We start from the raw sequence: 71,310 nt of genomic DNA, 5'->3' as shown, positions 1-71,310 counted from the left end.
CTGCACCTCGGCTGGTCTCTGATTGCCACTTAACTGGCGTCCCCACTCCTCCTCCGTCGGTCTCCTGTTTCCCCAGTTCCCTTTGCCTGTCTCTGCGTAAACTCCTTCCCGGGAAGCTGCAGGTGAGTCCAGCTGTGTCGAGCTTTGAATGCTGGACCCTAAGTGCCTATTTTCCTTTAGGGCTCCCTGTGACTTGTCTGTGGAGCGAAGGCACAGAGTGAATCCCATGTCCCCCTTTCCCCTGACAGCTTCCCTGTGACTACGTGCCACACCGGTCTTAGGGTTACCATTGATGATGAATATTACAGAGCTAGTGACTGAAGTCCCTCGTTTACATGAAGGCTCGACCTCTGTGTTCTGCAGTTCGATGGTTGTGACAGTGTAGAGTGATGTGTCCATGACGGAATCACAGGATTAGACTGTGTGTGTACGGCCGCATGGCCCCTGTGATCTACCCATTTCTCTCTCCCTCCCTCCCCCAACACCTGGCACCACTGATCACCCAAGTTTTTCCTTTTCTAGATCATTCGAGAATTAGAATCCCAGTGAGGGCAGCCTCCCCCACTGGCTCCTGCGCAGCGATGCGTGCTGCACATCCCTGTCTTTTCCTGGGCTGACAGCTGACCCAGTGTCTTTTCCTGGGGCCATGTCGGCCTCCGACTCCTGCAGTTTCTAACCCTGGAGAAGGCTGCAGAGGAAGCGGGGCCCGGCCTTGCCCGCTGCCCTGTGCGCCTTCCCGTGGTGGGCCTGGCTGGGCCGCCCTGCTGTGCGCTGACCCCCTGGCTTCTCTTCCAGATCCGCCCGACGGACCCGCTGGGCACGCTCTCCCGCATCCTGGAGATGGACCACTTCGCCCTGGTGGTCCACGAGCAGATCCAGTGTAAGTGGGGCTGGCGGCGGGGGTGGTGGAGCCCTGCGGGGCGCGGGCCACCAAGGCCCAGCCCCAGGGTCCCTCATGCACTTCGCTGCCATGAGCTCCTGTGCGGCAGTGAGGCCCTGGTGCCTCATGGGCACTTGGGGACCAGTGGTGCTGACCTTCAGCCACTCCCAGCCCTGAGCACGGCTCTCAGAGGGGCCCCTCTGTAGGCCAGGCCGGGGCGCCTACGAGGGCGAGGGTTGCAGAGATCACAAGAATCGGGAGTGCCCTGGAGCCTGCCCCCCACCCCCACCCACCGTCGAGGGCCGTCAGGGTCTGGGCGGCCAAGTCTAACCCCTCTCCCGTCCTTGGCTCCACAGCGCAGGACCAGGCCTTGGCAGGAGTGGTGGGGGGGCCCGCAGGTATGTACGCCCGCTGTCCGCACCTCGGAAATGGCTCTGCTCTCACAACTGCAGCTCCGAGCACAGAGGAGGGCGTCCGGGCTCGCAGGCCCCAGGGCTTGGCGGGGAGGGCTCTTGCTTCATCTCCATTTACTTGTATTTGAATGTCTCCCTGCTCCCAGAATATGAGTTTCGACGTCAGGGTCCACAAATGAAGTGTCCTTGGGCACGGCCATGCCTGACACCGTGTCCACGGCTGCCTTCATGCTGTCGGCAGAGCCGCGCGGTCACGACAGAGACTCTGGCCCTTCGCAGAGGTGGCCAGAGAAAAAGAGCAGACGAGGGCAGGCGGCAGAGGCCGCGCAGACCACCCCCCTTGCAGAGGCCATGCTCTTCCTAAGTCCCGCTTTGCCTAGAGGTCCCTGAAATGAGGGCAGCTGGTTCCCTCTGGGCCTCCCTTGTTTTTTTCCTGAGGCGCTCTGAGTAGGCCTGCAGGGTCCCTGGATCCTCTGTGTCTCCCCCCTCCCCTACCCAGGGGACATGTGGCCCTGGAGTCACTGGGACGGGGTCTGGAGGGATAAAACGTGGCCTGGGCACTTCCCACCCTCCCGCAGCACCACCTGGCCCTCTGTGCTTCATGGCAACTGTATCTGGGCTCTACAGAGAAACAGGACCAGAGGGGTGTGTGTGTGTAGAGAGATTTGTTGGAAGGACTGGCTCATGTGACTAGTTTGGCAGGTCCCATGATCTGCAGGGGGAGTGGGCAGACTTGAGATGCAGGAAGAGCCAAGGTTTCAGTTCAAATCCAAAGGCTGGGAAAGTCCCTTCTTCCTTTGGGAGCATCAGCCATTTCGTTCTATTGAGGTCTTCAACTGATTGGATGAGGCCCACCCACACCAGGGAGGGCAGTCTGCTTTACTCAGTCCACCGGGTCAAATGTTGATTTCATCGAGAAACACCCAGACTGATGTTTGACCAAATCTGAGCACTCTGTGCCCAGTCAAGCGGAGGCGTCTCACAATCTGCTCTCCCGGGGGATGGCATCCATTCTAAGCCCGAGAGAGAAACAAGGGTTTGAGGACAGTCACAGCCGGAGATGTGAGCTGACGTAGCTCGTGGGTATGCTTGGTGTTGGAATTTCATGCCAAGACCTGAGCCTCGCCCACCCAGGCTGGCCCACAGGCCGCTCACAGCCAGCGAGGCTCCTGGGCACGTGGCCGTGGACGCGGCCCCGAGGGCAGCACCCTGCTCGCTGCAGCTCCACCTAGGTGGCACCTGTCAGGAGGAGGGGCCTCTGTTGTTGGGCTTCTGTGGGTGCTGCCAGGGGCTGTAGACACTGGGGCAGCTCCCAGCTGGTCCCCTAGGGCCACACTTTGTGGTTCAGCTTCCAGAGTGCCCGGGGGTGGGCACGGCTCCATGTGGAGGTGCTTTAACCCACTGCCTTGTTCCCTCCTCAGACCACAGCCACGGGAAGTCCAGTAAGAGGCAGATGGTGTTCGGGGTCGTCACCGCCATTGACCTGCTGAACTTTGTGGCTGCCCGGGAGCGGGACCAGAAGATAAAGTCAGCAAGTGCCTTGGAACCCAGGGCTGGCGGGGCTGAGGCCCAGCTCTGACTCCGCACACACCGCCTGCTCTTTTGCTCTCACAAACACTAACCAACAAGCCTGTGTGCCTTTTAACCACCAGCGCTGGGCACTGCCCTTGCTGTGGGCAGCAAGGAGCGGGGGTAGGGTGCTTAGCCGGAGGCCAGTGGGAATGGTACAGTTCCTTTATGAATACCTGACACTTGAATGAATAGAATGTGCTTTTAACTTTCTCTTAAAATGTTTCAACAAGGAAATCATATTAAAAGGGTACTCAGCCAGGTTGGTGAACCCATGCAGTGATGGGGCCAGAGTGGACTGAAGGCAGAAGGCAGTGCCTTTTCCAGAGAAGAATCCAGAATGGGGAGCCGCAGGGAGGGAGCTCAGGAAGCACGGATGGGTTCAGGGGCCCTCGCAGGGAAGCGCTGTCTGCTTAGGGCGAGGTTGGTTAGAGTGACTTTAGTGTTTGGGATGTTGTAATTGAGGTGAAATTCACATACCTAAAATGAACGGATTTTAAGGGTACAATTCGGTAGCGTTTACTACATTCAAGATGTTGTACAGCCACCACCTCTGTCAAGTCCCAAATTTCCCACACCCCCTTAAGCGGCCATTCCCTTCTTCCTCCCCTCGCCTGCCCCCCCCTCCTGGCAACCACTAATTGCTTTCTGTCTCTGTACGGATTTACCTATTTGGGGTATTTCAGATAAATGGGATCGTACAATCTGTGGCCTTTTGAGTCTGGCTTATTTCACTTAACATGTTTTCAAGGTTCGTTTTGTAGCAGGTGTATTTTCTTTCTTTTTATGGCTGAATAATAGTCCCCTCACCAGCTGATGGAAGTTTAGGTCATTTCCACTGACTATTATGAATTGTGCTGTTGTGGACATTTGTGTACATGTATTTGTTTGAATGACTGTTTTCAATAATTTGGGGCGTATACCCAGGACTGGAATTACTGGGTTGCGTGATAATTCTATGGTTAATTTTTAAAGGAACTGCCCAACTGTGCCCCACAGTAGCTGTACCATTTTATGTTCCCACAAGCCATGCGTAAAGGTTCCAGTTTCTCCTTATCCTTGACGACACTTAATTTCCTCTTTTTTTTTAAATAGCTATGGTAGTGGGTATGATGTGGTGTCTTGTGGTTTTGACTTGCTTTTCACTAATGACCAGTGATACTGGGCTTTCTTCCACTTGTATCTTTTTTGGAGAAATGTCTATGCAGGTCTTTAGGCTATTTTTAAATTGGGTTGTCTTTTGTTGTTTTGTTGTAGGAGTTCTTTATGTATTCTGGAACTAGACCCTTATTGGAATTATGACTTACAAATATCTTCTCCCATTCCATTGGATGTCTTTTCCCTTTTCTTGATAAAACTTTGGGGCACAACAGTTTTTCATTTTGATGACATCTAATTTATCTATTTTTTCTTTTGTTCTACTTTGCAATTCTACCTAAGAACTCATTGTCAAATCGAAGGTCATGAAAATGTGCTCCTATTTTCTTCCAAGAGTTTTATACTTTTAGCTCAAAGTTAGCTCATTCTGAGGTAATTTTTCTATATGGTGTGAGGTAGGGGTCCAACTTTATCCTTTTATATGTGACTATCCATTTCTTGAAGTTACGTTCTTTTCCCATTGACTGGTCTTAGCGCTCCTGCTCAGAATCAACTGGCCGTAGATGTATGGGTTTATTTCTGGACTCTCATTTCTGTTCCATTGGTCTATGTGTTTATCTGTAAGCCAGTAACTGTTTTCATTATTGTAGCTTTATAATAAGTTTTGAAATCAGGAAGTGTGTGTCCTCAATCTTTGTTCATTTTCAATATTGTTTTAGAAATCATGATGTATTTTTCTTCATGTTTCTTGTGGTCGCAATTCTTTGAGCTTCTTGGGTTCTAATATCTGACTAGTAATAGGTCCAGAAAGGAAAGGGAAAACAGGAAGAAGGAAATAATTCAAGAAACTGTCCCTAAAAGACATGAGTTTGCAGACTGAGAGGATCCACGCAGTTCTCAGCACAATGGATGGAGAAAGAACTGCACAGGGAACATAGTGAACATCACTTGGGACAATAAGCCAATAAGCCTCCAGAGGTGGGGAAACCCGGCTCACACAAAGTCTCGGAATGCGAAAGCCATCGGGCTTCTCCATCTCCAGCAGGCGGAGGCTGAAAGTGCCTTGAAGAAGGGATGGCGGCCAGACCCTTGCTGCGAGCACATTCTCTCCTGACAGCCGCAGCGGGTATGGCTGTCTCCAACGAGGCAAGCGGCCTCCCTGCCCAGGAAAGCACTGGAAGATGCGCTCCACCAAAATGAGGGAGTCACACGAGGGAGAGAGAACGGGCTCCACCAGCCGAGGCCATGGAGGGCACCCTCAGAGTGACGGGAAAGGGAGATCCCCGGGCCGCAGGACCCGGCAGCCACAGACTGCAGCAGAAAGACAGAGGCGCCCAGGAGTGATGCTTCGAGGGGGCGAAGGAAACAGGCGACTCATGCAGAGTCCCAGCCGTGAGGGGTGGGGTGGCCAGGCCCAGCGCTTTTCCTCGTTTTCCTGCTGGGGTCTTGCTGAAGCCCCCATGGCAGGAGGATGCCGCCCAGGGTCACTGCTGGTCTGCTTGGCACCCACGCCTCCCTCCTTCATTTGCTCAGCCTCCTTGCCCTTCACCCACAGCTGCAACTAGGCTGGGGCAGGTGGGGACGCCCCGCTGCCTGGGCGTGGCCTGGGCAGACTGAAGCGCCCCTGGGGTGGGCAGGGATATGCAGCCTCCTGTGGGGGAGCCAGTGCCCCGGGCTCAGTGGGGAGTGATGGTGTTCTTGCTTGTGCTGTGTATTTAAAAGGAAACGGCTTGCTGGACCAGCCTCTAGAACAGCAGTGCCAGATCACATGTAACCTACTTAAGACGACAAATCGCTTCAGACTGCGCAGCACACTGATCGACAGGACACATGCTGCTACTTACAAAGGCTTCATTTTAGGAACGTTGGTTTGCAAATGAGTCACTTAAGCATTTTAATAAGAGGACAGGTCTCCTGCTGTGTTTTACTGTTCAGTCTTCTCATTAACTCAATCTGGCTTCTGTGATTTAGTTCAAAGCAATCAGGCCCTTCCTTTCTGGGGCTGGGCGGGCCCTCCTTCACCTCTGCGTGCTCCGTGTCCTAGGAGCACCTCAGACTTGCCTGGGCCGTTTGTGGCCCGTGATGGGGCTGGACCGTAAACACTGAGCTGCAGATTGAATGAGCTGGAATGCAGAGCCACTCTGCTAACTGTTCATGCTGAAGGTGGCGCTGCGCCCTGGATGAAGCAGGGGTCTGGTGGGAGTGGAGGGGCCCCGGGCAGTGGGCCGTGTGTGAGGCCCACTCCCGTCCAAGCCCCCTTGAAATGCCTCCCCGTGGCCCAACAGCAAAGCTGGGGAGTAGTGACTGGATCCAGAGCCAGCATCAGGACTGGCTGGGCTCACCGAGCGCTTTCGTGGGTCCACAGGTGGGCTTCCAAGGGGCCGGCGCTCACACAGTGAAGGGAAACAGGCCCACCTGGGCATCATGGGGCACAAAGAGGGTGCTTAATAAACTACCCATAACAGCGACAGCAGTGACCACGGTTCCTGGCTCCCACGACTGTGCTTTGAGCAGCACGAGAGTTCAGGGACAGGTCTGCTCCACGTGTCACCAGGGTGGCGGGAGGCATTTGCGAGCGCACGCTCCGGCCTGCCCGCTGGTTGGTGCAGGCTCTGGCCATAACCCCACGCACAGCCTCGCACGTAGCTCGGGCTTCCTTACCACATGGTGGCCAGGAACCCATAGGCCACTGTCCCAAGAAAGAGTTAGGTGGAAGCAGTCTGCCTTTGGTCTAAACCTCTCGGTCACGAGCGTCACAGCCACCTCATGCTGCTCCGACATTAAAGTGGTTAACAAAACCTCACGCAGCTACAAGAGGAGGGATCTCACTTGACGGACCAAGTCTTAGAAAAGCACATGGGACTGGAAATACTGCTGCGGCCACTGTGGGACATAACCTGCCGCAAGATCCCGGACACTCGCGGAGAGGGTGACACTCCCACACAAAGACTCAGGAACTGAAATGGCTTTAGGTCACTCAACAATAAGGTGGACAGGAACAAAACCACCCCTTACACTGTGAATGGAAACGATTTCCAAACCCAGTTTTCCCCTGCCCGACCCCCCCCTTTGTTGAACATGCACCCCACTGGGCATCTGGACCAAGCCACCTAACTGGTGACCGGCCCGTCCCAACCCACTGCTAACGCCCTCTTCTCCTACCCCCTCGCCGTGGATGTGTCCTCAAAGCAGTGTTTTGTGCATTTCTCACTTACCTAATGGGATTGTGCCATAGCTCTAGTTTTGCTTTTTCCTCCATTCTAATTTGTCTTAAAAATCTTGTTTTTCACACCATTCCATGGCCCCACTTCCATTTTGGATGTGGAAGGCCATGAGGACATGGCTCGCACCCTAACAATGAGAGAAGGCAGATAATCTGCAAAATCTTAGCTCTTCTCAAACTCAGAGTGGTTGCGAGGCTACCACGTGACTCAATCCCGCAGAGTGACCAGCCCTCCAGAGCGGGAGGGGACAGAGTGGTTCCCCGTGGGCGGAGTGCAGGAAGAGGAGGCCGCTGCAAAGGGGAGGGCTGGGGAGTGGGGCAGGGAACTGGAGAGACCCCCTCTGGGGTGCACAGGCACGACGCCCCACCCACCACACCAACCCTTCCCCCCGATGACGCAAAAGTCAATCCACTGGGGGAGGAACAATCCCCGTCCCCCTCCCAGTAAGAACCACAATCTGGTAGGAGGGGAGCAGAAAGCCTTTCCGACCCAGGATCCTGCCCTGATTCCGGGCACACTCCCACCCAAGATGCTACCCTAATTCAAGACCGAGTCTGGCAGCAGAGGCAGGAGCAGGCAGGCTGCTGAGAAGCTGACCCTTGAGCCCCTGGACACAGGACCTGCCCTGGACTGAGGCTGCACCAGGAACACACCCTGTCCCCACCTGAGCCTCATCCCACTGTCCGCCAGGGGCGGGGGCAGGCGTTGCACAGAGACCACCTCTGCTCAGATTCGCAGCACCTGCTGGCAGCTGAGACGTGGCAGGAACACAGGAAAACCTGGGCCGGAGGAATCTGAGGGTCACCAGAGCGACAAAACCCACACTAGGAGCACGGGTGGAGCAGACTGACTGGGGCCCACCGAGGTGGCCTGTGCGAGGGGGTGTTCCCTTTTCTGTGGCCCCCAACTGTTCTACAAAAAATACCTGGCATTCAGTCACAAATGATGAGACCCAGAACAAACAAAAAACAACCCATTGTCAAAAAAGAGAGACGCTGCCACGAACCCTGAGCGTGCCCTGGCTGAGACTCAGGTCCCTCTGTGTCCCAGGGACACTCCCGCCAGCAGTGAGCGGGCTCCCCCTTGCACAGATACTCGACGCCACCTGCCTGCCTTCCGCCGGATAAAGCGGTTTTCATTTCTATGCCTGGCAGTTCATGTTACTTGCTGCCTTGTGAGTCTGCCTTCCAGCGAACACCCTGCCATTTTTCTCTCGATTTCTAGTCTTTTCCTCGTGGATTTGCAGGACTCTTCCCTTGTCCTCATTATGAACTCCCTGTCAAAATTAATGTCATAAGAGGGAAAGGCTTCTCTCATATTGCCATCTGTTCTCAGTTCCTGCGTCCTTCACTGAACAGAAATCCTTCCTGTGCATCTGCCCACACCCTCCCAGGTTCTGTCCTGTCATCTCCGCATCTGGGGCCTTAAAATACCTTCACCCCAAGGCAATAAAAGAAGCTCCCGTGTTACCTTCCACTGGCTTCAGTCGCCCTGTGACCCCCGACCGCCAGCCTCTGCTCTGACCCTTCTCTGACACTGCTCTTATCAAAGCCACCGCACGCACTGGGGCGCTGGGCCCCCCACCACACCCTCCATACCCTCAGCTGCCCCTGGAAACGCACTTTCTCGGCTCTTCTGGCTCTTCAGCCGAGCCCTTCCTGCCGCCCCGCGGCTCTTACCTGAGCTGCTCACCCTCCGGTTTGCAAGCTCAGGGCTGCGCTAATCCACACCCCCCGCCCCCGACATAGAACCAGCCAGGGCCTCATGACCAATTTCTGACATGCATGGCTGAGTTGAGATGTTATCAGGGAAAAATTTAGTTTGCAGCAAAACATTTAAAAAATATACCATCCATTTTTATCTACCATCCATTTTCCAAAGATAGGTCTAAGCAAGTAAAGCCATATACATTGTTAAAACGTTCCTTTCAGACCTGCTGGGATAAGAGAGTCCCTCCTTCGTATTACAGCCTCTATTGACTTTTACAGGCTGAAGTCTTGGGTTCATTTAAATCATGATATAAAAAGCAGAAATATCTGTACAAGGTAATGCTTTCCAAACACTTTCTGTGTGTAAAGTACTAACTCCCTCAGGTGGGCCACACCACCTCGTCCTTGACGGGCCAGCCAGCGTGGCGCAGAGACCCTGTTGAGACAGGACATTCTGCCCCCCTCGCAGAGGCCGGGCCACAGACAGTGCGGGCCTCCCAGAGCAGCGTGCACCTCGGTCAGTCACGTGGGCTGCGACTGTGCAAACTTTAGATTGAAATTGGTGCAGCCATCTTAGGTCTCGGGGAAGGTAAGAGGATCCAATTGTAAAAAGGGCAAAAATGATCTGTGCCGCGAATTTCTTCTTAGAGTGCCCATAGCAACACACATGTGCTAAACATAACACATATCATGTGGGACACCTGCCCAAAGCCAGACTGTGAAACTCTAAACATTCAATCTAATTCATTTCTTATTTTCAGGATTTTCTAGATCATTACTTATTAATGCATCTCTCTCTCTCTCGAATTTTATTTGTGATAAGCAGTACTTTTGAGCTAGAATAAACCTGATAAACTAACTTCTTTCCTTTTATAAACTGATTTCTTTCCTTTTACAAATGAAGCACTTGGAGTCTAGAGGTGACGGTCAAGGGCTGGGTCCCTGCCTGGTTCAACTTCCCGTCTACCCTCACCTCTGACCCCAAGGAGTGGGCGTGACAACACTGGGACTCTGTTTTCTGTGCGGTGGGAACACTTCCTGAAACGATACAGTTCACAGCTGTGAGCCCTAATCTCCAGCGAGATTCACACTTCCAGGTGCACTTTTTTAACAGCACTGAAGGCTGCTGACTCACGGGAGCCTCCGAGCGCGAGTCCTGGGGCTGAAACACCGCTGGGAGGTGCTGGGAGGCGCAGGACGCCCTCCCAGGGTGCCCCGGGCTGCCTGGCGCACAGCTTCCAGGTGCACCGTGGAAGGCAGTACCTTACTCATCAATCACTGTTCTCATAACTATCAAAATAATAAGATTTATGATGAAATACAATAAAAAGCAAATAAAACCTTCTAATTTTTTTCCTGGAAAACCAATGACTAACTGAAGTAACTGAAGATTCTTAAAAATGTGAATGGCCCCAGGGCAGGGTGACCCTAATTTTTAAAACATGCAGGGTCACCACAACCCCAACTGTCACCAGCAAAACCAGCCAACAGCCTGAACGTGTGACTTAAAACGGAAAAGCAGACTGCGGTGACATGAGCTTTAGAAAATAAAACATCCATAAAGCGTGTTTCTATTTTTAATTTTTTTTGCTTTGATAAATCAATTGCTTCACAAAAATCCCTTTTAAAGACAACAATCCAAGAAAACATATTGTTACAGTATTCACGTTTTAAAGATTGTCAGTTCATAGACCAAACATAACTAAAACAAAGGAAGGCGGCTGAGTCACTTCTGTCACTAGCTGCCAAAGTGGGCCTGTCACAACTTCCGGGTACGTCTGAGTTTGTCGGACAGAGAAAAGCGCTCCAACACTTTCTCAGAGGTCAGAGGCAAGTCGCCCGACAGGCAACAACTGATTCCTGAAACCCTCAGGGTGGGGTCTGACCGTGGCCCTGTGACCGAGCTGGGGCCACCACCCACTTGCCTTTGCACACGGGAGAAATGCTGAAACTTATCTTACCATCTGGAACCAAAAAGCTGGAAGCTGGGTGAGTCCGTCAGCTGGAGCTGCCGGGCACCGCAGAGCCTGTCTGGCCACCTGCTCAACAGCTGAGCAGCAGGACACCCTGCTTATCTGGGGTCTCAAAACACAGCCAGTCAAAAGCACCCTTCAGGAGGGGAGAATTTAGCAAGAACAAAGGGTCGGCTTGTTTACAATGAAAGCTCAACAGAAGCAGCACGTCCACAGATTCTCGGGCGAGAGAGCAGGCGCTGACACTGAAGACCTGGATGCCGGGCGGCAGTTTTATGAACCACCACAGCCACGATGGGAGGTTATTAGGGGAGAGGTTAGAGAAACCGCAGGCCACATCTGTCCAGGAGTGCCCGCTCTCTCAGTGACCTCAGCCCTCGTCCCCGGGAGGCAGCAACTAAGAACTCAGGGCTCACGGGCACCAGCACAGAGCCTGCGCCCAGGCCGGCTGCCCCCAAACCGACACAGTGCGCGCAGCCCTGGCTGACAGTCTGCTGGCCCCGTGGTCACGGTTTCTGGTGGGGGGAGAAGCAAAGGCCTGGAAGGAGCCCACATCCCCTGCATGTTTTCACTAATCCAAAGAGCAGGGTGGCCCAGATAGAGGGAGGGAGGGAGGGAGGGAGGGAGGGGGAAGGAGGAGAGGGCTGGCTTCCAGAGTCGTGGAGAAGCCCAGCAAAGTCAGAATTTAGATAAAGCTAATTTTTAAAGTTGAGTAGGCTTAAAATAGTAAAAACTGTTCATAAATAAGGAATGCAATCAATAGCTGCTTGAAAATGGTGTTATCTCCCCAAAGAGTTGATAGTCATTTTTCTTTTTAAAGCTCTTGAAATATTTTAAGAGAAATTTCTATGATTTCTCTCTGCCTTCTAGGTTATCCAGGAAGTAGTTTCCATTATTAATTTGAGTTAATAAGTTGTTAAGGAAAAGTCAGTCCCAGAAAAAAGATCTGTACTAGCTCTGAACACCCCTCAAAGGAACCCTGGTGCACAGCCCGTCACGGCTGCCGAACCTCAGCAGCCACCCGCCTTCCCGGCCACGAGGCCCTCCCTTAGGAACTCGCTGAGCCCTGTTGTGTGTCCCCGGTGGGGTGACAGACCTGCCCTCTGAAACAAGACGCCCTGTTTTCTCTCTGAGAAACAGCCCCGCTTGCAAGCAAACAAATGAAAACCAATCAACCAAAGTAAACAAAACCCAGTCTGTGATTTTGGCTCATTTTGTCATCGGGAAACGAGGCCCTAACATTATTCCAAATCTCGTGTGCTGGAGAAGGAGGGTGGGGGGCTCTGGAAATGCCAGAGTAACGTGTACAAGGAGGAAAACGGGCCCCAGGACCAACGGTGACCCGTGCGGCCAGCGGCAGGAGAGCGCACTGCCCCATCGGCACAGTCCCATCCACTTCTGTCGCTTCGTGGGTGTCTGTTAATTACAGAACAGAGTTCAGTGTTTGCAAGTCACCTTAGGTCTGAGCCAATGGGATAGAGGACGTTTTATATTAGTTTATAATAAACATTCTATGCATAACATATGGCTGACTAAAAAGTTCTAAAACGATACACAGCTAACATGGTACAGTCACCATTTAACTGCAGTCAAATTTAAATTAGGCTGAAATATGCATGGTAAGAGCTTTAACTAATTACTGGCTATCATTTCACTTAACTAAGTCCTATTTAGCAAATACCTTTAGATATATGTTTAGATTAAGTGGAAAATGCAATCTGAGCATTTACGTATAAACTAAAATTTGAAGATATCAAAATTTCATTAAATAGTTGTTTCTTTTATAGTAGTAAATGTAAATTGCTACCCTAGCTATCTCGGGGCAGGTTCATTAAATTTGGTCAATTCGTAACACTCCAAATTGAAATAGTAAGCATGTGTGGTTTCTTCACTAGAAATTTTACCCTCAATATAGTCATAATCCAATTCATAACGAATTTATAAAAATAGCTTTTTATCCAATAATTCCAGCAAGGTAAAAATAGGAGTTTCTTTTTATATATAGCAAACGAAACAGGCTCACTGGCCATGAGAGAACTCGAAGGTCTTAGGTCGCCGTCCATTCACCACGGAGTCACACCAGTTTATTGTCGTGTCCTGTCCGCCCTGCACTGGCGGCTTGAAGGTGCAGAAGCTTCTTCCAAACCCGTGGGCTACATAGATAAGTCGGCCCACGAGACCTGCTTTAACCACAGAACTCATTAAAACTGCATAATTTTTTACAAAATGGCAGCACTGATCTTTAACCTAATTAGGGGCTCAGGGGGGTGTCTGTCATTCATCACATGTTTAGCGTTATACCTTTAAAGACTTTCCTTGAAAACCCACACGCACGCACGCACACACACTTGAAAGAAGTCGCCGCACCGGCACAGACGCCCCTGAAGCTTGCTATGAAATACAAAAGTGCACTCTTCTATATCTACATATAAAACAGGTCAGAAATAAAACTGTGGAAAATGTTTGCTGTGCAAACTATAAAAAGCCAGCCCGCTGCCCTGGGTCCTGGCGCCCCCTGGGTCCCGGCCGCCGTCCCGGCCGCGGCCCTACTGCAGGGAGTCGCTGTTCTCCAGGACCAGCCCGCTGATGTGGGCGGGGGTGAGCGCAGCCCCACCTGCCCCCGGGCTGTCCACGGACTCGTCCTCGCTCTGCTCCGCCATCATGACCTGCTGCACGGCCAGGGTGGCGCCGTCCGAGGACAGAGACTGGAGGCTGTCCACATTCATGCTCACGGGTGTGGTGATCGTCACAACAGCTCCTATGGCAGACAAGCAGAGCGCAGCGGTCACTGCTCAAGTTAGTGCCCAGCAGAGGCAAACGCGTCACCCAGTGGGCGCAGTCTGCCTATCTGACCTGCCGAGAAGAACCCTGGGTGTTTCTGGGACGCGCACAGGGATTTAGGACACTGTCTCCGGAATGGGCCTCAGGCCCTGCTGAAGGTCTCGGGGGCAGGGTGGAAACAGTGCCACGAGAAGAACAAAGGAGACCAGAGGACAGAAGAAGGGCCCACACAGACATAACGGGAAACAAAGCAAAGGGGCATGAGGTCGGAGTGAGGAGACCAGCTTGGAAGGCGAGAGAGAAAGAAAACCTGGGATGTGCTGATCCATCCGTCCTGGGAACTACGGGGCATCTCACATGCTCACCCGTAAAAGTCTCCAGTGGATGAGCAAGTGGTGAGAGCAAAAGGAGACATCACTGTGTGTGTTAAATTCGGGAAGAGAGGCCTGTCCATTCCTGCCTGTGACAGGACACCCTATCTCGTGCGCACTGGGAACACGTACAGGGAACTGGAAATAAGGGTCGTCTCTGGAGGAGACGAGACTCCCGGATGGAGGGGAGGTTTGTTTTCAGTGGATAGTCTCATTTGAACTTCTCCCGCAATAGACAGGCACTGCCTTTTCTGAAGGGGAGGAGAGGGAGAGAGAGAAAATACCTTTCTAAGTATTGGATTGAAAGAGAAATAAAAACTGAAAATATAAATTATTTGAACATGAATGTAGGATCGCTGCATATCAAAACGCACATGCTGAAGCCAAAGGTGTACCCGCACACGCCGCAAGTCAGGAGGAGTTAAATGGAACAAAACAAGCCTGAGGAATACACTGTGAGGGGCGGTCCCGAGCCCACCCGCGGCTGTGGGATGCCGTGAGCACCGGGCGGAGGGCAGACGGCCTGTGCGCGCAGGGAAATGAACCGGGGCTGGGGCAAGCACCCCTAAGAGCACAGAGCAGTATCCAGGGCTCAGGAGCCAGAGTGGACACACCCGCTACATGGGACACTGTGGGAGCACTCCAAGGTGTTGTACGACTGTGGGGGGCGATCGGCCTGAGACTGAGCCCCACTGGGAACAAGACTCAATCACCAAAGCGAGACCCAGAACAGACAGAGGATGGACTCAGCAGAGAACGGCATCAAGAAGTAATTACAACTGTACTCTGTGGGTTCGAAACTCAGGCAGACCCATGAGAGACAGAAAAACTCACAGAGAACTGCTGGAGGCAGAAATGACAACATCTAACACCAAGAGCACACTGGATGGGACTAGAGGAAGACTAAACACGGCAGAAGAAAGACTGGTAAAGCTCACAGGTAGGAAGAGAAATGATCCACAGTGACACAGAGAAAAATAATCCGAAACCTAAAAAGGTGCCCACAACACCATGACTTTTAACCTCCGAATAGGCAGGCAACAGGGTCCCTGGAGGGCAGGGGGAGAAAATATATTTGAAAAAACAATGGCCCAAAGTTTCTTAATTTATAACAGTTATGCTGCTGACTGAAAAAAAGGAGAATGAAAAAGTAAGAATGAGATGATAATACCATCATACACATTTAAAAACACACGCATATGAAACAGACAGGTGCATTAACACATCAGAGAGGGGCAAGGGGTCAAAAGGGACAAATAAGAGCAAGACAAGGGCCAAGGGCACTAAAAGGGCAAAGAGGGCGCAGTGCCAGGTGGTGAGGAGGTGACAATGCCATCTTCTGCCCAAGTGCGAGGGAAAAGAAAGACGAAAGGACATAGAACACACTGTTGATGCTGGGTCTCGGTGTGTGGGTCACGTTTCATGTGTTGTGAGTTTCCTCTCAGTCCCTGAACACACAGGATGTCGCTTCCTCCCATTTCAGACACAGATACAGACAACTGCACACGCCTCGGTTCATGTTCCCTAAATTCACAGGAAGTGATGGTGCTTAGGGCTCACCACCCACCCTGCAGAGTCACCCGCAAGTGCCCTGGGCCCCGTACCTTCTGACATGGCGAGCTCACTGGGCGGTGGCTGGGCGACTCCCGACGCAATGGAGTCGGGCCAAAACCTCTGCACTGGTCTGTTCTGAGCAGTTTTCTTCTTTGTTTTGGGGGTTTCTGAACAACTGGAATCCAACATTGGCTGAAGAATTCGTCTCCTCGCATTGATGAACCTGAGCATGGAGGTCGACAAGGGAAGAACGTCCATCAGAACGGCCTTTTTAGAGACCCTGGAGGAGCAACAGAGTGCTTCCGGGACAAGCTGCTTTCAGAGCAGCATGGACACGATCAGAACAGCTCATCTGCCCTCTCACAACAGGGGTTCAGAGCGAGGAGCGTGTTATCTAAGCGTCCAAACATGCAGGGCGAGCGGCTTTTCAAATGACTCGTCTGAATCAAGACCAACTCCTCCATGTCAACCTTTTTTTCACTGTAACTGATTAAGCCCACATCTGTGAAGTTGATATTCATTATGACACCAATGTCACTGTCCAAGGTGTGAATGTGACATTATTTTTTCTAAGGGAGAAAGAGGATAAAGCAGCAAAGCTGTGTCCCCTGCAGCCGAAGGCCATGCACCTCCACCCCTGCCCTGCCTGGGTGGCACTGAGTGTGGCTGAGGCCTGAGCTCTCAGGGCCGGACTCCAGCCCTGACCACCGGGCTTTTCAAAGGGCATTTCCAAGTGAAGGGCTAGTGCTCGTTTTTTAATGTTATATTTTATTGATTAAGCAATTACAGTTGTTCTGACTTCCCCCCTTTGCCTCCCTCCACCCAGCGCCCGCCTCCCCCTCAGGCCACCCCCACACCTTGTTCGCATCCATGGGCCGTGCGTCTAAGTTCTTTGGCTGCTCCATTTCCTTATGTTGTACTTTCCATCCCCATGGCTGTTCCGTAACTGCCTATGTGTACTTCTTACCCCCTCACCCCTTCATCCATTCCCCACGCCCCTCCCATCTGACAGCCATCAAAACACTCTCCGTATCCATGATTCTGTTTCTGTTCTTCTTGTTTGCTTAGTATGTTTTTAAGATTCAATTGTTGATACGTATTTTTGCCATTTTATTGTTCATAGTTTTGATCATCTTTTTCTTAAGTCCCTTTAACCTTTCAGATGATAATGGTTTAGTGATGATGAGCTCCTGGTCTGGGAAGCTCTTTATCTGCCCCTTGATTCTATGTGATATATTTGCTGGGTAGAGCAATCTTGGCTGTCGGTCCCTGCTTTTCATCACTTCCAGGTTTCCGCACCTCTGTCCCTCTGTCCCTCCCACCTGTTTGGATGAACGTGGTTTCTTTAATTCCTTAGTCAGACTTCCCTACAGCTTGATTTTCTGGTAGTTCTGAGTGTTCTGTATTTTAGTTGTAATTTTGCTGTGCTTGTGTGAGGCGGCAAGCCATGTTTACCTATGCCTGCATCTTGACCAGACTAAGGTTGCTTAATTTTAAAACCCTAAGATTTGCCCTGTCTGGGTGCTCAGGTGGTTGGAACATTGACCCATAAACCCTTGAAAGGTTGTGGGTTTGTTTCTGGTCAGGGCACATATGTAGGTTGCAGGTTCAATCCCCAGTCAGGGCATGTACGGGAGGCAGATGGATGTTTCTCTCTCTAAAATCAATAAGCGTGTCCTTGGGTGAGGATTAAAAAAATAAAATAAAATCCTAAGACTCAAGAACATGTAAAACTGCATTTGGACACATTCTAATAATGTAAATGAATAGACAGCGCCATGGAGCTTCCCTCAGCGCCAGCCTTCAGTCCCTGTAGCCCTAGCATGAGAAGACCTCTCGGCAGCCCTGCAGTCCCCGCCGCCGGCGGCGCCCTGGAGGGAGGCCCGCTGCTGCCTGCCGGGACCTGCTTCTTTATCCTCAGTCAAAGCTGCTACGGGGCAGAGGCATAAGCTAATTGTGGGCATGTTCAATCTCAGTCCATGATGTAATTTTTGTGACTATAAAAAAAAGTAAAGAAAAAGTCACAAAGGGTAAAAGTGGCTACAACTAATAATGAAAATATTCAAACAATTTTAAAATTTACAAAAGTCATGTCATTAGCCTGTTAGCACTTTTAAAAATTAAAAGCTGATGTTAAGCCTTCTGGATAAGACAACTCTGTGAGCACCACAGAGCAGCAAGTTAGGGAGCATGAGGAAGTCAACAAAGGACAGGAAGGAGAGGCCCGAGCGAGTGGTGACAAAGCCTCAGCGCATTCACAGAAGGCCTTCGTGTCGGCCCTTTGTCCCAACCAGCCGGGCACCGTCAGGGCTGCGTCAAACAGGAGTCTCCAGCGCCAGACTGAACGGAAACAGCCGAGGACACGCGAGACATTGCAAACACCAGAGCGACAATGTACTCGAAGCCTTTAGATTTCTGCTTAAAATATTTAGCAAGGAACAATCCATATAGTATGGCCTATTACTGCTAACTACCCCCTCAAAAAGGAAGGGCTCAAATGTGGGGTAATAGAAATATTTAATGCAATGCACAAGCATACCTCCTGCATATTTAACTGCATACATTGGAAGATTTTATCACCATATTGGAACTTAACAGACCTTTGAGTTTCAGTTTTAACAGTTAGAATAAGAATATAACCATTTTACACGTGCTAGAATTTGTGCTTTCTTTTCTTTTCTTTCCTTTCCTACATGCCCGTTTGATTAAGCGGAAATCACTTCCTGTGTCTGAATAGTAAGTAAATAAACCTGAGACGAAGGGCTGACGGACCAAACCTGAGTGCCCCCCAGACCCTGGCGCCACGTACAGCGTGAACAGCTCTCACTGGAGGGAGAACACGCGGTCAGGGTGCAGGCGCCCCAGTCACACATGACACAGAGCCAGAGCAGGATGCCTCACTAACAAAGTAACTGCCACCCTGGGCATCACCCCCTAGGCCCCACCCCCAGGCCCTGCTGTGGGGCAGGACGGTGGAGGAACTGCCACCCCCAGTTACAGCTGACAAAGGGACACAAGGTTTTGAGGGTGGAAGGGCTACCGAGGGGCCACCGGGGGTCAGGACACCTCATCTCGGCTGCCCACTGCCCGCAGCTCAGCCAGGAAAACATCACATCTCTCAGTGAACGCAGGGGCTCGGGGGTAGGAACGCAATAGAGAAACACCCTTGTAATCGGGCAAGCAGGCAGGACGTACGCCAAGGCTCACGGTGAGGCGCTCATCATGAAAAATGTGAGCTGGAAGTGCGCGCTGGTTTATTCTTAAGTATCTGCCACCAGTTCCAGCACTGAGATAGCAGTACTGCTAGTTAAAAGAACTCGTATGTTCAACCAAATTTTACTAATTATTAATGTCAGTGTTTTCAAGTGTTCTGTGATGCTGACAGGCACAATTTCAGAGAGTGGGTGTGTCTTACCAGTTGTTAACTTGGAGTAGTGTCAAATTTGTCTGAGCAGCAATCTGTTTTTTCTCATCTTCTGTCGGGTAGGGATGCTAAAAACAGAAAGAGCGGTCCCCATGAATTTCAGTTTTTTAAAAAGGAACTAAGGATTTTCTAGGTAAAATACGGGCAAACAAATAATCATTTGTAAATAACGGACAAGCATCAATCAATACCACCTTCAGTTAAAACCTAACTTTCGTCTCACAGTTTTCTTAGAAAACGCCACACACAGAACGAAACATTTCCCCTGGCCGCCTGGGTGTGCCCAGTGCAGCGGCAGCAACTGGCTGCAGCCCAGGCCATGGAGGTCACACGGTCTGAGGCTGTGAGGCGACAATGCTAACGCCGCCAAGTCCTGTCTGTCCCCCCAGGTGCTGTTCTAAGCCCCTGGTACATCTGTAGTTTTTGCATCAACTCGACTGAGGAATAATTTATGAACGATAAACTGCACCCGTTTAAAGCGGGTAAAGGTGGGGTTTGGCCTCGTGAAATCTCGGGCACAGCGGGCACGGCGGGGACAGCACATCTCTGTCACCTCTGCACCCCTCGGAGGAGTGCATGGGTTCCTCAGGACCACCTCTGAGCCAGACACCGCCGTCCCTGTGACTTCACAGAGGAGGGGCTGAGGCATGGAGTTCGCAAGCGCCCCGTCCCCGCGGCTGGCACACAGGGTGGCAGGAAAGGGCCCGCAGGCCACTCCAGGCTGTCACTTCAGGGTGGGCTCTACCCGGGGCCTTGAGGAGAAACCACGTGGGAGGCACTGCCATCCTCCTGGGCTTTTCAGGCACAGCCTCTGCCAGGTTACCAAGTGTGCTGTTGACAATGAGCCTGAACGTGGTGGGTGCGTCTGTTACATTCCTCTTTCTTTTATGTATAAGACATTTCACTTTAAAAAAAAATAATTAAAACAGAAGTAATTTTCAAAATTCACAGAAGTACCAAAGGAAAGTGATTTCTATTTATGGTAATGAAAAATTTCTCCAAGACTGATCACTGTCCATGTGTAGAACCCAACAAGACATTTACTCTAAAACCTACATATACGGAAATCTCTTATTTTGGACCAACCAGGACCCCAGAGAGTGAATGGCACCAATGAAGTCAGGGGTGGGTGTTAGTTTTTACTTTAAGTGAGCACTCAGGGTATCGGAGAAGTCACCGTGCACGATGGTGACAATGGACCAGCAGCAGAAGGACCTCAGCAGCAGTTTCTCTGTTCCCTTAACCTGACCAGCAGTGACTCAATTTGATTCTGGGGATGAGCGTATGGCTTCTCAGAAGAAAAAAGTGGTATTTTAATTGAACCAATGTGTAGGGTTATCGTTTTAGAAATTATTAGTACATCAAAGGAAACTGAACAGAAAACCAATCCCACCACTTACTTGTGTGTATTCTAACATTACATCACAATTATATTTATTTGTTGTAACAATCACGATATATTTAAAAACATCTTCTTTTTCACTTATCTGAAGTGTCCAAGTGTTCACAGCCTCTGTTCATCACGCTAACTAGCTGGACAATAACAGTCCATCAAATCGACAGGTTCTAATTCACGTACTAACTCATGTCCCATTAGCATAATGGATATCACTGTACCATTTTTCCATAAAATCTTTCATTTGCTTGTGAATCTTTTTAGGACAAGTTTCTAGACAGGGCTGCTCTGTTCCTTCCCCTGACACCTGCCGCCACATGCTGCTGGCGGGATGGCCTGGCGGAGAGCAAGCACCGGAGAGGAGAGAGCACGCTTGCGGGGGCGGCCTCGGCGCCTTCAGGGCCTTCGCCTCAGGAAGGGAGGCGCCCCCTCCTCCCAGGACTGCTCCACGACAGGGAAGGGGCCCAATGCCGGTCAGAGGGCAGTGGGGCGTGAAACAGTGACAAGGGCCTAACCCAGAGGGAGACGACTGAGAGCGGGTGCTGGACTTGGGGTTCACAGTCAGGCAAGGGTGGAGGCAGATGCCAAGGTGACAGGGGAAGGCAGAGGAAGGGCATGAGGGGACACGGGCCCGACGGCCACCTCCACCGACAGCAACAGCACCAGGACGGAGACAAAGAAGATGGGCTGGCGAGGAATTGGCCAGCAACTGAAGACACAAGTGGGTCACAACGGCAGCGACGTGAAGGGGCGGATCTGGGGCCAGTCCGGCTCTCGGGGACAGCCCGGGCCGGTGCTGCTGAGGGAGCAGGCAGCAGGGAGCATCCACCTTCTTGCCGCTGTCCCCACCCGCTGCTCTGATAGCCACCGCGGTCGGTCCTGACCCTGGCGCTACACGGGGAGTCACCCCTGAAAGCTGCTCTGGATCACAGACCTTCCCTATGGTCAGGGGGGTGAGGGCTGAGCGACTTAGCCTGGTCATGAGTGAGTGTCCCATTAAACACAGTGACAGGCGTGCGCTTCCCAAGACAGAAGACATCACAGAAAAGACGCGGCCACAACTGTGGGGAGGAAACCGGGCGCCCGGACAGAATGGGGGCCGAGATGCTGCTGCCTCCTGGACCAACTGCATCTCAAGTGCAGCAAGCCACCTGCCGACCCCTCTGTCCACATGGCCAACTCTCTCCAGCTCGATCCTGGGGTGTTCAGGCACATCTTCCTTAAAAATCCAATATACGAATCATCACTGTGGTCCAAGGTTTTGCCCAAATGCACCCGTTCCCCGCGCACTCTGATCCCCTCGCCTCCCCCGCCACCCTTCACGAGTCCATTCTCCCACGGCACACGCACGACGAACATGGGCTGAACTGACCCCTTCCCACCAGGGGTCCCCCTCATTTCATTTAAGTTCCTTGAAGTGATGTCCTCCATCTTTTGGTAACCTTCCCTTTTGTCCACGCTGAACCCACAGGGACAGTTAACAAAATACAGATACTTAAAACCTGGCCTACTACCCTGGTTTTACATACACAGCACACACAGGCAACTTCTTCCTAGAAAACCACCAGGAAGCCAGCCTCGCGGAGGGTGCCGCTAACCACGAGGCCGCCGCATGCCTACCCCTATGTGCTGGAAGAGCCAGGAACGCATCACGCTGGTGGCGTGCTTCGGCAGAACTCCCCTCTTGTTCTTAGAGGAGCCATCGTCTTGATGCAAGATGCCCAAATCTTGGTTTAACTGTAGCTGAAGCTGTTAAACAATTGAAAAAGAATGTTAGAAAGCAAAGAAAATTATGACACATCCAAGCAGTTCACGACTTCTGATAGAGAAGAAAACCACGGATCTTAGCAATAAATGACATTTAGAGCAGGGGCACATGCGCCAACTTTGGGCTCTGGTCCCCCCGCCTTGTGACTATGTACACTATAGTGTCTCAGCTGGGCAGAGGCCCCTTGCCTGGCAAGGCAGGCGGGATGGATGCTGAGAAGGCCCCCGAGTTGTTCACCTTCAGACAGGTGAGACCCACGTCTCTTATGCACCATCTTGCTTCCTCTAGGCACGGATGTGCTAACACTCGAGTTCCTAGCCCGAAAGAGCTTTCAAGCAACCGCTGAGAATGGACAGGGAAGCTGAAAGGGCCCCTAGTCCGAAGAGGAGCGCCAGCTGAACAGGGGGGACGGGAACGGCAGCACACAGGGTGCCGACCAAGGGATCCCAGGGCGGAGGCGGAGGAGCGGCTCCACGGGGGCCTCGGCAGCCACCGTGAGCCCAGCCTCCCTCACCCGAGAAAAGCAGGGACGCTTTCGGCAGTTCCAGTTCGACCGGGAAGGACGTGCACAGCATCTCTCAGGTAAGTGTCTCACGCAAACCTGAGACAGGACTTGGTGTTACCGGCCCTGCTCAGGCCCCAGCGCAGCCTCTCGCTCCCGGGGCGCCCACAGGGACGGCGTCAAAGTGGTCCCTTGAAGACACCAGCATGAACTGTGCGGGTCCCCTTACACGGCCCGCACGTGAATGCAAACCCACGCTGTTCCAGGGTCTGTGGCACTGTCTCCTGAGGCCCCAGCGCAAACGCATGGGCCCCCCTGCTGTTCCTCCTGCTGTTATTCTGTTACAAGCGCATCTAACGTGACCAACGAACATCACCTTCTGTACGCTGATTTCAGTACAGCATAACTCGTGAACGTAGATTGAAGGATTTGCAAGTTCAATTTGGAGAGGTTTTCACTATATTATTTGTACTTCCTCTGGATTTACATCACTTTTGACATATTCTAACAAAGCTTGAATGCCATCATCTAAACAGACATAAAATTCATGGCTTGAAGGAAACATTAAGAACACTAATCATATCTAAAATATCTTAAAGTTCAAGATTATTACTAAGGGCATAGTTGTTTTTGGAATGTATTGTTTGTTAAAGGACTGAAAGTAAATGGTTTTAAGCACAGCCTGTATGCTCTTGTTCATGTACAAGGAAAAGAATGGAAAAATGAACTTTGAAACTGATTCCAAAGCACCAGGGCCAAAATTTAGCTTGTCTGCCCCATACATTTAATGTATGACATTCTTCGCGAAACTTGACATGTGCTTCAGTGTTGCGCGCGCGCAGGATTAAAGCAACTGTGGGCTCATAAGTCAGTGCAGTGAGGACCGGAGGGCCCGTGACCCCACTTTGAGGGTGCCCGCGGAAAGCCTGGGAGTGCAAACCAAGTGGAGACAGGAAGCAAGTGAGGGCCCTTTAGCTCCAACTGGGCTCCAGCAAAGCCCGGAACTAGACAAGGCAGGGGCAACAGAGCCGGGAATTCTGGCTGTAAGTCCATTTAAGAAGCAGTGAAACCCCCAATTCTCCCTCATCATTCTCTGTAGATGACTTTTCTGCCCCCTCCTCCGCAGGAAATGTGGGGTTTCCCCCCAAAGAAACAGCAGAGGCTACAGACTCGGCACATGCACACAGCCGGAGGGTGGAAACGAGGGGCAGGGCTAGGAAGAGGGGAGAAGAGGGTCTGCACATGAAATGGAGACCCCCCCACAAGCTGGCCAGCTCCTGGCCCGCCACCTTGCCTCTGCCCAGGCCGAGCTCAGAGACCCTCCTGAGAAACTGAGGGAGAAAGGACTGTGGAGTCAGCCAGCCCAGCAGGAAAGCCCTCCTGCCCCGCCCCCCCAGCACTCGACCAGCAGCAAAGAGCTTGCTGTCTGCATTTCAAAGGGCAGCCAAGTGTCCCCAAACACTTGAAAGCCTCCATCACAAAAAGCAGACACCAAAGTGAATAAATTCTGAGATGCAGAGAAAATGGAAAGAATGCAGAAATCAAAAAAAACTTCAACCACCATGAACTAAAAATAGGATGAAGAGAGGGCAAAAAGAGTATTAGAAATTAAAACTATGCTGAAAATTTTAAACTTTACAGAGGGGTTGGAAGATAAAAGAAAATCTCTCAGAAAGTAGGCAAACAGTTGGCAATGGGAACACATACACAAAAACGCACAGACGCCTAGAGACGGCTGGCTCAGAGCGGCTGATGGTCAGCTCGAGGGCCCCAGAAAAGGATGTGCCTGCTGCGGGCGGGGTGGTGGGAGGGTGCTGTCCCCGAGAGTTCACGGAAATGTCCCAGAGCAAAAACTGCGAGGTCCTTCAGCAGCGCTCAGCAAAACCGCTGTGCGCGGAGAAGCATCCCAAAGCGGGGCAAGCAGGAGGAGAAGCCAGAGCTGACAGCCACCCTGTCGGAGGCGGCGCGGCACTGACGCCCTTGGGTGGGTGGATGCCGTCCCGCCTCCAGGGGGCACGTCTCACCTGGAGCCGCACTGCTCCGGACAGCCTGTCAAGCACGGGACCAAATCACCTCCCAGCACAAGGTACTTTCCGGGCACATCTCCTCCCGAAGCTTTCAGAGGGGGCAGTAAAGCTGAGAAAGCAGGAAACGGGGGCTCCGAGGAAGGGAACCCTCGGGGTGAGGTCAAAGGCAAGTCCAAGGACATGCCTATGTGGGGCCTGGGCAGAGTGGCCAGGCCATCGGAGACAGCAGGGCCGAGGGCTGCTGGACGATGCTGGCCCGGATGTGACACGCAGGGCGGGGGCGCGGGAACCACTGGAAACACTGGAGGACTGAGCCACTGGACAGGGACATCGGGAGAAGGGGAAAATCATCTAGCAGCGACTAATTCGGGCAGAAGCAGACATGGGAACTGGAAAGGCGCCGTCACCACGGCCACACACAGCGCTCGGCAGAGGCCAGTACCGGCATGATGACGCTCACACTCAGACAGACATGGCCACACCGCACTCGGAATGAGTGGGGAGGACACACGCGGAGACACGGCACGGGAGGGGACAGGAGAGTACAGGCTCCGTGAACGCATGACGAAAAGCCAAACCTAGATGTTTTAAGGGGTGCATTAAGAGAGAAGGTCTTTATTTACAAACACCGAGGGAGAAACAGAAGTGGCTGAAGAGCTGACAGGGGTTGCCTGTGCAGCCTGGGGGGCGGCACTGGGGGGCGGGGCTGGGGGCCCAGAGGGTGGGGCAGGGATTGCTGTCATCTGTTAGGAGCTCTTCAGCGCTGTGCCACTGACAGAGACAACACAGAGCGGCGTGATTACGGCTGTGACACTGCTAAGGGGAGGGGAGGGGAGGGGGGAAGGTTAATGCAATCTCACCCCTCGCCCCCCTTACCTCTCCTTTTCTCAAAAAGTGTTTTTAAATGGGTTCGCACTAGAAGTACAACTAAAGACTTTTCCGTAGAAATGCTGTAGAACAGAATCCGAACCCCGCGCCCTTCTCTCACCGGCGCTGGCCGGATGGCGCCCCACGGCGCCGGTCTCTTCCTAGGGAGCTGGGCGATGCTGGGCTAACATCCCCCGCGGCGTGCCCGCAGCCCAGCTCCACCCCGGGCCGGGACTTGTCCTGAGGCGGGACGGGGCGGCAGGGGCACACCCAGGACTGCCACCGCACCGCCGTCTGCTGAGGTCCTCCAGGAGCGGTGCCGACCCCCAGAGTGACAACAGGAGCCGTGACAGCCCCCAAGTCTCCGGACAAAGCCAGCCCTGGGGGTTTCTGGCACAGCACGAAAACTCCCACGGGTACGTTCCCCACCTAAGTATCTGAAGCACGAGAGCCCAAATGTTAGCCAAAAAAGAAGGGAAAAAATAGCCCAAAGCAGCCCAAAGAGCTGTGATAGAACCATATACAGGGTCTGGCACAAGTAATGCCCCTTTTTTCTTACAAAATCATAAGCATGTAATTCTGTAACATAACGATATTGCATGCAAGCACACCATATGACATTTCAGGTGAAATGCTCAAATTAAAACTATAACCTCTTACACCGTATTATTACCCTACCAACCACACTCCAGCAGGCCGGCCTTCTGCCGGACCCTGTGTTAACGCCCAGGTTTTAGTCAACGATCGCCCCACCAAGACCCACAGTCGGGTCTCTTTCCTCTCCCGTTAGAAGCCCAAGCAGCTCTTCTCTCTGGCTTCCCAGCCTGGCCACGCTGGAAACAATCACAACAGGGCAGATAAGGCAGGTGAGGACAAGGGCGCAGGGGGCCGCCGGGGGCCACGGCAGGGGCAGCTCACAGGCAGAGGCGAGGCGGCTGTGCTCCTCAGGGGCCTGCTCGATGGCTCTGGGGAGTCGCCCCAAGATAGACACGACAAAGTGTTTTACTGAAATAATTCAAACTCTGTATATTTGCTATTTAAAGCAGTAATTTATCGTCTGTAAGAAAATTCATTGAATTAGAAAACTTCTCTCAAACAGCAGGATGAACGAACCTCTAGTATATAAGAAAGGCGTTTGATTAAAACGCTGTCCTCAAAGAAGAGCTCACTTTAGTACTAGGTAACACGGCACACTAGGCCCTGCTTCACGTTCGCAGCCATTATAAATGGGGAATTCCCGGGGAAGCAGGTGGTCAGGGACCCAGGGCCAGCATGGGTGGGCCCAGCTCCTCCCCGACCCCAAACCCCGTTTGCTGGCTCTGGGAAGCTACCTAGTGTCCCAGGCTGTGTGTGCCCAGATGGCCTCTGAGGCCTCACAATCACTGAGCCCTGACCAGTCCCAATGTGACTTTGTCCAACGAAATCTTCCATGAGGTCAAAGGGAGGAAGTCCGGACTGGTTGTAGGGCCCACACACACCCCAGGCCCCCTTGAATGTGCCACCTGATGCAGGAAAACACCCACCCCCACAAGGCAGGGCCTCAAAGTGGTGAAGAATGTCGAAAACATCTGTGCAGCCAAAGACAAGGAAATAACACACAGAAGGAATCAATGCTCTTAAGTGAGAACAGATAACAGAAACCCGGTCCCTCTGATTTAGACCCAGCTGAATGCAAAAGTGTGTAGCCTGTCCAGCACTCAGAGGGGTCTGGGGGACCACCAAGTCCAATCGCATTTGGCCAAAGACACAGAGAGGATAGGACTGTCCTTAGGTCGCAGCACGTCACTGCACCTTCAGCTCTGTCGCTCCTGCCCTCGGAGCCGCCCCCGTGCTCTGGGAGCTGGCGGGCCACGGGAGGGAGGCAGGCCAGCCTTCCTGAAGCAGGGCCCCGGCGGGCGGCGTGCAGAGGGCGAGGGGGAGCCCTCCTCGGGCCTCTCCCCAGGGTGTGGCGGGGCATTAAGCAAGTGCCCCGGACAGCCTGAAGCCCGGCTCTGACTCAGCAGGAGCGTGCCAGGGAGGCCGCGGAAAGCCTTTCAGAGTGTGCAGGCCAAAGCCCTAGCGCTGGAGGCATGGGCCGAAAATCTGTCTGAGGACCTACTGTGACCGGGGGATGGAGGGGAGTGCGGCTGTGTGGCCTCAAGGCTCCTGGTTCAGAGACACCTGTTCAGAGACACCCTCGCAAGCCACCGTTAAACTGGACAAGGGTGGTTCCTTGAGGGGAAGGATGATGGGTGACTTTTTTCCTGCTTCCTTAGACTTTTCTGACCTTTGCAACAGTTTTACAATTAGAGAGATGAAGAGTAAAAAAGAAACAAAATACTGAGGTCCAGGTTAACTGGAGGGTGCTGCAGGTGCTGCATGGGAGCGAGCCCGAGCTGGGTGCCTCCGCCCAGACAGAAGGGCTGCAGCGCCCGCCCCCGCCCCTGCACCCCCGCGCCTGCATGACGCGCACCCCGCCCCCGCCTCCCAATCCTGCCAAGGGACTGGCACACACACCTGGGAGTTCTGGATCCTGATCGTTCCAGGTGACAGCGCCTGTGTCACTACCTGGCCTTGAGGGGTGACAACTGTGACAGGCTGATAAACTGTGCCACCTCAAAAAGGAAGAAGAAAAAAAAATCACATTTAAGTCTCAACGATTTAAAACCAATCTTCTCACTATACTATGAAATGAATAAAACCTCTCATTTGATGAACTTTTTTTTTATCCTCACCCAAGGACATGCTTTCCCCATTGTTTTTAGAGAGAGGAAGGAGAGAGAGAGAGAAACATCGATGTGAGAGAGAAGCATTGACAGATTGCCTCCCATACACACCTGGACTAGGAATTGCACGCATCTGGACTGGGGATAGAACCTGAAACCTAGTTATGTGCCCTGACCGGGAATCGAACCTGCAACCTTTTGGTTATGGGATGATGCTCCAATCACCTCAGCCAGACTGGCCAGCGCTGATGAGCTTTTTACATCATTTCAAATGATCGACACTTTGCTAGCCAACTTGTCACTGTAAATTACCAAAACAAACTGACAGCACATGCAGTGCCCAGGTGACACTATGCTGACAGACATCCCTGCGGTCTTCACAGGTGGCGCACAGGGCGCGGCCAGCTCAGGAGGTCCGCACTTCCGTGGCTTGTGCTCCCCTACATTTTCTACGTTTCTCCACAATTAGCGTACATCAAAGGACTTGGCCAAAGGCATCAGATGACAAGTAGTTTTATAATAGTTCTCTTTTTGATCAAGTGTTCTTTGTTTTCCTGTGGAGGCTTCCCTTTGTACTGTCACATGGGTTTTTTTAGTGTAAACTTCTCCCGCTCCTTACATTTTCATGATGATCTTGGGCTTGCAATGTTCTAGGTGCACTGCAGAATTCAAGAATCTGTCCCCCTCCTGCGATGGCTTTTATTATAGAAGTTAAACCAAGACTAAGACTGCACTTTTATTGGCTTGTCATCAATTAATGACACAATTTAAGATCTTCCAGGTGCTGCTAAGAGAAAAATTAAAAACCGCTATTTGAAAATTACAATTGGTTTTTTGCTATAAAGTTTCAACTCCTATATAAAAACTTTCTTCCCAACATTTTTTGGTAAGAAAACACAGTATGTATAAACTATCTGTCATTGAGAATTAACAAGAAACAGGCATTCAAAGAAGTCTAGATTTTGGGACTCCTATTAGGAAACTGGAATTAATTAAAAGTTACACTTATGTATATCTCCATTGTACTATGAAGGACTTTTTCTGCACTAACTCAAAGAAAGGTGTCCTTTGAGCCATCGCCATACCTGCCACCGTTGCCATGGTTACGTTCCCCTGTTGCAGCGCAGATGCGGGGACCACAATTCCTTGCGGGCTGAGAGTGCCTGTGATGGCACTTTGAATCTGCTGTAAGTCAGAAACACACGGGGAGGGGACAATTAGGAAACCGAACACCCATGTCAAAAACTTCCAAACAAGGGGCATACCAGCATCGTTAATAAAGGAGACACTTGAGGCAAAGAGCACAATCAGATGGCAAGCCCTCAACGAGGCAGGCCCTATACATCTGGAAACCAAGAGAGGCAAGACTGACTGAAATTAGGCATGATGATCAATACTAAGATATGAGTTTCAATTTGGCTTCCAAAAGAGTATCTTTCATGCCATCACCTATTAACCACACCTTACAGCCCTGCAGGTTATGACCGGGGAGACCAAAATCACCTGATCTCATCAGGCACCCTCTCCATTTGCTTTGGCTCAGACTCTTGATTTTCTGAGACCAAAGCCTCCTTGGCAGGGTGAGCGCTTTTGGAAGAGTGAGCCGCAGGTGTGGGAGCCCCCTGGGCTCGCACAGCTCTGTACCACCCTGATCCCAGCACACACGCCCCCGGGCCCCGCTCTGTGTGCGCACGCATGTGGAATCCCGGGCCTGGGCCTGGCCTGCAGCACACTCCGCGTAAATGTGCATCAACACCACGTTGGAGTGTCTACTCATCTCCCGTTAGATCCAAACGGGTGAATTTACCCACTGACTGACGACGGGATTGGTGGTTGGTAAGGGAAGGGATCCCTACACCTGGTTTCTAGCCCGGGGTCTGGCACACACAGGTAGGTACCCAGGTATCTGAGCAGGTAAGCAGCACAGTGACTATCCCCCAGGGGCAATTTACTCTGTAAGCTTTGGCAGGTGCACAGAAAGTAGGCTACATATAACTCGGTCAGAATGAAGCTCAGCCTTCAAATCAATAATTCCAGCTCCCACAATAAAAACGTAAAAAAAGAGGAATAAAACAAAACCAAAGGAAGCAAAAGACAGGAAACAATAAAGATCAAAGCAGACAACAATGAAACTGAAAACAGAGAAACAACAGTGAGAAAAGAACAAGTTCTTTGATAAGATCAACACACTGGTAAACCTCTAGTAATAGTGACAGAAGAAAAGAGAAACAAGTTACTGATGTCAGAAAGGCAGCAGGGAGGTCACGGCAGGCCTGGTGGATGGCGGAAGGAGGAAGGAGGCCGCGAACTTGATGAAGAAATTTGACATAGCAGACAACATCCAACTGAAGTAGGTAATCTGGATAGCCCTTTGACTACTAAGGAAATTAAATTCATAGTCCAAAGAAAGAAATCTCTAATCCAGGTGGTGTCACTGGAGAATTCTATCCAACATTTAGAGAAAAAGTAGTATCAACTCTAATCCCTCCCAAAAAGCAGAAGAGGAGGGAATACTCTCCAGTTTGTTTTCTGAAGCTTGTACTATTCTGATACCAAACCCAGACTAAGACCACACCGGAAAAGAGAACTACAGGCCAATATCCCTCAATATAGACACAAAAATGTTTAACAAAATGTTATCACACAGAATTCAGGAATCCACTTAAAAAGAATCACAAGCCATGACCAAGTATGGTTTATTCTAGCATCCGAGTCGTGTTCAGTATTCCGAAATTCAATGTAATCTACCATATTAACAGGAAAAAGAAAAAAATCACAGAATCATATCAATCCATGCATTTGACAAAATTCAGCATAATGAGAACTCTCAGAAAAATAGGAATAGAGGGGAACTTCCTCAACTGAATAGAGAGCATCTAGGGAAAAAAAACTACCATTAAAATTAACAGTGAAAGGCTGAACCCTTCCCTCACATCAGGAACAAGCAAAGGATGCCTGCTCTTACCAGTCCTGTTCAAGATCGTACTCGGTGTTCTAGCCGATAAGGCAAGAAAAGAAAATTAAAAGTAAACAGATCATGAAGGATAAAATAGAGCTGTTCTGTAATAGAGGTGATATGGCTGCATAGGTAAAAAAAATCCTGAGGAATCTACATAAAGGACCTTCTAGAACTAACAAGTGAGATCAGCAAGGCCACAGGATACAAGATAAATATTAAAAAACCAACTGTATTTCTATAAAATAACATGGACACTGAAGTTAAAAAAATATAATACCACTTACAATTGCTCAAAAAAAGTAAAAGACTTAAAAATAATTCTAAAAACACACATGTCGGACTCGTGGTGCAAACTATAAAACACAAATGAAAGAAGTAATAGGAGAATAAATGATCGGGGAGGCACATCGTGTTTGTGAGCTGGAAGCGTTAACACAGCAAAGATGTCAATTCTCCCCAAAATGTCGTACAGATTTAATGCAATTCCTATCAAAATCTCAGTCATATTTTTGTAGATATAGACAAGATTATTCTAAAATTTATATGAAAAGGCAAAAGAACTAAAAATAGCTGAAATATTTTGGGAAAGACTATTTTGAAAAAGAATAAAGTGAGAGGAATCAGTCTACGCAATGTTGAGATTTAACCAAGTAACCACAGTAACCAAGACAAGACAGTACAGATACAGAGACCAGTGGGACAGAACCAAGCCACAGGAGTAGCCCTGTAAACACGCTGACTGACGGCTGATGGAGGTGCGTGAACAGTTCAATGGGGGAAGGAGCCTTTTTAACAAACGGTGCTGGAGTAACTGGACATCTAGAGGCAAACAGGAACCTCCGTCAAAACCCTCACACTTTATACAAAAGTTAACTTAAAACCTATCATGGATTTAAATGTAAAATATAAAACTTTTAAGAAAAAAATAAGAGAATATTTTTGGGACCTAGGGCTAGGCAAAGAGTTCTTAGACTTGACACCAAAATCACAACTAATAAAAAAAAGTTGATAAATAGGAATTATCAGTATTAAAAAATGTTGAATAGCAAGTCCAGAAATAAGTCCTTGCTTATATAGTCAAGTAATCTACAACAAAGGAGGCAAGCACATACACTAGGGTAAAGACAGTCTCTTTAATAACTGTTGTTGGAAAAACTGGACAGAAACATGCAAAAAAAATTAAAGTGGACCACTTACTTAGACCATTTACAAAAATAATCTCAAAATGGATTAAAGAGTTAGATGTAAGACTTGAAGCCATAAAACTCCAGGAAGAAAGCATGGGTAGTAAACTCCTTGACATTGATCTTAGTAATATCTTTGTGGATATATCTCCTCAGGCAAGGGAAACAATGGGAAAAATAAACAAATGGGACTACATCGAACTAAAAAGATTTTGTACAGTGAAGAAAGCCATTAGTAAAACAAAAAGACAACCTACAAAATAGTAGAAGATATTCATAAATGCCATATCCAATTAAGGGGTTAATAACCAAAATATATAAGGAACTCATACAACTTAACATACACACACACACATATACACACACAATCCAATTAAAATATAGGCAGATGACCTGAGTAGACATTTTTCTAAAGAGGACATACAGATGGATAACAAACACATGAAAATATGTTCAACATCACTATCATCAGGGATATGCAAATTAAAACCACAATGAGATATCGCCTCACACCTGCCAGATGACTATCATCAATGAATTAACCAACAAGTGTTGGCCAGAGTACAGAAAAAAGGGAACCCTCAAGCACTGTTGGCAGGAATATAAATTGGTGCAGCCACTGTGGAGAACAGTATGGAGGCTCTCAAAAAATTAAAAATATAACTGCCATACAACTCAGCCACTCTACTTCTGGATATTTAGCCCAAGAAAAGAAAAACACTAATTCACAAAGACATAGTCACCCCTACATTCACTGTAGCATTATTTACAATAGCCAAGACATGGAACCGACCAAAGCATCCATCAATAGCTGAATGGATAAAGAAGATGGGGTGTATATATACAATGGAATCTTGTTCAGCGAGAACAATAATGAGATCTTGTCATCTGAAACATGAATGGACCTGGAGGGTATTTTGCTAAGTAAAAAATAAGACGGAGAAAGACAAACACCATATGATTTTACTCATATGTGGAACCTAAAAGGGCAAAACAAATGAATAAACAACAAGAAAAACATGAACAGATCCACAGATATAAAGAACAAGCTGATGGTTGTTAGAAGGGAAGGGGGTGGATGGATGGGAAATAAAAATTAAAAATAAATAAATAGCCCTGTCAGGCAAGGCTCAATGGGTTGGGCGGCGTCCCGCAAAGAGACGGGTCGCTGGTTAGACTCCCCATCAAAGCACACGCCTTGGTTGCAAGCCAGGTCCCCATGTGAGAGGCAACCAGTCAATGTTTCTCTCTCCTCCTTCTCCTCCCTCCCTCTCCCTGTCTCTGAAAATAAATATTAAAAAATTATTAAAAATAAATAAATAACTGGGGGGAAATGCTTGCTCTGCCAAAGACCCTGTGAAGAGTAAAAAAAAAAAAAAAATAAGCTATAGACGTGGAGAAAATATTTGCAAACTGTATATTCAATAAAGGACTAGTACCTAGACTACTCTCAAAAGACAACAGTTTAAAAATAATCCAGTTAGAAACTGGGCAAAAGATGTGAGAAGACATTCTCCCGAAGAGGATACACAGATGGAAAGTAAGTGCATGAAAAGACGGTCACCACCACTGACCATCAGGGAGACGCAAGTTACAACCACAAGGAAGGTCACTACAGCCTGTCAGATGGCTCCAACAGAACAGGGCTCCCGTTCGCAGGACCCCTGAGGACATCACCCTGAGTGGAATGAGCCAGACACAAAAGGACAAATGATCCCCCTTACATAAGGTCCCTAGGGCAGTTTCGGTGTGGGAGGATGGAGAGTCCTGGAAATGGATGGTGGAGACGTCTGCACACCAATGTGAATGTGCTTAGTGCCACCGAACTGCACACTTGAACACGGTTAGGAGGGTAAACTTTATGATAGGTGTATACTACAATTTAAAAAAAAATATGCTATGAAAAAAAGGAAAAAAGTGGATGGAACTGCAGAACCATGGGACTCAGGGTCCGGCGCACAGCTCGGGGCCTCCCTGCGGTCAGCGGGTGAGGCCAGAGGGGCCGCCTCCGGGACTCGCGCTCAGCCCAGGCTCGTCAGATCTGGAGGGCCTTTGGGCAGGGCAGCCACTGAGATGGCCTCGCAACTCTGAAAGGGCTGTGGTCTCGGGACCAGCACAGTTCATCCTTGCAGACGTGACAGCAACCAGGAAGTAGCGCAGGACCCGAACATAAATACCTGGGACTGGACAGGGGAATACGGGCTTCCAGGTTCTCCACTCAGGAGAGTTTCACTGTTCATTTTCGTTTTTAGACAAGCAATATATCGACTGCAGAAATCTTTGCAGAGTTCATTAACCTTTTCCAGCTCAAGAAGATGAATACGCAAAACCTGGATTGCTTTTACCATCTAGAAGCAGAGAAAATGAAGACTTTCAGACAAGAAAAAGGTAGCATAATAAGTTATAATTATCCCCGCATAACCACTCTCAGTTATCAGCCTGAACCTGTACAGCCATCACCATCTGTGCCGCCAGTGATGGAAGTGGAATTAACATTAGATATTGTGCAAAATGGCAAACCGTTCCAGCACCACCGGCCTGCGGTTTGGCATTTCAGCTCCCTCTGCTGTGCACGGTGCCACTGCGGACCTCAGCGAGCACAGTGCCAGGGCCAGCTGGGCCTCCGCCAGCTTCACCCCTGCCTTGCAAGCCCACAGGCAAGTTGCAACTCTTGCTCTGTTTGCGTTTCTTCATCTATAAACGAGGATGGGTCCGGATCCCCCCCTGCCTGCCATCCTACACATGGTTCTTCATTTTGATAACATTCATTTTATCAACTGCTTTTTCTGGATCATGGCTTTGGTGTCAAGTCTAAGAATTCTTCGCTTAGCCCTAGCTCCTAAAGACTTTATCTTATGATTTTTCTAAGTTTCATGGTTTTATATTAATTGACTAAGTTCTGGGGGTAATTTGTCCCACAGCAGCAGACGGTGTATCTAACACTGATACTGAAACCATGCCATGAGCAGCACCTGCCTGCGCATTCACACCCCAAAGCTCAGCTACTTGTGCTGCAACCTTGGCGTAGTAACATATGGTCCTTGTGGAATGAACCAGTCAATCCGACAATAATGAGGGATGCTGAGCATTAGGCCCTGCAGGCTCTGGGCTCACCCCCGTCAGGAGGCCCTTGGCCCCCGCCTGCCCGGGGCCCCTGGGGCCGCTCCTGCCCCCCCCCACTGGCGGCTGGCTGTGTGACCAGGCTTCAGGGGCAGAGAGGGCTTCTGGTCCTAAGCCCGCAAGGGCAAGCACTGTCAGTCTCATTTCAAAGACGAGGAGACAGACTCAAAGTCAAACAACTCACCTATAAAATCTATTAGGTTATAAGGGTTGGAATGCGTAATGAGAAATTTAAAAAACAACAGCAACAATTAAGACCTGGGCAATTTATTCAGGAAAAAGGTTTCCAAAGACCCTCTTCTGCTGACCAGGGCCTGACGGAGGTTTTGGTCTGGGAGCGAGCGGCTTTAACCAGAGTCTGCCGACAGCACTCCACAGCGCGCGTGGCCCCGCCCCCCCCCCCCCGTGGATGCACCAGTGTCCTTAACTTCAAAGAATTCGCCAATTCCTTCCTGGAACCCTGCATTTTAGAGCGCCGGGCCTGGGAGGAGGGCATTCGTGTGAGACAGACTGGCTTCTCACAGAAAGGCCATGGGATGGGGGAAGGGGGCCGTGGAGACCTGCGGTGAGCCTGTCCCTGCCCTGTGCTGGCAGGTCTCCTCAATTCTTCGTGAACTTCGTCACCCACCACACACCAGTGTGAGCCTCCAGACAGAGTTGTCTTGGGGAATAAAGTCATATGTCAATGATGAAGGAAAAGCCAAGGACTAAAGTTGGGCACAGACACACTGCCTGAGAAGTAAGGCAGGCAAGCATGTCAACCCTAATGACCCTTTACATGTGTTTAGCAGAGAGCTGAGTCCTCTGGTCCATTCAGGATGCTGGCTGAAACCAGCTTATTTAATTATCAAGGGAAAGGGTAACCAGAGAAGGCTAGAAGACATTCCAGTCACACACACACACACACAGAAGTTATCTCATGAAGTGTAATATTCTCCCCTTAAGCAGAACTATAAATGGTCTAAAGTTCTAACTGGAAGTCTAAAATTTATTGATCAAATTTTAAATTTGGAAAAAATTAAAAAATAAAACATTTATTTTACTCACTAAATTGTCAGTTTCCGGGTCTTCGCAAAAGAAGGGTTTTCCTTCCTTCTCTTGCTTCCTTACAAAATTTTCAATGTCCACGTCAAAACTGGCAGAAGTTGTGCCTTCTGAGCCCTGCGTGGATTGCTCACATTTTTCAAACAACAAAGCTAATAATGGAAACAGTGGATGCCTGGGGAAAAAGAAACAAAATATGGATGCTCTACATTTGCATGAGAATGTTTCGGTATGTATGTATGCATGTATTTGACCTATCAGCGTCACTGAGATATAATTCATCCATTCAAAGTTCACAATTCAATAATTTTTAGTACATTCACAGAGCTGTGCAACCATCACCACATGCAATTTTAGAACATTTTCACCAGTCCCAAAAGAAACCCTGTAGTCATTAGCCGTCACTCTCCATTTTACCCACAAGCCCCAGCCTCAAGCCACCACTACTCTGCTTTCAGTCTCTATCGATTTGCCAACTCTAGGCATTTCATATAGCATATGACCTTTTGTGCCTGACATCTTTCACTTAGCATGTTTTCAAGGCTTGCTGATGCCATAGCAGGTATCAGTTACCTCATTGCTTTTTATGACCAAATAATATTCCATTGTAATGGACATACCAATTTTACAGTTTTAAAACTTATATTTAGATCAGTGGTCATCCATTTTGAGTGAATTTTCATATAAGATGTAAGAGTAGGTCAAGGATCTTTTTTCTGCAAGTGGATGTCCAATTTTTCTAACACCATTTGTTGGAAAGTCTGCCTTTTCTCTTCTGAATTGTTTTTGTACCTTTGCTAAGGAGCAACTGAATCTTATTTGTGTAGATTTATCTCCAGACTATCTGTGCCATTAATCTATGTTTCTATTCCTTCACAAATATTACAATGTCTTAATTACTGTAATATGATAGCAAATCTTATGATCAAATAGACTCCTTTATTCTTTTTAAAAATTGTTTAGTTGATCTAGTTCTTTTGACTTCTATATAAAATTTAGAATTAACTTGTCTATATGTACAAAAATATCCTGCTAAAACTTAATTGGGATTGCATTAAGTCTATAGACTGATTTTAGGAAAACTGACATCTTTATTAAACTGAGTCTTCCAATCCATGAACATGGTATGTCCTGCCATTTACCCGGTTGTCTCTGATTGCTTGCCTCAGCATTTCATACCTAAGTTTTTTTGGAGCTCTTATAAATGTATTGTCTTTTAAATTTCTGTTTTCAATTGTATGTTACTGGTACAGAAATAGGATTGGTTTCTGCATGCTGCATGTAACCTGTGAGCTTATTAAACTCATTTATGTACCTGGAAGTTTTTTTGGTAGACGCTCCGATTTTCTATGTAGACAATCATGTTCTTTGTGCACTGAGCCAGTTTTGCTTCTTCCTTTCTAATCTTTTTCTTGTCTTACTGAGCTGGCTGGGACTTCCATTACAGTGCTGAGTAAGAGGAGTTCGGGTGGACAGCTCTGCCTCATTCCCAGCCTTAGGGGAGGGCATTCAGTCCTTCACCATCAAGTCTGATGTGAGCTACAGGCTTTTATAGTTTCCCTTCATCAGTTGAGAAGTCCCCCTTTGCTGACAGCTTTTAATAATAATTAGCTGTTGTTTTGTCAAATGCTTTTCTATATCACTTGATTGATCACACTGTGGATTTCACTGGTTGATCTTTGAACAGTGAACTAGACTTAGGATAAACTCCACTCGGACACTATATATCATTCTAATATTACTCTATTACTTTTTTTGCTGGATTCAATTTGCTAATATTCTATTGATGATTTTTATGCCCAAATGCATGAGGAATACGTGTCTGTACATTTTTTTTTTTTTACTGCTTTGGTATCAAAGTGATGCTCAATTTGTAAACTGATTTGGGAAGCATTCCCTCATCTTCTGCTTTCTGGACGAGATTGTGTATACTTGCTGCTCTTTTTCTTTATAATTTTGGTAGAATTCTCCAGTAAAATCACCTGGGCCTGAAAATTATTTTTTGCAAGGTAGACTAAAATGTAGAGTAACATCGGAATTCTAAAAAAATCTTCATGCCAGCAGTTATCACATCACACCTTATGCTGCCTAGCCGACAGCTCTAATGTTCCCTGTAACAAAGTCTTCTATTCTCATTTCTCCCCTTACAGCCCGCATGCTTCACATCCCTTCACTACCTATAAATGGCCTGCTTGTCTGCATCCATCGGTGTCTGGGACCCCACAGGGGGAGGGCTCACTCCTTCCACATCAGGTTCAGAGCAGTTGGGGTCTTGCTCCGTTTTTAACTCTGTTACTACTTGCATCTGTGAAAGGAGGATAATTGTTGTTACTAAACAGGAAATAAACTGCTATTAAGTGTTCTATTCTCAAGCAGGAATGTAACAGACAAGGGGGAATGGTAAACTGCCAGCTGTGTGACTGGCAACAACACAAGGGGCTGTCACCCACAAACTCCTCTTTAATTTAATGTTTATAAAATGGTTAAAGATCAAATATCCAAACAGTTTAAGAACAAAGAGCACTGATATCTGTGAAATCCTTATGGTTTTCAGAATCATAGCAACCATGCAGCACTGGAGGGCATCAGCCCGTATGCAGTCTTCCTCTGTCCTGCCTGCCGTGCAGCCTCTTGCTGAAAACATCACAGTAAGAGAAGAAGAAACAAATCGCCCAAGCTCTCCTTATCTTATCACAAAACATCTCATACCCAAAGTGCTACAGATCTGTGACAGAGCTGAAATGCTCCCCTATCTACCCATAAACTTCAGGAATAAATTATAAAAAAAATTTTATAGTCACTGTATTCAGAAAATAAAGACCAGTTTGCTGTGTTTAAAATAACAATATTAAATATAACAGTAAGTCTTCAAAATATTATCACTTAAATTGCTTTAAACTAGCTATGTTGGTTGTAACTTAGGTAAAAAGTATTTAAATGCTTAAACAAAAAGAACTCAGTTTACAAAAAGAAAAAAAAATGCCGCAATAAATTTGTAATCATCCATGAGCAGGTTATCTCCCATTCCCGCCCAACCCCAGCTGCTGTGCCTCAAAGGAAGGGGCCTGCTGGGAGAGCTGGGGCGGGGGGCCCGCCCCCAGGGGATGGGAGAGCCCCATCATGGACCCGCCCCGACACCTGGGGGCTGTGGCCCGGGAAGCAGTGCCACAGACCCCGACTCCCCAACAGTCTGGGTACCGAAGACACATCCAGCCTGCAACCTTTCAATGATACAGTGTCCTTGGGAAATTGTTGTTCTCTCTCTCTGAAGAAAAGCAAAACAAACACTAAAGTAACGAAAGCCCACTCAAACGCAGTCTTTCTGCAGGGAAATCTGACAGTATTAGAAAAAAGCTTTAAGGTATGCATTTCAAGGTTTCTTTTTTAATGACTGTGAAAAAAGTAAAATCTAAATGGTCAACTTCAGAGGAATGGCTAAGTAAACCTGGTATACCTATACTGAATAATATTAAATGCTTATTTAAAATAACGTTCTCAAAGGGTTTTCCACACCGTGAGCGTGAGGAAGTGCGTAGCTATAAAAATCAAGCGGTCTGCACCCCGACGCCTGCCCGCCTCCCCGGCTGCGCCCAGCACCGTGCTGGATACTTGGCTACAGCAGGGCAGACAGGGAGGAGACAGGCGGGCCAAGCACACAAGACCATCACAGAACAGAGCGTCAGAAGGTGATCACCAAGACGGAGAAAAAGATCAGAGGGCGCTGGCGCGGCAACTAGGGCAGGCAGGGCAGTGTTCGCAGGAAGGCAAAGTCTTAGGCAAAGAGCCCCGGGACAGGAAGAAGCTGGCCAAGCAGCTGCCCACGGAAGGAGAGCGAAGAGAAGGCCCAGGGCCGCAGGGCAGAGAGGTGCCCAGGAGTGGGGCAGGCAGGTAGGTGAGCTGGGGTGGGGTGAGCACCCTAGAGGGGCTGTGGGTGGGCCTGGAATCTGAGGGGCCAGGCGATGGTGGGGGCGGGGTTGCTCAGGGCAGGCCTCAGCAAGGGGAGGAGGAGTCATCATTAGATTTGCATGATAGAGACAAAGTCTCTTGGAAATACCAAAGGACTTGCAGGTCAAAGAGCAGGCTGAAACAGAATTCTCTACCTTGATTCCTATAAGAAGCAAAAAGCACTTATCATTTTTTCAAAGCCTTTCAAAAACAAAATCTCTGCAAGAACGACCAAACTGGAAACAGCACAAAACTGGCCTTCAAAGAAAGACACGAGAGTCGCCGAGGGTCACGGGACAGCCTCGGGTCCTAACCGCCCCCTAGAACCTACCCAGCGCCTCACCAGAGCGGGGACTTTCTGTGGGTGAGTTCACCCTACTGGGATTAGCTGGCCGTGCTGGCTAATATCCTCAAGGGGGGCGAGAGGAGAGCTGCTGGCACGGGCGCGCTGTCCCCGCCGTCCAACTGTGGGGACGGCGGGAAGCAAAGGCAGAGCTCAATGTCTTCAGTGGAAATCAGCTCCCGGACTCCAGGGAAGACGGGGAATGGCCCCCACTGGGAGCACACAGGGCATTCCCACGACCTCAGGCGTCCAGAGCGAGGCCGTGCAGGCCTTCAGTGAGCCCCTCCTCCCCAACTCCTTCAGGTCACAACACAAAACACCTGGGTGGCTTCAACGACAACACGGTCTTACAGTGGGAGAGCTATCAGGAAAGCCACCTGCGTCCTGGTCGGGCGGCTCAGGTGGTTAGAGCATCATCCTGCTATGTCAGGATTGTGGGTTTGATCCCTGGTTAGAGCACGTACAAGAATCAACCAATGAATGTGTCAATGAGTGAAACAGCAAGTTGATGTCTCTCTCCCCCCACATACACACCAGGACAAGTCCCCCTCTGCCACTCACACCTGGGGATATGAAACCACGCAATTCCCACTCAGATTAGCAACCATCAACATGGGAACCTGTGATTATCAACAACACCAGCTTTTCTTTATTTTATTTTTTTTAAAGAGTTTATTTATTTTTAGAGAAGGGGAAGGGAAGGAGAAAGAGAGGGAGAGAAATATCAATGTGACAGAGAAACATCAATTGGTTGTCTTCAGTAAGCGCCCTGACCAGGGATAGAGCATGGAGTCCAAGACCCAGGCACGTGCCCTGACTGGGAATCAAACCCGTGACCTTTCACTTTGTGGGATGACGCCCAACCTACTGAGCCACGCCAGTCAGGGAACATCCAGCTTTTCTTTAAAAGCAGTAATACTTGTTAACACTTATATTAAAATGAAAAATTCCCAAGACAGTATGATTTAAGGGGGGTCAAAATTACTAGCAGTCTTGGTATTACTTAGGAAATAATTTGAACACCACATGATAAATGCATAATACACTAAAGTTGACCCTGCAAACCTCAGGGAAATTGAACTATTAATATACAAAGCATTGCTTGTGGTTTAGTACCAGGTGGACTGACTATAATTAAAACACAGAATAACTCAAGCTCTCACTTGTTGCCCATCTTGATAGCTGTCTATGCTTAATGTCTGTGTAGCCATCATGGTTAATGAGTTTATTATAAAACATCAAATCATCTTGAGTCAAAAACAAATGGTGTCTGGAAAACAAAAGCAGAAAAGCATCAGTTAATAATTGCAGTGCATCTTTTGTCCCCCTACTCCACAGCATCTAATATAATTTTTTATTCATTTATTTTTAGAGAGAGGGGAAGGGAGGGAGAGAAGCATCCATGTGCAAGGGATACATTGTTCGGTTGCCTCTCGCACGCCCCGAACCGTGGACCCGGCTGGTAACCCATGTGCCCTGATTGGGAATTGAACCGGTGATTTTTGGTGCACAGGTTGGCACTCAATCCACTGATCCACTGAGCCACAGCAGCCAGGGCTCCTTTTTTAAATACATATTTTTACGTGAATGAAAAAACCACACTTAACTCTGTGCTATAAGCCACATCCTACTCAGCACCCCGCTGACTTGGCCATCACGTTGGCTGCTCTTGCATGGGGCCTGACTTGCTATCACATTTTCAGCCATTTGGATTTACTCACTCACTCGCCCGAATGTTGAGTGAGTGCCTGCACACATGGGACACTGTTCCAGGGGAGCCCTGCTCTCCTGGGCAGACAAGGCCAGGGGCTGCGGGACCGTAAACATGAGGAAGGTCAGGCAGCACACATGTGTCGTGACAGAGGCGAGGGAGGGGCTCCCCCGATGTGTGACAGGGCAGGCTCCCTGAGAAGGCACTGACTGAGACCTCAAGGACTTGACTTGGGACCTACTGAGTCAGGAGGCTGGAGCGCCGACAGGCATGATAAAGGTGTGCTCAGGAAGGCTGAGCCGGCACTCTTCCAACATCTGCATGTAATACAGAGAAGGAACAACGGCTTGTTTTCCTGTCACAATGCACAGGTAAATGTCAGGAGGTGTTGGGAGGAGGAAAACCAGTCAGGGACAGAGAACGACTCAGGGCAGGCACACTGATGTAGCTGTGCAGAGTGGTGAAGGGGGAAGGGAGGGAAGGGAGCAGGCGGCAGGGCCGCTCACACAGCCGCTCCGGGCCAGAGCGAGGACTGTGGGAGTACCTGGGAAGGTCTGCGGCAGGGCGGCGCGGCATCTCTAAGGAGAGTCCCTGACTGTTAAGGACAGGCTGTGTGACTGGGAGCACACCGAGGACGGGGTGCTGCCATGGGCAGGCGGGGGCCCAGAGCACAGGGTGTGCAGGTGCGCTGGGGCCGGGGGAGGGGCCAGGGAGGCCCAGCGTTCCCACCTGAGCAACCGGCAGAGCCGAGCCGCATGTCCTGGTGAGGAGTGGACGGAGAGGAGCAGGTCCTGCGGCCTGGGGAGAGAAAGCAAGAGTCAGGGCGTTCTAGGTGTGAGGTGCTTCCCAGAAACCCAAGAGGAAATTCTGAACAAATGAGTCTGGGCCAGAAATATAAAGTCAGTAATCATCAGGGTTAGTATGTGCAGAGGGGGTCAAACTGTGTCATGCAAGACATGTCCAAGTCCTAACCCCCAGTGCCTGTGAACGGGACATTATCTGGAAAAGGATCTTTACAGATGTAATTATTAAGGATCTTGGGACGAGATCATCTTGGATTGAGGGGAGGCCCTAGATCCTGCGTGACTCCCGTGTCCTTAGGAGAGGGCAGAGAAGGGCCCGCGATGCACTGAGGGGATGGCTGTGTGAACTGGAGGCAGACACTGGAGCCGGGCTGCCGCGGCCAAGATCGCCTGGCCTGCCACCAGGTGGTAGAGGCCTGAGCCTTCAGAGGGAGCATGGCCCCGCTGACATCTTGATTTTGGGTTCTGGCTGCCAGGACCCTGAGAGAATCCATTCCTGCTGGTTCCATCCTCCCAGGTAGTGGGACTTGGCTAGGCAACCCCAGGACCCCAAGCCAGTAGATAAAGCCCAACTATGTGAGAGCGCCCAGGAAGAAAGAGGAGGGGGACCATGTAAGAAGGCTGGGGGACCCAGCACAGAACGAGGAGCAGCAGCCAGCGGGACAAGGGCACTATCAAGCGATGTCACTCACACGGGTGGAGGAGGAGGACAGGGGAGGGTGTCAGCCACGCTAATGCAGCTGAGGGCGAAATGAAAGGAAGGCTGAGCAAGGCCGTGCAGAGGGGAGAGGGGGAGCCTGGTGCGTGATGCGTGGTGCGTGAACCCAGACCATCTCCACCCCTGTGTCCTTTTGTGCTGTGGCCTTTGACCCAGCTCACTGTCTTTAGTAAGCACATTAAAACCTTCTAAAATGTAACCATAAAATACTTTTGTTAGTAATGGCCAGGGTGACAACTGAGATACATATCAAACTAGCGAGGATGGCCTCTGGGGCTACTGCATGCGTTGTCTCTTTGTCTTGTCAATCATTAGTACCTGAGTGATAGTATAAAAACAGCACAGTAACAGGAGTGTTGGGAGAGGGGGTGGGTAATTCGCACAAAGCTGTTGGGTCCCTGCCTGCTCCAGCCCCTATCTTCGGGTGGTAAATTACCCCATAATAAATCCCACTACATTCCATGGAGTTGGAGTGTCGTCTTTCAGTCTGAAGACACCTTCTCGCTGAAGTGGCCATTCTATCTTTGCCCCGCATGGACAACAGGACTTGGGAATGTCCCACTGCTGGGAAGGGAGCCCATGTGCGGTCATCACGGCGTTGCCCTCGCTGCCCTCTGAGATGCCTAACCTTGAGAGGTAGGCCTCACACATCTGCAAATCTGAAACCGAGTCTCTGCCTTGACCAAAGCCTGGCCCTCCTCCCAGTGCCCTAATCTGCCCCCATGTCCCCAGGCAGTGACCCCAGAGTGCCTTGACCTGCCCCCCACCATGGCCCGCACCTTGATCAGGGCAGGAGCTCTTGAGGCCTCTAATCTTCTTACCGTCCTTCTCCCCATTCTCCAATTTCCAAAGTGGAAATCTGGTCCAAACCGCCCTTGCAGACCGAGTCCCAGGGCTGACTTTGTCCAACCCTGCCCTCCCTCACAGCCCCCCCAGTCCCGGTCAGCCCCTCCCCGGCTCCAAGTGTGGACACAGTTAAAGGGGTGGCCATCTGTAGTTCCTCCAGCAGGTCGACTTCTTGCCCAGCCTGGTTAGGTCGGCCCACCCTGGCCGCCCCCGAGCACGGCCAGCCTGTGCATGCGCATTTTCCCCGTCACCCACACCCCTTTCCCCAAGTCTTCCCTGTGGCTTGCCCCCACCCACCAGCTGGAAACAAGAGTTGTCGGTATGAATTCATGAATTTTTTTTAAAAAGATTTTATTTAATTTTAGAGGGAAGGGAAGGAAGGAAGAGAGGGAGAGAAACATTGATGTGCAAGAGATACATTGATTGTTGCCTCTTGCACAGCCCCAACTGGGGACCTGGCCCACAACCCAGGTATGTGTCCTGATTGGGAATCGAACTAATGACGACCCCTTGGTTCGCAGGCTGGCGCTCAATCTGCTGAGCTACACCAGCCAGGGCTGAATTCATGGTTTTTGATATACACAAATATATAGAAATAAATATAGATCCATGTATCTCACAAATAGACACATACATATATACACACATGCATGAAAACACACACTTTCCTGGCTATGTCCATTGAGAGGGCCTAGAAGCAATGACACCCAGCAGCAGTGAGCACTTAGCACCTATATATTGGCTGATAAATACCACTCCCAATAAGAAGAATCAGGACTCCTCAGAGAAAGGGCTGATTTGATCCCGCGGCTGGGTCAGGTCAAGTGCAAGATGAGCCTGAAACCTGTGCTCAGAAAACTATGGGGACATGTCAAAAGGACAGACAAAGCCAGCTTGCAGGTGCTCTTGCCGGCCAAATCTGGGACAATCTGAGCAACAAAATATGATGGTAGCTGAGAATAAAATAAGAATCCACACATCCATACTAACAAAAATACATGAACGAAAAAATAAACGGGGTGGGGGGCACTCTAAGTTACCATTGAGTTCCGGCAATGTGCAGAGGAGGATGGAATGCGATCGTCACCACTGGGCAATCAGCACAGTAATCATGGCTCCCGGCAAGGAGTGTCACGGACGGCCATTCTCGGCAGCAAGAGCGCGACAAGAGGCGGGACATGCATGTGGTCCAAGTCCAAGAAGACTGGCCACAAGATGCTTACTCTCAATTACAGGGAGAACTGTGACTTCACAGTGAACAGCCCTGGCAGAAAACATCTTAACCAAAAGGTGAAAAGTCACATCAACAGTAATGAGACCAATGAATGTGATGGGCCTCCCAAAAGGGACACAGAACGCAACTTCTGGGCACACCTGCCCAATCCTGAGGATGTGCCCACAAATCAAAACAAAAATGGCGAGGGAACTGGTCTGAGTTAAAAAGAGATGGAAAAACACACCAACCAAATGCAGTATGTGATCCTGGTTTAAAAAAACAAAAGTTGTAAAAGAAAGTCTGGGAAGCCCTGGGGAGGTGTGCTCTACAGTTGATATGAGCCAGCACGAGAAGCTGAGCGGTGGCATAATGCTGTACGCGCATGGAGACATCTTTGCTTTGAGGAGCAGAGGCTGACATATTTAGGGGCATGGCCATGGTATCCACATTCCACTTTAAATGGTCCGCAAGAGCGTACACACAACTACACAAGTTGTGGCTGAGGTCAGCACCTGCTGAGTGGAGGTGGGGGGATCACTGTTCCTTCCACTCTTTTAAGTTTGTATGTTTCAAAATTTTGAAATCAGATTTTTGTTTCAAAATTTTGAAATCAGATTTTTATTTCAAAAACATAGATTAGCAGTCTTTCTATCAGAACTGGTTAAAGCTTCAATATTTGATATAAATTGGTACAGCCGTTCTAAAGGAAAATTTTGAAATTTGTGTCAAAAGCTTTGAAAATACATGCTTTCTCCACAATGGAACACCATGTGAGGATTTTTTCAGAGGCAATTCTTCATATGACTAATGTATTTATGTTGTTCAGTAAACATAGAGGGCAGAGGACCAAGAGGACCAGTATTCCTATGGGGACCCCAGTGAAGCCGGAGAGAAGCTGTCAGCAGATGGCGCCATCTGCTCAGGACCGGCTGCTAGGGGTGGAGTAGACACCCAGGCCAGCGCCACTTCACGAAGAGCCATTTGCAAATTCGTCGCTCTCAATTTGTAGAGCTCCTTTCCAAATTCCACTTACGCAAAATGACATACCACATTTGGGTGGTAACATCAGCTGGTACCTGCAAGAAGGCAGGCAGACAGGTCCCAGCAGAATTCACGGGGCTCATCCCAGCAGACTTCTTGGGCTTAGGAGGTGGTCCTCTGCCCTGGTCAAGGCCGCTGTCAACCTGTTTGGCCACGGGTCCTCAGATTGCTGGCCCAGGCAGGCCCAAGCCAGAGTCGCGGTGACTAAGTGATAACACCAACTGGGTAATAACTGAAAGCATCTGACCCAAGAATGATTCATGATCGACAGGCTCATCGTTCTTCAACGCAATGTTTTATTGGGCAACATGTAAAAACCAAAGGCTAACTTAAGATTTAGAAACAATTAATCCTTATTTCTTCCCCCCATTACATAGAAAAATAAGCATCTTTTATGTTCAAACTCAAACAACAGCATCTAACTTCTTAACATCACGTGGGGCTCTAAAATCCAAGTCACAGAACTGCCAACACAATGTACTTATTTATATCATGCTGTTCAAGGGTCAGACATAGTTTTTGTCCATTTTATTTCTACAAGTTTCACCCAATTAAAAAAGGATATATAATTTGTTGAAATTGTCACTGTGGTACCCTTTCAAGAGTTCTAGTCAGACTAATACCAATGAAATAAGCACAACCTTCCAAACTTCATGTATAGAAATATTAAAACTCACTAGTAATTAAAGAAATACTAATTTTTAAAAAGATTTTATTTACTTTTTAGAGAGAGAGGAAGGGAGAAGGAGAGAGAGAAACATTGATCAGTTGCTTCTTGCATGCCCCCAGCTGGGGACCTGCCCACAACCCAGGCACGTGCCCTCACCAGGAACTCAATCTGTGACTTTTCAGTTCACAGGTCAGCACCCAACCCACGGCACCACACCAGCCAGGGCTAATTTTAAAATAATATACTTTTCATCTAGCAATTACTAAATTTAAAACAACCACGTTGCCAACAAAGAGGGAGTGAAACTTGGAATGCTGAAGCAGTCCTAGGACCCACAAACTGCCTGAGGGCTTTGGAAACAATGTGGCCACACAAACTCCTGAAAAAATACCAGTCTTCTCAAATCAACCAGAGAATGTAGCATTCATGTTGTGACCTTAGAGGCAGGCAAAAATATGAAATATGGGCCAAATCTAAGAGGCTGACATTTTAATATTCTTCAACTTTCTAGTCCAGGCTGATTGGAAGAGTAAAATAAGTTTATCAGACATGGATCAGATATAAACAGATGGGCTGCATCCCCGCTGGTGGTGAAGCCTTTCCTGCTCAGACCATATGGATGAATGTGGGAAGGATGCAGCTGGTTAAGTCCACAGAGGCTGGAAAAGAAGGTGTGGTGTGCAGGCCAGAAGGGGAAGAAGGCCTTGACGCTGGCAAGGACTTACCTCTCCTCCTGGCCACAACTCTCTAGCCAACGTGGGTCCCCCTGTACTTGTCCAAGATCACTTAAGTGCATTAACGGTGTCGTTAAGCCTCGTGGAAGATTTAGATTTTAATATTTTTGGAATTCAGCTTCAGAAAAGTCTACTTGACATTCAAAGTGCTTGCAATAGTTAAGAAAATTTGGCAAATCAATCTTACAAGTTTAGCCTTGATTTTAAAATGTAGAATTGCACTACTGATTTTAGACATGAGTTCTTTTTTAGTGAAAAGGTATAGGAGAGAAAACAACAATTATAAACATTTCTTCATTTGTGGAAGCTTACCAACTGCCGGGCACAAGTCGGGGTCCTGGGACGACAGCAGTGAACGAGACCAAGCCCCCGACCACAGAGCTCATGCCCCGGTAGACAGGGTTGGGAAGTCTGAGAACATGAGATTCACTCTGTGTATAATTTTAAATTACTGGACCTACCTGCGAAGGTTTTACTTGTTTAGGCAGATATATAAAGTGCTTAAATGAAAATTAAATCCACTAAACTTAAAACCATAGCTCCGAATGTGTAAATTGTAAATGGGACTGATCATTAAAAATGGTATATTTAGCCTGATCACCCTGAGTTGATCAAAAGCTGTCTTAAAAGTGTAGTTTAGTTAAAATATACTAAATTCATAGAGAATTTTAAAAATCTGTAAATTACACATAAAAACATAAAAAGCAGGCCTGCAACTTTGTAGCCTTTTTGATTTTAAAATAATCTCAAATAATCTTTCCTGTGTTCAATAGCCTAATTTGAAAGGGCATTAAACATGGCAAGCTAGATAACAACGTTTTTTATCCACATTAATACAAAATGGGAACAGAAACCTCCACGTCATCCCCAGAGGACAGTGAGATCCGCTACGGCCGCCTGCCGTCAGTCGGCAGCGCTGTGGGTGAGCGGGAGAGCAGCACAGAAAGGCTCACAGGCATCTGCCAAGTGAAAGGCAGGGCCCACAGCCCTCGGGCCGTCACTGCGCCTTCAATCAGTCCAGAGGTTTACCGAGGGTCTTCTCCATGCAGGGCGCTGCTGTGAGCGCTGGGGATGGAGCAGCAAACAAAGCAGGAGACAACGCTGATGAAATCCCGATGGATTAATGTGGGCAGGAGATACCAGGTCTCCCTGGTCCAGAGCCTGGGTCCTCTCCTATGTCCTGAACTGAGTTTGATGTCATCTCTGTGGAGGTCTGTACTCGTGGTTAGATTAATTCCTAAATATTTTATGCTTTTTCTTGCTACTGTCAACACTCTCGTTGTCCCCATACTACGCGGGGGTATGCAACGCCCGCAGTCTGCGGTGGCTGACTGTACCTGTCAGCTTCACTGGGGCCTTTAGTCCTAACAGCTTATGGAAAGCCTACAGGGGTTTTTTTGGCACGTCATTATCTGTAAGTCCTGTAGCTGCAATCCCAATGGAAAGTTCTATTGTCTTTTGAAAAACTCAAAACAAAACCAAACCATCCTAAATGTACATGGAGGAATTAAGGTCCATGAATAGCTAAATCATCCTTAAAAGATTTAAGAAATACCCCTGACTGGTGTAGCCCAGTGGGTTGGGTGTTGTCCTGCAAACTGAAAGGTCGCTGGTTTGATTCCAATCATGGCCTAGGCCTGGGTTGTGGACCAGGTTTCCCACTGGGGGCATGTGAGAGGCAACCCGTCAATGTTCCTCTCACACATCGATGTTTCTCTCCCTCTTTCTCCGTCCTTTCTCCTCTAAAAATAATGAGCTCTTTAAAAAAGAAAAAGATTTAAGAAATAGAAAATTTCAATATATCCTGAGTCTACTATCTATGTCAAAATCCACATGAGGCACTTTTAAATCTGAGCTGACCTTTGTGACTCACTTGGAACCTGAAGAATGCAGTGGGAGAGATGGGGTCCCACTCCTGGGCTGTGTCATAAGCAGGAGGCAGCTTCTGCCTTCCATGCTGTGACACTCACTTCTGAAGCCCCCACGTAAGACGTCTGACTAAGCAGAAGTGCCCGGCTGCTGTTGAGGTTCCCCCCTCCCATGCTGTGAGAAAGCACCCCCCGCCCCTGTGCCCACCACCCTCCCAATGCTAGGAGAAAGCCCAGGTCTCATAGAGGGTTCACACAGAGGTGCTCTGGTCAACAGCCCCAGCTGACAGCCAGTAACAACTTCCAAATTTGAGAAAATTCCTACGAAAGACTAGCTCCCCGCCATCAAGTCACCCCAGCCTCTGCATCTTTCTAGCTGAGGATCCAAACATTGTGATGCAGACACAGGCTTTTCCACTGCGTCCTTCCCAAATCCCTGGCCCACAAATTCGTGAGCATCATAAAATGGTTGTTTCATGCTGCTAACGGAGTAATTGGGTTCCCACTAGTAGTAACCAGAGCACTCTAGCAGATGCTTTGTAACACTGTCCTTAGATTATTGATGAGAAAACAGAGGCACAAAGAAGTTAAGGCATCTTTGTTAGGTCAGACTCTGGCTCTGAAGCCCTGCTATTTCTTTTACATGTTTTCTCTGAGAATACAATAACTTTATTTCTAAGATAATTGTGGAACTCGTAAGAAAATCAGGACAGTATTTGACAATCTGTTCAACTTTGATTCCTACAAATGTTAATTTCATCCATTCAACCTACAAATTATGGTGTCATACAAAATGGGAAACACTATTTAAAAGAATGGATGAAGGCGATGCATCAGGTAAACACTACAAATGACTTTCAATTGTGGCAAAAATGTAAGTCAATGTTGCATACACATGTAACTCTGCTCTGCAAACATTAGCAAGTCTAAAGAAAATGACAGCCTGCTGCTCATGTCTAGAAGTGGCATTTCCTGATAAGGTCTGGAAGACAGGCACCTCCAAAATACCGAAACACAAATTACTGAAAAGGAAAGGAATTTCTCCCTCATGCTCAATCAACACATACAAGAAATATATGATGTAGCACTGGCTGGCATGGCTCAGCTGGTTGGGTGTTGTTCTGCAAACCTAAAAGTCGCTGGTTCAATTCCTAGTCCAGGCATATGCCTGAGTTGCGGGCTCCATGTTCCATTCCTGGTCAGCGCGCTTGCAGAAGGCAACCAATTGGTGTTTCTCTCCCTTTTTCCCTCACTTCCTCTTTCTCTAAGATAAAAAAAATTTATATATATATATATATATATATATATATATATATGAACAATGACCTCCAAAGAGGGAGTGAAGCTCCCCCATCACACCCCCCTCTCCTGAACTCCCAGCAACACCTCCAGACCTGTCTCCAATGGTCACTCTTCCCCACCCAAGTCCACTCTCCACACCACAGCCCCAATAATGGGGTTTCTTAAGACTTGCTTCTTTTCCTACACTCGTCAATTTTCAGAACAATGTGCTGGTTCCCAAGCCTTCTCCAATAGTGACCAATGAGGCTGTTTTAGTGTTATGATCTCATGGGCTTGAACATTTAAAAAATAAGTGCAGATTGATTGATTGATTTTCCAAGTTATCCCATCTGGCCAATGCAAATGCCTTCAGTTGCCCCCTAGAGTCTTTAACACCCTAGTAATTCTTCATAGCTTTCTTCCTTTCAGGTAAAACGAGATAGTCCAGGCTTATCTTCATTTTCTGCACAAAACTCAGACTCTGCCATCCATCCAAGAGGCTCTGATTCCTTACAGTGGAAAAGGATGTGTAGAGGCTGCAATGTAGGTACCGTGTGTGCTCATTGCTACTGACTGGTCACTGCTTCTAGGCCTGTTCAATCAACATAGAAAATATTTTCATAAAAACTTTTTAAAAGCAAGTTAACACTGATAGCTCCAATTCAAACTTGAGATTACAGAGTATTAACTGCTTTGATTTCATATCCATGTTTTTTCCTCTTACCCTGAAAATCTTGTTTTCTAATAATAGTAACAGGATTTATCATACAAGATTATTTTTATATATATATATATAATTTCAAAATAACAATGTGAACATTATTACTAACAATATGAGTACTAAAAACTGCTTAAGACTTCTTTGTAGTTCCTTTGTCTTTAGGACTTATCCCACTAGATGGATGTACAATCTAATTTGCTCTGAAGTCACCTGAAATAATTCTGTGTGGTTAAGCCAACTCAATATCTATTCAGTTTCTTTTTATTCATTTTGCTTTTAATTTTTAGGTACTAGCATCTCACTCCCTGCATTTTAATTTTATTTAAAAACTATAAAACATTCACACGGTTCTATGAACTGAAGATATGATCAAAAACCCTGTCCCCTCCCTCCCCAATAAGGAACCCCACTTAAACTAGTCTAGGGTTTAACCTTCCTTTTTTAGTACAAGTAAATACTTAGACACCTCTCTTAGATAAGTGTGCATCCTCTACTCACAGCTCTGAGCCTTACTTTCTTCACTTATTGTGTCCTAAAGATGCTTCACAGAAGGTTAGTGGTCACCTTTATTCCTGTTTAAAGCTGCAGAGTGAGTACTCTGAGGTGTAGACTTACTGTAGTTTATTTAACCAGGCCCCTACTGTGGATATAGCCATATTTCCAAGTCTTTAAAGGGATCCTCTGGAAACCTAGATTTGATCATGATACACCCATTTAAAACCCTTCAGGGGATTCCTACCGCCTGTAAGACACAAATCATAAAAATTAACATAGCCGATGACTAACTGTCCAGCAGGATTGGGCCCTTACCTGTCCTCCTCCCTCCTGCCCCACCACCACGTAACCGCCGTGTTGGGCCCTTCCAGGGTCTTTGGAGCCCTATACCCCCCACCACACACACACATACACACCACCTCAATACACTCTCCCCATCTCTGTCTGGAGTGGCCTTCTTCCTCCTCATCCTCTCGCCCACTCCTGTATCCCTTGACAGCCATACCCATTTTAGCAAAGCTATCCCTAACCTATGACCCACAGTCCAGAGGAAAACATGCCTCCCTTTTACAGTCCTTATTACATGCTTGTTACTTTCCATGTATTTGGATGGATTTTTGATTAACTTGTTGCCTTTACTACTCCCCGGCAGGTAGGAGCCCTATTTGGTACACAACAGGTGCTCAATAATTTTTTGTTTGGTGAATGATTGCTACAATTTACACAGCACAGGCATTATGTTCCAAGAAAAGTTTGACAGCTCAAGCATCTCTCAAGCATCAGTGCCTAGTGTCTTTTTGAAGAGCTAAATCTTTGACAACTTTCTCAGTTATATCTAGTTACTGATCTGTACAGATTTTCTACCTTCAAGGTCAATTCTAGTCATTTATGTTTTCCTTAAAAACCATCTATAGCTCTTCAAATTATTGCCATCAAATTATACATGCTGTGTAAAGTTTTCATATCTATAGTTACATCCCTTTTGTAAATATTGTGTTTTCATTTCTTCTTAATCAAATTTGCAAAAGCAGAAAATCCTTACTACAGACTGTTTTCTTTGAGGTAATTTTGTTTTCCTGGTTTCTTAAGCTGAAAGCTTAATCACTTTTCTTGTTTTCTAATAAATGCATTTAAGACACTTTCTGTTTCCTGATAAGGCTTTTTGCCTCTTCCTATGGGCTGTGGTATATGGTGCTTTGTCATTCATGTATAGAGTCTGAAAATAGTTTTCAATCTCTTCTTTAATCCAAGAGATATAGGGGGCCTTAACATTTGCAGGTAGGTATTTTTAGCTATTCACTCATTCTCTGGTTCTAACTAGGTTGCATTTTGGTCAGAGAATCTGGCCTATAGAATTTACTTTCTGAAGCTGGATTTTTCTATGTGACCAGTTTTGTTAAATGTCCCATGTAATCGAAGAGAATCTGTATTTTGTTTGTTGGGCACAAATTTATGTACATACCCACTAGCCATATTATTTAAATCCTTTATATCAGTGGTTCTCAACTAGAACTGTGGCCCCCAGGGGACATTGGCAAGGTCCAGAAACATTTCCGATTATCACAGAAGGGAAGGGGTAGCTGCTGGCATCTAGTGAGTAGAGGCCAGGAATGCTGCTAAATATTTGACAGTGCATGGGGCTGCTCCCTGACAAAAGAACGACCCGGCCCCGCAGCACCGGGCCAGGCCGAGGACAGCCGCCCACACCTCTTCATCTTTGCTCTGCTTGTTTTGCGGCTTGCTCAGTGTTCGAGCATCGCCTCCCCTAGATGTGCAGAACTGTCAACTTTTCCTGTTTCCATCACCTTTATTTCATATATTTCCATTTTCTTGTTAGTTTATGATTATTAACTATACCTGTGAGTAGTCTGAAGTATTTCTGCAATTCCTGCCACCTTGAGTAGTTTTATCAGATATTAATATTGCTAAGCCTGCCCTCTCTTTATTAGGACTGATAGTTTTCCATCCCTTTGTTCTACCTCCTTGTGTTAGTCTTAGAACTATCACTTACATACTGAATTTAGCTAGATTTTCTTCTCTTTTTTTTTAATTAAATCTGGAGTTTTTATCACCTGGGAGATATAACACTTTTACACAAATTGTGATTACTGATAAATGTGGGCTTGTTCATGCCATCTTAGTTGTTTTTTAACATACCAACCAAGCTTCCTTGTTTTCTTTTCTCCTTAACTCCCTTTTGTGGAAATGATTAAGTTCTCCATGGCTCCATTTCCCCGCTGGTATTTTGGGAGTTACAAATCCTAAAATATCCTCAGTCTCCTTCTGTTTACCCTCACACTGCCTAAAACTAACACCTATATCCGGACCGTTTCCTCCACAACCCTTGGTCAATGAAATGTAAACGTTCATTCCTTACACACATGACTGTGCACTCTTTGATGGCAGGGACTGGGGCTTGCTCATCTTTATAGGTTCAGTGCAGGCAGTGAGTATACAACAATCAGGGAAGCAACCTCTGGGATCACCGAGAACGTTTTTTTTAAACCCTAAAATGAATTTCAGGGCATTTAAAAGTTTAACTTTATTATCTGCGAGTTTCACTGAGCTGTAATGCTTCATTCCCAATTTAAATGCCAGGTAATCTGTATAATACAATAAACAAACACATACATACACCTTAAATACTCTATGTGCTCTATATAGTCATACAGTGTTAAGATGCCTCCTTTTAATGGGAGACCTCATCAGATTTAGCAAAGCATCTTACAGTAACTTTTTTTGAACACGTTATTTGACTAGTCTGTACAATTTGGATAATTTTAATGACATTCTATCAAGAACATAGCTACAAAGAGAAAATATTTGAATGCTTTGTTTGCACTATGATTGTGAGACCTAAAAAAAAAAAAGAGTACGAGGGAGGATTCTAGAAAGAAAAAAAGAAGCCCTGATAATCCAGAGACCAATGAGGCAGCCTTGGCCCAGCGCTGCTGGAGCCCAGCCCCCTTCCCCGGCCCCTGCCCTGCAGCACCCAGTGCCTCTCCGCCCAGTGGGCTCTCCCGCAGGCTCATGGCACTGTACTCCTCAGCCCCAGGCGTGGCCCACAGGAGCGGACCCTGAGGAAGGGGCCCTCCTTGCTTTCCCCGCAGCATCTGGGCCTCAGAACAACTGCTCTGGGCAAGGTGGTATGACCAACAAAGTATTGAACTCTACATGCCAACTTCATCAGCAAAGCAGTTTCTCAGGGCTCAGATGCCAACAAAAGGAAAAAACAAAGGAGCCATGAAGCAATGAGAACTAGTCACAAAAGCAAAGATTTCTAGGCATAGCTTTTAGCATTTGTTCACATGGATTCCTTTATGATTCTAATTACAATTCAAGACCTACCTACATTTGCCCTATTTTTACACAGGTGTCATTACATACCAGTCACAGCAAGATACAGTCTACGAAGGGACAATATCCTACCTTCCTCTTTATTACTCATATTTCCCCAACAGACTTAATTCTATTTGATTCCATTTACCCAGACTGACTTGGATTTGTTTCAGCTAAAACTGACTGCGGGGGTCAGCAAACTCTTCTGTAAACAGACAGCTAGTAAGTATTTCAGGTTTTGCGGGCCACATACTGTCTCTGGTGTGTATTCTTTTTCTTTTGCAAGGTATCATGAATGGCCCCACTAGCACGTGGCCCAGAGGCTTGTAATTTGCCAAACCCTGGCCAAAAACATAGCTGTCCAAAGAGACTTGTTCATAACTTCTTTTACCCATCAAAAATTTGCTACCTTGGTTTTGGGACATTGAGTCTTTTGCATGTTTCATCTAACCTACAGCCTCCCCAGTGCAGTAAAGCAGCTCCCTTCTCGGAGCCGCCACACCTAGCAAGGGCCTTCCTTCCCAGCAGGGCAACGAATTCTCCCAGCTGATCTCAAATGAGCACGATCGAGCCCACGAACAGGAATGCTGGAAATCCTAGGGCCACTTCAGCTTTCTTGCCTGGAAGAGATGGTTATGAAGCCGGAAAAGGACTGGGGACATGGCAAGGGTCAAGAGACATTTGCAAGCTACATCTCCAGATTTTCTTTGTGGTTACTAATCTTTCCTCAAAACATTTAAATGATGATCATTTTCCAAACTAAACCCACTAATATTACGAATAAAGAAATCTGTCAAGAAATCTAAGAAAACTATCGAAATTGTACACTCAAAAAAGAGATCTTTTCCAAGATACCTTTTTTGGACACTCAATTGTCCGTCACTCCGGTTCAGTGGGTTGTTACCCACCTGTCCCCCATCTCCTATCCGGGCTTCATTCACATCCCTCAGTCCAAAAGCACATTCTGAGGAAAACATCTGCCAAGAAATCACTTTATTTTTCAAACAAGGTTTAGGGAAGTACCACTTGAAGTTTTAGGTTCAAATAAAATCATAAATACTACATTCTGTTAAAACAAACACTTTCCAGAAAACATATTTCCAAGACAAAGGTCCACATATGCTCACTAAAGATCTAGCAAAATTCTAACCACAAAGGTGTTTTAATGGCGTTAGGACCTGTTTCAGTGAATTCTGGGCTGGATGGCCTATCACAGGCAGTAGAATTTCAGTTCGCACCGCTTTGTTTTTAAGAACTTGACTATCACTGTCATCATTAAAAAGCTGACACTCGATCCTTTCATGAGGTATTTATTAAGGGTCAATGAATACATTTTATTTAAAACGTGAACCCCAACCCTTTAAGGCACGGGCCCCCTCACCCAATCTTTCCTAGGGCACTGTCAGAAACGGGCCCAGCAGCAATACTGTCCTGCCCACGTCCCCTGGGACCTGACTAAGCCTGTGGGGCCAGAGGGTAAAATAAACACAGAAACATAAAACTCAAGATGCTCAAAAGGCTCCGCAACATCTGGCGTAGACATAAAATAGAAAAAAAAATATCACAAAATTGTGAATATATCTTAAATATTTAAAATGAAAAACATAATTTACCTGGATTATGTAAATATATGAAAACATATAATAATGCTGACTAAAAATATAAAACAGCTTAACTGAGTAAAACATAAAAATGCATGCATATCCCATTAAACTCTGTTTCCACACAATACGTTTTGGGAAAGGCTGTTCTGGATCAACCAAGGGGCGAACTCTGTCTCCCAGAAAAGACCGGACAGTATCACATTTACGAACGACAGTTCCTGCCGGGGCGGCGTCCCACTGGCATCTAGTGGGCCCAGACCACGAACGCTGCTAAAACTGCACAGGCGCACGAGCAGCCTCCACAGCCCGGCGTCTCTGGCCCTAGATGTCGACAGTGCCATGACTTACTGAGACCCCAGAGGACTGCAGGGGCATTTTCACTGCCGCTACAGTAAATTCTGCTCAAATAAATGTTTGCTTTTAAAAAAGCATACATAAATACATAACTGAATTTAGAAGAATATAAAATTCCTAATTTTTTAATGCAAAAAGTACAAACCTTGATAAAGTGTCTTAGACAAAATATAATATATATAAACAGATGAACAAGTCTCATTGATATGTTATTTTTGCAAAAGTCTAGTCAGACTGTTCTGGAAACGGCAATCACAGCACCTACCTACCAATCCACAGTCTCTTCTGAGTGACCCAACCCCACTGCAGGCCCTGCTGAAAGGGGGCAGCTATGCAAGTGACAGGAGCTCACCCCGCCCTGGGGGCAGGACAAGGCAGCCCCTGGGGGGGTGGAGAGAGAGGGAGCTCAGCCACTCTCTCCCTGTGGCGTGCTGGGAAGCAGGAAGAAGAGGTGACAGAGGCTAAGATCAGTTGGCAGTGCGCTGGGGTAGGCGGGAGACCTGGAGTCCAACAGAGCCAGAAGGCCGGGCCCCTAGTAGGCAGCCGGACCCTGCCGGGGCGCGAACCGCAACTCCAGGGGCCCCAAGGCCCAGCACTATAGTGGTCCCTGCCATCGCACTAGATTCCTACTTTCCTTATCGGTGTTGGACCCCGGACCTCTAGACTTGAAGTCAGCCTGCTCCCTGCCATCCTGAGACTCGACTAAACCAGCCAATTATTCCACGTCAGGTGGCAAACAAGAAAAGCAGCACTCCCAGCGAACATGCCCACAATCTCACCTCACACAGCTTTACTGGACCACATGAGTGCAAAAGACACTTGCCTTCTGGGTGATGACATCACCCGGAGCAGAATCAACCTCCTAAAACAGCAGTACCTTCAATCTACGCTGGGCACTTTACCTAAGCAAAGCGAAGGCAGGGCCTGGTAATCTGGACCTGTCAGGATAACTGATCCTATCATTTAGAGAAAGACCCAAGACAGTAAAATGAATCCAGAATGTTTACTAGTCCCAGCCCCTGGTCTCTCAACCCAGTACATCAGCAGTTTTCTAGATTTTGAAAAAGCTATTGAACTCTTCCCCTCAAGCAATCCTACATGGAGTTAAGCAGCTGCTCTGTCTCCTCCCCAGGTCCCCTGGCTCTCCAAGGGAACTTCCTAGAAACAGTTAATAGCCTGGCTGGTGTGGGCAGGGTGGGCAACACACCAACCATCGCAAGGAGCTGCTGGTGGCTGGCACTACTCAGCGCACACTCTGATGAGCAGGACCATGTCTGGCAGATGCGGTGGCCTCATCTGACAGCCCTCACAGCCAGGCCTTTCCACCAAATGATCATGTCAATCAACACTTGATTTCCAGCTTGAACTTTTTCTGCACTGTATTTCCACTTTCTGTGTTGGAGGGGAGCAGAGTTTGTAACACCAAATATGCCACTTTGGGATACTGATTATTTCAAGCTGCTTAATTTTAACAAACAGCAGACCTGGGGAAAGCTCTGAAAACCCGTAAGTTATACTTTGTAAAAAACCAATTAGCTTTGTAAGGGCGGTCTTCATCACTGTACCTGCCTTGCCTACGCTCTCAGAGGAAAAGGCAGGGACTTAAATCTGCTAACAACCTTACCCCCGTTTTCTGTGCTTTGCCAGGGCACCTCCCATTACTGACTCTCTGTCACCTTCTGCCGCTTGCTGAAGGTGGTCCTTAGGTTGATAGCTTCCACCACTTGGGCAAGTTACTCAGTGTTCCTGGGTCTCTCCAATGTATACATGTTACTAGACTTTACTGTGCTTTTCTCCTACTAATACTTCTGTTAATTTGATTATTAGTCCAGCCAGAAGGACTTCAAGGGTGGAGGATAATTTTTCCTCCCCAATAGTGTCTTCTTGAACAGCCAGTTCAAAACTGGAGGAAGAGTAACTTGTCACAGCTAGTTGTCACAATGATCTAAGAGAGCAATTTTCGACTGGGGCGCTGGACGAATTTTTCAAACATGCAATACCTGACTAGTCAGGGTCATTGACCTCGTCTCACTTAGACTCTCAAATTAAAAAATGATGACAGCCAATATAACAAAAGCCACCTGGTGTGAATGAATCAAAATTATACTTATTTTTTTGGTCAGACAGGTAAAACATATACTCCTTGGTGTATGTGTGCCATCATCACATGAAAAAGGCTGACAGTCACTGTCTAAGCCAGTACCCCAGTGTCTCCTGCAGCTCCCCGCCCCTCGCCCTGATGACCCCAGACTGCTGGGTTCTCCTCGGCTCCGCTTTTATTTCCTCGCCCCACTGCTGCCAGTACAATCATCTGAGGAAGGAAAGAAGGGCGCACACGTATTCCTACTAACGGATGGGCTGAGGGCAAACTGACTTCTGAGGCAGAAGTTCTGAACTTGATGTCTGTGAGCCTAGTAAGGAAAAATATCACATCTTTATTTGCAATAACCTCTGGCTGAAATCTAGTCCTCACTCAGTTACGAGGTTAGACATTAAGTCCCAGAGTGTCAGCAGTACCTGCAGCTTTGTCACCAACAGAATCCATGCATATCTTCCCAAAGCATTACAGCTGCTTCAGAAAATCTCAAATTGTCGGTTATGCTTATCGCCACTGCAAAGGAATTACTCGAGCCAGCACGCAGTCTGTTACTAATTCAGCTAACAAAGGGCACGTGAGAAACTTTATCACCAGTCTGGCTCAGTTCTCCGCTAACTGTATTTCAGTATACCGGGTTCCCTTCTTGATCCTCTTCTATCTAAAACATCTTGTGGAGAGCCCGGAGGCCAAGTGGGACACACGAAAGGGCCCTTCAGGGCAGATGGTTTGCGTCAGCAGCAGTTTCAGGGTTTTCGTCTAAACTGTTTCAAAATGCCTAACGATTTGCAACAAAAATGAAAGTTACAGCCACAGTGTTACTGCTCCTGTCGTTCTTTTCTACGGTTACACACCGACACAAACGTAAACAGACACAGATGTAAACAGGGATCTAGGGGTGGGAACCAGCACTCAGGCCTGCACCCCGCTCGCTTGCTCGCCGAGCCATGCACCCAGCGGGCACCCCCATCGCGAGCACAGGACGGACCTGTCGGCCCTGGGTCGCGACCTCGGCGCCCCGACTCCCACGCCGCCCCGCGCCCCGCGCCCCGCCCAGGCCTCCGCGGCGGGCGGGCGGGTGAGGAAGCACCGGTCGGGCAGCAGCCCCACGGCTCGCGGTGCGCTCAGCCAAGCGCTGCACCTGGACGGTGCACATGCCGCTCTCCACTCCGCCAACTAAGGAAAAAGCGACGAAAGGCAGAGAGATGTGAGTCACTCTGCCATCTTCCAAATCCATGTGCCAGATGTGTGTGCATCACCAGTAACTACCAGCGAACATTTTCCCTTCAACTCTCTCTCGGAATACTTACAATATATTGTGAAATACTCCGCAACTTACTAAAACATGATGTAGTGTATAAACATATTGAATCTACAAAATATTTCCTTTTTTGATATGTCAGGAAAAAAAACCAAGTTATACCCAAGTAAAGCTGCGGGTTTCCTTTACCCTAAAGTGGGAAGTGCTCCCTTCCTAAGGAAAAACCAGTAGCTTTTACAGAAAGCTAACTCTTACAACCTAGGTTATTAAGTTATACCCCGGGCCCGTCAGATGCATTCGGGATGGTTGCAGGGCTGCGGTCAAGCTCACCAAACGCACACGTGGTGATGGACAGCTCCCCCGCCCCGCTCCCCCAAACCAACTGTCCGCCTTCCGCCCTCCACCACGGATTCCGATGCTAGCCCCACATCTCAGAAGTATTTGGGGGTCACAGCTCGCGAGGGAGACCCTCGCTGGTGTGGCAGAACCACTTAACAACAGGGCACTTCCAGAGCCACCAGGGTGAAGTAAAGCAGGCTCAACTTTTCCTAATTTTTCTGAAGTGACTCATTTCTTTCTAAAGAAATGTGAAATTCCGGCGAGCGCCCGACCATGTCCGACACTTCTAAACACTACTTCCAATCGGCCTTTTAATACAAGCGATACCTCCGCTACCGAAACAGGCACCCTGGCCGAGGCACACAGCCCGAAACAGGCCTTTAGCGTGCCGCCCGGCTCCCTCTCAAGTCCACACCTCTGGGGCTCCTTCGGACCCCGCTCCACCCCGCCGACCCCCGTACGGCCAGCGGGACGCGCACCGCACGAGGCAAGGGTGTTGGCCGGACGCACCCGTCCTGCAGCCGGAGCCGCACCCGCCATCTTCCCGCCTCGCGACCCGCGGAGAAGACCCCACGGCCGCGGAACCAACCGCGGGCCCCAAACGGCCCTCAAGCTGGCCCCGCCTCCGCGCGCCCCCGCGCCCCTCACGCCGGCCCCGCCCGCGCGCCCCTGGCTCGGCCCCGCCCCCGCCCGCGCGTCCCCCACACCCGCCCCGCCCCCGCCCGCGCAGGGGCGCGCGCCGCGCTCCGTAAGGGACGGTTAGGAGAGCGCGCCTCACAGCGGGCCCCGCACAGCGGCAGCGGCGGCGGCAGAGCCTTCCAGAAATTTCCGCGTCCGTAAACCCACACTGAGAAACAAGCTGGGCGCGCCCCCGCGGCTGCCCGGCAGACAGCGCCCCTCCCCGCGGCCTTGGCTCCCCTCCCCCACTCGCGCCCCCTTCCCGCCCCCTGCCCCGGGCGGCGGATCCGTCGCGGCCCTCCCGGGCGGCGGCGGACCACGGAGACCCAGGCGGTGGCAACGGGGCGGCGGCCGCGGCGCCGGCGGGCCGGCGTGATTGATAGGGACGGGGCGGCGGAGCGGCGGCGGCGGCGGAGCCGTTGAGTGACAGCTTACCTGGGTGCCAATCTTCATCACACTGACAAGCGGCTGCAGCAATCGGGACCCGCAGTGCCGCGCCCGCGTCCAACCGTCACGCCGACGCTGGGCCACGCGACACAGCCTCGCTCAATGGGAGGAGGGCGACGCCGACGCGCGCAGCATCAATATTCAGAGGCGGGGCGGGGCCAGCCGGGACCGGGCCCCGCCCCGCCCCTGCGCCGCAGCGGCGCGGGGCGTGGCCTGAGTTCCGGGGGTGGAGAGCGAGGCGGGGGCGGGCGGTGGTCGGCCCCGCCCCCGCCTCGCGCCCGAGCCAGGCCCCGCCCCCAGCTGGCCGAGCTTCCCGCCTCCCGACTATGCAGCTGAAGGCGTGACCTGGGTGCGCGCCACGCCCCCTCCGCTCGCTCTCCCGCGGCCAGGGAAGATTTGTGGAGCGGGCTCGGGTGGGCGGAACGGGGTGGGAGGAGGTGCCGACCTCACTCCGCGCGTCCTGCAGCAGGTGGGCCTGGGTGGACCCCGGCTGCCCTCAGAACCTTTGGAGGCCGGGCCGCTCTGGTGTCCCGCGCCGAGTCCGCCGAGCTTGCGCGCGCCCCCTTTGTGTGCAGGCCGGCGGCAGTCCCCGCCTTCTTACTGGTGGGCGCGGGCTGGGACCACGCAGCGGGTGCACACGCGTGCCCGAAGCCGGGGGCGCCACGGCCTCTGCCCAGCGACTGACCTGGCCCCGGGTACCGCTGCAGGCACGCCTTTCTGGTCCGGCGCTTTGCCTTCAGTATACGTGTTCCCCAGGTGACCAGCGCAGGCCGTATTTGCAGATGAAGTGGCCTCCCTTGGTGGGACAGGGCAAGTGTGGTCTGTATTTCAAGATGGACTTTCAGATTGTCGCAGCCAACCCGCGGGTCCCGCCGGTGGCCTTGCTCTCCAAGACGTTAAGGGAAGGCATCACCTGCCCTGGTACAGAGGCACGGGGTTTGTCCGACTGGCCATTTTTGCAGGAACAAACCCGGGCGGGTTTGCTGTACGGAGTTGATACACGGCTCGGAGAAGTGACGCTCGGCAGGCTCGCCAGGATGGGGACGTGTGGCCGGAGGGTGCCTGGGGTCGGTCTGTCATGAAGAGCCCGGGAAGACATCCCTCATGAATCTTTAGGCTGCATAAACCCATGAACTCACATGAGGCAGAGTCGGCGTGGCGCTGCAGAACTGCGTTTTCCAGCGAGTACTATCAGGGCCTGAATAGGGGAAGGCCAGTGAGCCTCTGGCCGGGGTGGAAAAATGGAGGTGATACCAAAAACTCAGTGAATCAGAGCTGCTATGTCATGCGCAGGGCCCGGTGCAAAATGGAAATGCCCACCAAGTGTGGGCCCTTCCGAGGACGGGAGCCTGGGTGACTGTGCTGGTCTCACCCTTCAATGAGATCGCAGTGGTCTCACTCACCTCACCCTGGTCCCTGCCCTGATCTGGTTCCCAGTAAGTGAGGCAGCAGGGACTTTGAAACTGGGAAGACATACGTGTATGGCGTCACCCTGTAGCGTTGTGTAAGTAAGTCACAAGGCAGGGTGGGCCCAGGTTGCGCCGGCCCACCACCAGATCTGGCCTCTTTGCCTCTCTCTGCCCTCCTGATCTGCCTTGCCATCCTTTCACGGGGCCATCTCCAGAAAAAAAGAGAAAAGGCTTGAAGCACTATCAGTAATCACCTCCAGGTTTCATGGCCCTGAGGCTCACACATTTGGGAGGCCCTCTTTAGGAAAAAAAAAAATCAAAATTAGGTAAGCGTGTGGCCTTTTCCTCTATTCATAGCATACCAGGTGGTTTCTTAACAAAAAGGAACATTTGTATGTAGCTAGCATATTCTCTTTCCAATTCCTTTTCTAGAGTTGTTACTATTTTCCCAAGAACCATATTTGGGTGTGTGAAATAAACAGCCACATATAAGTGTTCATAGATACTCAGATTATAGCCAGCGTCTCACTGGGAGGTGGGGGAGATGGGCACATAAGTTTGGCAGTCAGATAGGTGGAACCCTTTTGAGAAAAACCACAGGGAAAGGCCAAAAGAACTCAGCTAAGGTGCCAGTGAGCCTGTCCCAGGCTGGAAAACTCAGTTCTGTAGGGCCACACAGACTCTGCCTGTGGCTTTATGGTGTTTGTGCAACCCTGAAGATTTACGTAAAAGTAAGACTTGGACCCTGTCTGGCAGAGTTTACAATCCAGGGCATGGAGGCAGATGGACTGAAGGCCTCGGCTTCTTGCTGGCTGTTGACTGAAGGTTATGTTCAGTTTCTTGCCACAGGGATCTTTCTATAGAGGAGCTCATGACATGGCAGCTTGCTTTATCACAGCCACCAAAGACTGGAGCCTGATAGGAAGACAGAGTTACAAACTTACATGAAGTAATCCCAGAAGTGGCATTCCATCACCTTGCCTACTCTGTTGGTTAGAAGCAAGCCACAGATTCTGCCCACATGCAAGGGCAGAGACCCCACAAAGACATGAACACTATGAGAGGATTACTGGGGACTGTCCCACATGCTGCCCATTTTCTTTTTCTGTGCAAAGGAGACCATTGTGAGGCTATCTAAAGAGCCCTGGGCTTTTGTTCGAAAGTCTTGGATGGAGGTCTGGCTTTGCAACCTACCACGAGAATTTGAATGAGGCTGGTTCCCCTCCCTGAGATCAAGTGTCATCCACCTTTAGCGGGAGCAATGGTACATCTCTTGGGATTATACAGAAGAGGAAATGAGCCTCTTATAGAAAACACCCAGCGCGCACAGTAAGTGCCCTAGCTGAGAAGAGCCCATGGAGCTCAGGTCAGGGTGAAGAGGGCCCACCATTCTTCATTCCTAAACCTCTGTTTTCTTGGGACCAATTTCTACAGTGAAGTCCCTGAAAAGATTAGGGTAGGAGACATTGCCCCACTGGTCACACTTTCCCCTGAAGAATCGCTGCAACATGCAGCTGGGAAATGGCAACCACAGCTGGATTCGGGGCTCAGTGATAGAAAATCATGTTGACCAAAGACAGAATCATGAATCTTGTACATGCAATCAGCATGTGGCAGATATCTCGTTGAACTCATTCATCGACTGCAGGAACTGCTAAGATGTTACAATCAGCTCAAAGGAAACCGTGAAGAACAGAGGTATGAGTCAGGAGTACTGGGAAGAGCTTGCAAATTGTGCCAAACTGGCTCTGCATGGGAGGCATGAGGTGAGGGCTCTCTCTCCACCACAAGGTTCATTTTCCTTAGCCGTTTTCTCTCCCCCTCTACCTTCCGAAATACTCTGATTAAATTTATAAGATAAGGAATTTCCAGAATATGAAGAATTGGGAAGTTTAGACTTAACTTCTCCCCGAGCAGTTGAAATGAGTCCCTTTGCACCCCGACGCTCCAGAGACTACCACATCACATTTCACAGCTGGCTTTGGGTTAACAAAAGCATACGATATTACACATTAAAACTGAGAAATTGTCTTTAAAGATCTGTATTAATTTATTTAAAATTACAATAAAAAACCTATTCCATGTTGTTCTATGGCAACATAACTAACTTTTTTTTTAATCCTCACCTGAGGACGTGCTTATCGATTTTAGAGAGAGGGGAAGGGAGGAAAACATCAGTCAGTTGCCTCTCGCACATACCTCAACCAGGGACTGAACTCGCCAACCTAGGCGTATGCTCTGACTGGGAATCAAGCTCTCAATCTTTCAGTTTATGGGACAGCGCTCCAATCAACTGAGCCAAACCAGCCATGGCATAAATAACAAATTTTATGAAAAATTATTATTTAAAAAAATTAGTGAAGATAGTGGACTTGTTTCACATTTGGGGGAATCTGTTTAATGTCTAACTTATTGGAAGATAGCTGGGTTCTCGTATCTGTGTCTGTGTTCAGTCTGTTGTGACGTGTGTGAAGAAATTTGGCCTTGCCAAGATGTGCAATAAAAAAATGGAGGAGCATTTATGTAGATTCTCCACCCACACTGACGTGGATGTTCCTAGAAGGTTCATTGCAGAGTGAGATGTGACACCACATTAGTGAACATTTCGTGCTGTTCGACTAAAACTCACTGGTCTCTCTAGCACTTTGAATAGCTCTACTGTCGACATGTGACTCTGTAACACGGCCATTTGGTCATGTGGAAAATATTAATCCACTGAATTATGCAGATATTCCAAATGTTGGCACATTTCACTAGACAATATTAAAAACCACAGTTGCGAATGTCACCGCCTGCCTTATCAGAGAAGGCTTTGAGTATTAGGCTGGGATTGGGCTCCACAACAGGTACGAGTTCTCCAGAATCCTAATTTTCACTTGAAAGTTCGAATTTGGTCACTGAAAGCAAATACTATGCATTGGTTTCTTTGAAGTGACAAATTTGTTTTGTTCATTTTTAGGAAAATACCTGCTAAATACCCAAGTCTGAATAATCAGATGTTGGTCCATTGTTCTTTCAGATTTAAAAAAAAAAAAAAAAGATGTCCATGGAAAACAACAGTTAAGCCAGCTCGGGTATAGTGGGCCCTTCCTCTGGGCAGCTGCTGGACCTGGGTCTGTAGAGAATGTCACGTGTCCTTCCCATTCCCTTGCACAGAATATCAACAAGTTGCATATTCCGTAGTCAAAGACTTAAAAAAAATTAATAAATCCTGCTTCGTCAAGGACATTCTTAGGGAAACTGTCCTTTGCTACAGTGAGCACTGACCATGGAGAACACAGGGGCGAGCAATAGAATTTGGTGCCACTGCCTTGATCCATCTGTGCAGAGGAACCTGTGGCTCTACCTTCACTGCATCTGTGCTGGCATTGCATGTGCCACCATGAAAAAGGCAAGGAACACCTTAGTATCAGTATAAAAATAATTTTGAGCACACAGACTCCCTCAGCGGGTCTTGGGGGTCCTCTGGCCCATGGGCCACACTCTGAGAGTAGCTGATTAGAGTTCAACAGTGCAGAGAAGAATGCAGTTCTCCAATCTGAATCTTCGTCAGGTATTTCAAAGGGTTTCTTAGAATTTGTTTTCCTCATTGGCATCTCTCCCTTGCTTATTAATTCGTAACTGAGACCTGACAAGGTGCAAGTTCCCGTACTGGGTGTTACATGTTAAGTGCAAGCTCACCTGCCTGTGCTTCTGATTGGAGTTCAGTTTGTATACACTCCTCCGGGGTCTCCTCATGCTGCATGCCAGGGATGGTTCGAATGTTGTAATAAAGTATATGCTCCAAGAATTCTCCGAATTACTGGAATCTATCATTTGATAAAAGCCAGTTCTTCAAAGAGATCATTTCTTGATGAGGTCAATGAACTGCTGAAATATGATAACCCACAGCCGGACAGAGCAAGCCAGCAAGTGCACTCAAGTATCAAGGAATTGAAAAGGATTTAAGTCATACAAAGCATGTCCTCCCCCCTCCCCCCGGCAATAGGACTAAACTACAAATCAAGAACAGAAAGATAACTGGAAAACAAACCCAAATATTTGGAAGCTATGTAACACACTTGTGGTAAAATACGCATCTCATAAAGTTTGCCGTTGTGACCGTTTGTAAGCGTACAGCTCAGTGACCTTGAGTACACTCACAGCGCGGTGCTGCCGGCACCGCCACGGCCCGCAGAGCTCCCCTGTGGCGACGCTGAGGCTCTGTGCCCATTGAGCAGGCACCGCCCCCCACCCAGGCCCTGGTTGTCACAGTTCTGCTCTCTGTCTCTAGGCGCCTCATCTGAGGGGAATCACGCAGTGTTTGTCCTTTTGTGACCAGCTTATTTTACTTGGCATGCTGTCCTCAGGGTTCATCCATGTTGTGACATGGGTTAGAATTTCCTTCCCTTTTAAGGCTGAATAATAATGCTGTTGTATGTAAAGAGAGAGAGAGAGAGAGAGAAAGAGAAAGAGAGAGAGAATGAGAATTTCTTGACTGGGTCAATGAACTATTGAGACACGATAACCAAAGACAGGATGGATGGAGCAAGTCGCGATGGAGACACGGAACTACACAACAAAAGCAGGCTTGGGGTTCAGGACAGACAGCAGGCTGGGCCCGAGCCAGAGGCGTGCACTTCCCATTTTCAGGGAGGCTGCCAGCATGCTCAGACGGGGCGAAGGAAGGACAATAAGCCAGGACTGTGAAATGACAAAAGTGTGTGCAGCTGGCACGGGGCGCGGCCTTAGCTGTGTGGGGGTAGATGATATTTCCTGAGCTTTGATACCTGTGATCGTTAGGGTTGTGTCAACCTGGCTGAGGTAGAGTGTTCAGTTCTATTGTGTGGTTTTTATTTTATTTTATTTATTTATTTTAGGAGAGAGGGGAAGGGAGGGAGAAAGAGAGGAAGAGAAACGTTGAAGTGTGAGAGCAACATTGATCGGTTTCCTCTTGGGCCCCAAGCTGGCCCACAACCCAGGCACGTGTCCTGACCAGGAATCAAACCAGTTACCTTTGGCTTTGCAGGACGAAGCCTAACCGACTGAACTACACCAGTTAAGGCCAATTGATGTTGCTGTGAAGGTGTTTCTTAGATGAGATTAACATTTAAATCAGTAGACCTTGAGTAAAGTAGATGACCCTCCGTAATGTGGGTGGGCCTCGTCCAATCAGGTGAAGGCTTGACAAGAAAACAGACTGAGTTCCTCTGAGGAATTCTACCAGCAGACCACGGCAATGTCAACTCTTACCAGAATTTTCCACCTGCTGACCGACCCTGCAAGTTCAGACTTGCCAACAACCACAATGCTATGAGCCAATTCCTTAAAACCAACCTCTCTCTCTCTCTCTCTCTCAATAGATAGATAGACATGACAGATATAGCTATAGATCTATATAAACATATGTCTATATAAACACACATACATGTCTTCATCTGATTGGTTGTTTCTCTAGAGAACACTGACAAAGACAGCACCCCTTTTCATCTCTATTTAGACCCCTGTGATGGCACATGGGGGCCACCAGGAGAGCAGGCATGCTTCGTTTATTTACCGCACCGTTCCCTCCTTCCCTACTGTGGATGGCCAGAGCCTCCATGGACGACCCTGGAAGGCCCGACTCCAGATTTGCCGCTCGCCCATCATTCTCCTAGAGGGGGTGATGAGAATCATAAGCTGAGCCTCCGCCACAGGAGATGTGCTTTCGGGGCCTGTAGCCCTGCTTCCTGTCTGCCCACAGCAGTCAATGTGACCTTGGGAAGGTTGCCCTCTTGCCCTTTCAGGCCCCCCACCTCGGGCTGGGACAGTCGCACCTGGAAGGGTCGTATCCACTGCCTGACTGAGGAGGAGTCGGGGGAGGTGAGGGGGGATGGAAAGGGACAAGGATGGAAAATCGGTGGATGGGCTCCGGGCCCCTCTGCCACCTCCTTGCCCACCAGCTGGTTGCAAGGGCCTTTGCAGGGATGCAGATCTGCTGTGGCCTCACCTGAGGAGCTGAAGATGGAAACCCAAGGGAGAAGGGGCGGGGCTGGCCCAGTGCCGTCCTGCACCGGGGAGAGCTCAAAGTCACTACACACAGGAGCATCGGGTTCAAAAATTTCCTTTTGCTTCTTGCCCCTCATTCTTAGCTATTTTCCTAATCTTCTTGAAAGGAATGTTTACCATCTTTTGAGACATCAGAAGACAGAGTTTCATTTTCTGCAGCATGTTTTCAAAGAGAGAGGGAGCAAAGCCTGGGCTGGACCTGGGAGCTCCGTCAGCAAGCAGCCTCCTTGGTGGCTGTGTCGCTGTGTCGCCCGCTGCCTGTCAGGCTGGACAGCCCTTCTGTTTTGCTGCACCCACATATATTTGTCTGCAAATGTAAGAGCCTTTGTTATGTGCCACTATTAATCAGGATCAGTGGAAAGATCCTAGCATAAACTTGTTACCGGAAAACAAAATGTGGTTATGAATTCTAGGACCAGAAGGAATCTGGGTCATTTTAAAGGGAAAAATATGTCTGGACAAGTTCAAGGCTCACTGAAGCTTCACTGTGCTGTGAAGATAAAGTCACAGCCCCCATCCCAGCGTGGGGCGTCTCCGTTTCCTGCTTTCCACATGAACAAGGAACACAAACTCTTGACTAATGAGGATCGTTGGAAGCCTGTTTAACAATGAGATGGGATCATTTATAATTAGCTTAGGTTTTGGTAATTATGCATAGAGCTTTCAAGATTTTCTTTTTAAAGTTTTACTTATTGATTTTAGAAAAAGAGAAACAGCAAGTTGTTCCACGTAGTTATGCATTCATTGGCTGATTCTTGTATGTACACTGAGCAGGGATTGAACCGACAACCTTAGGG

The 71,310-nt window shown here is 48.8% G+C and overlaps 2 protein-coding genes across 6 annotated transcripts in view; one reads left to right on the top strand and one right to left on the bottom strand.

Annotated features, from left to right (window-relative positions):
- Nucleotides 1–3,568, top strand: part of CBS (cystathionine beta-synthase) — a 20,292-nt gene extending 16,724 nt beyond the window's left edge. For 3 of the 4 annotated variants that reach the window (XM_054578715.1, XM_054578723.1, XM_054578707.1), the window contains exons 15-17: nt 796–880; nt 1,237–1,278; nt 2,715–3,568. In XM_054578715.1, coding sequence (XP_054434690.1) covers nt 796–880; nt 1,237–1,278; nt 2,715–2,872 — 285 coding nt within the window. In that variant the 3' untranslated portion in view covers nt 2,873–3,568. The remainder of the gene's footprint in view (nt 1–795; nt 881–1,236; nt 1,279–2,714) is intronic. The other variant, XM_054578732.1, reaches the window with a different exon arrangement.
- An 8,125-nt stretch (nt 3,569–11,693) lies between these two features.
- PKNOX1 (PBX/knotted 1 homeobox 1) lies at nt 11,694–63,126 on the bottom strand. Of its 2 annotated transcripts, XM_054578685.1 has the most exons (12): nt 63,066–63,126; nt 43,297–43,365; nt 42,020–42,126; nt 38,746–38,873; nt 36,572–36,743; nt 34,582–34,752; nt 29,347–29,446; nt 28,053–28,150; nt 22,013–22,141; nt 18,988–19,064; nt 15,623–15,795; nt 11,694–13,624 (listed from the first exon to the last, which is right to left on the bottom strand). In XM_054578685.1, the coding sequence occupies exons 3-12, from the start codon at nt 42,068–42,070 to the stop codon at nt 13,413–13,415; spliced, it is 1,311 nt and encodes a 436-aa protein (XP_054434660.1). In that variant the 5' UTR covers nt 42,071–42,126; nt 43,297–43,365; nt 63,066–63,126; the 3' UTR covers nt 11,694–13,412. The 2 variants fall into 2 exon arrangements, with proteins under 2 accessions (XP_054434660.1, XP_054434670.1); XM_054578695.1 differs by lacking the exon at nt 42,020–42,126 and having other exon boundaries at nt 63,066–63,120.
- Nucleotides 63,127–71,310: the final 8,184 nt, after the last annotated feature.

Source organism: Pteronotus mesoamericanus, unplaced genomic scaffold, assembly GCF_021234165.1.
Source record: "Pteronotus mesoamericanus isolate MK-2021 breed Mesoamerican mustached bat unplaced genomic scaffold, CSHL_Meso_final contig_116, whole genome shotgun sequence".
Lineage (NCBI taxonomy): Eukaryota > Metazoa > Chordata > Mammalia > Chiroptera > Mormoopidae > Pteronotus > Pteronotus mesoamericanus.
Note: the sequence above shows the minus strand (reverse complement) of the source record. Positions and strands in the feature narration are given on the sequence as shown.

Bases quoted from the DNA above. Each gene is read 5' to 3' on its own strand.
- PKNOX1 (XM_054578695.1), bottom strand. The intron at 34,753-36,571 runs GTGAGTAAAATA...CTCTGCTTCTAG, and splicing joins ACCCGGAAACTGACAATTTA to ATGGTAAAAGCAATCCAGGT. The intron at 28,151-29,346 runs GTATGGCGATGG...TTCCTTTTTGAG, and splicing joins AACCATGGCAACGGTGGCAG to GTGGCACAGTTTATCAGCCT.